At 34.1% G+C, this 72,089-nt stretch overlaps 1 protein-coding gene across 1 annotated transcript; it reads right to left on the bottom strand.

Annotated features, from left to right (window-relative positions):
* Positions 1 to 35,847: 35,847 nt before the first annotated feature.
* On the bottom strand, positions 35,848 to 41,883 carry LOC108476292 (coatomer subunit epsilon-1-like). Its single transcript, XM_017778464.2, has 7 exons — positions 41,506 to 41,883; positions 41,328 to 41,417; positions 41,053 to 41,204; positions 38,688 to 38,823; positions 38,453 to 38,608; positions 38,011 to 38,090; positions 35,848 to 36,206 (listed from the first exon to the last, which is right to left on the bottom strand). Exons 1-7 carry the CDS (start codon positions 41,674 to 41,676, stop codon positions 36,113 to 36,115), a joined length of 879 nt encoding a protein of 292 aa, XP_017633953.1. The 5' UTR covers positions 41,677 to 41,883; the 3' UTR covers positions 35,848 to 36,112.
* Between the last annotated feature and the right edge of the window lie 30,206 nt (positions 41,884 to 72,089).

The following is a 72,089-nucleotide window of genomic DNA, read 5'->3' as shown; positions in this document are numbered from 1 at the left end:
GACTCAACTCAACGAGTTTGGGCGCTCGCATCCATAAGTGAACTCGGACTCAACTCAACGAGTTCGGATGCCCAAATATCCCAGTGACATGTCACTTGTATCCTAATCCATTCACGAGGTTCAACGGGACCTTTTTCCCAATCATGTGTCTCAACCATCTTCTACGGAATGCCGATACCGATACTCGGTAGTATTTCACATTTTCCAAGTATATCACATAATTTGACATATTATCAAACAATTATCACAAGTATAATATTTCATAATAATTATCATATCATTTAAAAACATTAAAACATTTAAAATAATAACTATGTTACCAACATTTACATACGAACTTACCTCGTGTGCTAAAATGGCTATTTTACCATTTCGTCCACAACTTGGTATTTTCCCCATTTTAGCCCGAATTTCAGTTTTCCTTGCTCTATCATTTAAAATATAGTCTAATTAGGACTCACATTATTCAAATTGACCCAAAATCATATTTTGAAAAATTACAATTTTGCCCTAAACTTTTGCATATTTACACTTTTGCCCCAAAGCTCGTAAATTAAAATTCAGCCTATTTTCTTATGTTTATGACATGCTGATCATTTTTCCTTCTATGGCAACATCAAATTCTCACTCTAACATGTACTTATGACTATTAGGTATTTTTACCGATTAAGCCCTTTTGCTCGTTTTCACTTAAAACCGAGTAGCACAAGTTGTCTAACATAATTTAAAACCTCATATTCTATCATAAAACACCAAAATACACAAATTTCACCTATGGGTATTTTTCCAAATATAAACCTTAGGTTAAATTATTGCTAGCATAAGCTAAATCGAGCTAAGGGACTCCAAAACGTAAAAATCATTAAAAGCGAGGCTAGAACGGACTTACAATCGAGCTTGGAAGCTTGAAAACCCTAGCCATGGTTTCTCCTTGCTATATTCGGCCATGGGGTTGAAGATGAGCAAAATTGGCTTTTAATTTTGTATTTTAATTCATTTTACCCTAAATGACCAAAATGCCCTTACTACTAAACTTTCCAAAATTCCATCCATGTCCAATTTTGTCCATAGACTTAGAAATTGGTAAAATTACTCTTTAAGGACCTCTAATTAATAATCTAATTCAATTTTATGCAAAATACTTCTAGAACACAAGTTTTGCAATTTATTCAATTTAGTCCCAAATTTCAAATTAGGCACTTTATGCATAAAATTTCTTCACGAAATTTTCACACAATCATGCAATCATATCATAGACCTTAAAATAATCATAAAATAATTATTTCTATCTCGAATTTTGTGGTCACGAAACCACTATTCCGACTAGGCCCAAAATCGGGATATTACAACTCTCCCCCCCGAGGATTTTCGTCCCAAAAATCTTACCGAAAAAGTGGTCTTCACTTTTAATCTCATATTTGGTGTCGAAGAACTTGCACTTAGACTGTACCTCCAATACATCTCTTCAATTTCTCATATGATCTAAAAGCTTACGTCTCAACTCTCAACTGTTCTTAAATTTTCAACCCTTCTTAATTTCCCATGATATCATGACATAAAACCGGATCTCAACTTGATTTAATGGAGACCGAATTCCAAGAAATCCAACAATCAAAGAGACACGAAATTCCATGAATCGATGAGTAGGAATTCATTCAATCTGATGTGATTTATAGATCTCGCCAAACATTTAACAATAAGATACATCACATTTTCCTCTTTCCGTCATAGAAATAATTCTAATATGGCCTCAAGAATAATCCTTCTCATTTCCATCCCAATATCAACATTGACAAGGATAATTTTGATAGATCCCAATGCTCGGCTTTAACCCTTTAACAACTCCGATTTTATGTAACATCGGATGCTCTAAACTATCACATTACCTCACCGTCTTGAAACACATCACAATTCATACAACAATACATTCTTGAAAGTCGAAGTCTTTGCTCAATGTAGACTAGTCTAGTTTAGGCGCCTTGGTTACCAATATTCTCATCTATCCGAACTCTGTCAACATGTAATAAACTTTTCAGCTTTCACAAGATGGAAACCTTATCATTCGTAGTGACTTAAACTAATATTCAACTCTTTCTAATAAATATAGACTTCTCGTTCAAACTATTTACTCTTTGATCTGTACAAAATGAAATTCTATTATCAAACTTGGGAAAATAATCCCGACATAATTGTCACATGAAATCTTTCAAATAAATAATTTACCATACCGACTAAAACTCGCGCTTTTATCACCTATGCCTTTCTTGATGTCAAATCCTTACATAGAAATTAGAAAATCCCAATACTAAAATCATCACATTACCAAGATCAAATTAGAAGTATAGTCATATTTGACATGATTATCACGAATGAAGAACGATTTGAACATGAGTCATAATTGACAAATTATGGAACAAAGATAACAAGAAAACCGAATAAAGAAATCCAAGATAGAAACCCGAATAAAGAAATCCGAATAAAGAGATCCGGGATAAAGAAACCCAAGATACGATACTATGCCGAGAATCGAAAACCAAATTCATAGAGAAAATACAGAATACCACGATAATTCTTCAAAGAAAGAAAGTCCAAAAGAAAACATTATTTAATCCCACGAAATCAAATATAACAAGATCAATATATCTTCCCATACATATATATCGGATGAAGCATCAAGTAGAAAAAGCAGAATCATAATATCATATGAATTCTCTCATCAATTCTTATCGACGAAATGAAATAGAATACCCGATAAAATAGAGCAATATAAATTATAAACCAGTCAGACTACCAATGCTTTCATCCAACACCAAATTAGAAGACATTCCCATATAACAAGAATTTCTTCGAAGATCAATAGCCATAGAAATATTTACGAGAACGGGTGAACACATAGAACATCTCAAAAGAGATCGCTAAATCATCCGGTCATAATCTGTCACACTCGGATAATTCACATTTGAAATATCATTTCCCCAACTAGTTCTGCCGTCACAAATTTCATATTAAATCATTCACTAAAGAATGTCGATTCACGAATAAATTTCGATTTACCAAAGAGAATTCCTTCTCTAATCGGGACGATGCATAATTCCAATAATCTTTATATCAATCGATACTTTCTCGCTCGACTTTACTTATCAGCTCATTTTCAATCTCGGATCATACTTATAATTATTCTATCACTTTGAACTCTTTGGGTTTTCAACAGAAACTTATTCAATACAAATCTCATGAAATTCCATTATAAGTACCACTTTGGTAAGGGGAGGTTGTAGGACCTCGACTCGACTTTCTTATACATACACATATGACACAACTTCCATCATCATAGTAACATCATCAAAATCATGTCATTCATTCATGTTGGCTTACACCAATTTTCCTATTGTCCCATTTAGACAATATACTTATGCATACATTCTATGTTTTCTAGATAGCTTTACTTATCCATTCATTTAATTAAATTAATTCATGCTCATGACATTATATAAGGCCAAACAAACATAGATATTTGCATCACAATCACAACTTTCATTTCGTACATCATCATGTGCATATCATTACAATCATACAATTCAGTCCAACAATTTAACATAGATAAGTTCATTTCATTATAATCCTTTACCTCATAAAAATTATATACCATTAACATTCATCAACATTCGACATCCAATCAAGACTAGGACATTTTCATTCGTATCATAATATTATGACCTTTATTCATACCTCTACTACTTTCTATTTATTCTGTTCATCTTATCAAGTAAGCCACATACACTACATCGTATGAGCATTAAGCAAATATGGATATTTATCACAACATGAACTTTCATCTCACATATTATCACATATGTATCATAAACTTCTATTCATACTTTTCTGAACCGAGACTTATCATAATCATAATTTTACTCAAATATCTTCACATAACATTGAACATGGTCGGCACAGCTCGGTTGGAGAGTACCCTGTCTAAATAAGACGGTACTTATACGGCGTCGGAAGACATCACACTATCACGCATCGTGGCATGTATAGCTAAACTTTTACACATGCTAGGTTAGTCCGAGAACCGACTAAACCTGCTCTGATACCACTAAATGTAACACCCCATACCCGAGACCGTTTCCGGAGTCGAACACGAGGTGTTAACGGACTTAATTCATTAATTAAACAGCTCATACAATTTATTTTAAAATTTCCAGACAAGCTGGCTAACTGCATCACAGTCGCTTTAAAAATCATATCTCGAGTTACGAAACTCGAAATCCAATTCCGTAATTTTTTCCTGAAACTAGACTCATATATATATCTACAAATTTTTTTCTAGAATTTTTGGTTGGGCCAATTAGTACAGTTTATTAGTTAAAGTCTCCCCTGTTTCAGGGTTCAACTACTCTAACCTCTGTGTATTACGAATCAGATATCTCCCTATACAGACCTTCAATGACTATACCGTTTGTCTCTAATAAAACTAGACTCAATAAGGAATCTGTACATATAAAGTGTGACTTCTAATTATCTTTGTAAAATTTATGATGAATTTCCAAATTCAGAACAGGGGATCCAGAAATCGCTCTGGCCCTGTTTCACAAAAATTTAAACATCTCATAAAATATAGCTCATATACCTGTTTCGCTTATTCCATATGAAAATAGACTCATCAAACTTTGATTCCATAACTTATTCATTATTTAATTCCATTTCTACTATTTTTAGTGATTTTTCAAACTCACGTCACTGCTGTTGTCTGAATCTATTTTATGGTAAATTTTACCTATTTCATGGTTTCCATGGATTAGCTAGCAATTTGACATACATAATACCAAATATGATCATGATTAGCCATTCCAATGGCTAATCATTACCAAGCATTTCTATTTCCATACCACTCAATAACCATATCATAAGACCATATATACAAAATGATTATAATGCTATACATGCCATACTCAAAATATACAATCCATTATGCCAAGATGGTATACGGATAGTGTGGCGTGCCTCAACCGTTTCCGATTTCCGAGCTGGCTTGTCAACACTACAAGGAATGAAAAGGAGGGAGTAAGCATAAATGCTTAGTAAGCTCACATGCAAATAGCAAGTAACATAACCATATAAGCAAACATAAAACATCATTTGCATAATCATCACCAAGACATTCATATCACCTTTTCATTTATCATCTTACCATATTGTTGTTATATCGAGTTTTCAACCCGAGGGTTAAGTACATACCTGTTCAAATTATCCATTTCACAACACTTACCAATACGTCCCTTTCATCTTGAGTATTCCTCCATTTGAGTAGAACTTTACCCGTTGAACACATCGGAATATAATTCGGATACATGGAAAGTTTGCACATAAGTGCCACATATGTAGCCATGCTACCATGTAACCCGCCCATAAGTGAACTCGGACTCAACTCAACGAGTTCGGATGCCTAGTTACATCTCACGAACTCGGACTCAACTCAACGAGTTTGGACGCTCGCATCTATAAGTGAACTCGGACTCAACTCAACGAGTTCGGATGCCCAAATATCCCAGTGACATGTCACTTGTATCCTAATCCATTCACGAGGTTCAACGGACCTTTTCCCAATCATGTGTCTCAACCATCTTCTACGGAATGCCGATACTGATACTCGGTAGTATTTCACATTTTCCAAGTATATCACATAATTTGACATATTATCAAACAATTATCACAAGTATAATATTTCATAATAATTATCATATCATTTAAAAACATTAAAACATTTAAAATAATAACTATGTTACCAACATTTACATACTGAACTTACCTCGTATGCGAAAATGGCTATTTTACCATTTCGTCCACAACTTGGTATTTTCCCCATTTTAGCCCAATTTCAGTTTTCCTTGCTCTATCATTTAAAATATAGTCTAATTAGGACTCACATTATTCAAATTGACCCAAAATCATATTTTTGAAAAATTACAATTTTGCCCTAAACTTTTGCATATTTACACTTTTGCCCCAAAGCTCGTAAATTAAAATTCAGCCTATTTTCTTATGTTTATGACATGCTGATCATTTTTCCTTCTATGGCAACATCAAATTCTCACTCTAACATGTACTTATGACTATTAGGTATTTTTACCGATTAAGCCCTTTTGCTCGTTTTCACTTAAAACCGAGTAGCACAAGTTGTCTAACATAATTTAAAACCTCATATTCTATCATAAAACACCAAAATACACAAATTTCACCTATGGGTATTTTTCCAAATATAAACCTTAGGTTAAATTATTGCTAGCATAAGCTAAATCGAGCTACCGGGACTCCAAAACGTAAAAATCATTAAAACGAGGCTAGAACGGACTTACAATCGAGCTTGGAAGCTTGAAAACCCTAGCCATGGTTTCTCCTTGCTATATTCGGCCATGGGGTTGAAGATGAGCAAAATTGGCTTTTAATTTTGTATTTTAATTCATTTTACCCTAAATGACCAAAATGCCCTTACTACTAAACTTTCCAAAATTCCATCCATGTCCAATTTTTGTCCATAGACTTAGAAATTGGTAAAATTACTCTTTAAGGACCTCTAATTAATAATCTAATTCAATTTTATGCAAAATACTTCTAGAACACAAGTTTTGCAATTTATTCAATTTAGTCCCAAATTTCAAATTAGGCACTTTATGCATAAAATTTCTTCACGAAATTTTCACACAATCATGCAATCATATCATAGACCTTAAAATAATCATAAAATAATTATTTCTATCTCGAATTTTGTGGTCACGAAACCACTATTCCGACTAGGCCCAAAATCAGGATATTACAGTTAAACAGGTATGTACTCCAAGTTTATATGTGAGCTTGATTTGAACTAAATCATAAGGTAGTTATGTGATGCATACGAGAGCAATCCATGAGACTATTCCTATGAGTATGTGACATCGGATCAGTGTGAGAGGTTATGTGAAATCATACAATATATCTATGTCCCATGAGCTCACTTTTATGTGAAAGTTTATCCGCCTATTGTACATGATGAGATGTGCATATTTGGTAAAGGGATGGTATGCCCAAGGAAGAGTGAGATAAAATACGAATAACTATGTTATAATTTGATTGTTATCTGTTGACACTGCTTGAAACTTACTAAGCATTGAAATGCTTACTCTGCTTACTTTGTTTTCTCTGTTTTATAGATCTCATTTGGAAGCTACAGCTCGGGGATCGTCAACAACTAGTCACACTATCACTATCCACTTTGTTTGGTACTGCTATGTTTTGGAATATCTTATGGCATGTATAGAATAGACTAGTAGTGAGAGGATATTTGGTCATGTACCCATGGATTTTGTGTAAATTTGGATAGCCATGCAAAATGGCTTATATCGTTTTAGCATAGTACTATAATCGTGTTGTATGTTGATCATTAAGAAGTATGGAAGTGTTTGGAAACGATTAGCCATTGGAATGGTTAATCATGATCATGATTTGTGCTGTGTATGCAAAAAGGACTAATGGAATCATGGAAACTATGAAATAGGTAAAGTCTACCTCAAAGGCGGATGCTGTCAGCTGTAGTGACGTGGATATGAAAACTCACTAAAAATAGTAGGAATGGAATTAAACAGTGAATAAATTATGTAAGCGAATCTTGACGAGTCTATTTTCATAGGAGAGTAACGAAACGATCATATGAACAGTATGTTAAGAGATATTTAAGTTTTAGTGAGACAGGGCCAGAACGGTTTCTAGAGTCCCTGTTCCGACTTTGGAAATTCATTGTAAATTAACCAGAGATAATTAGGTGCCATGCCATATATGTATAGATTCCTCCTTGAGTCTAGATTCTATAGAAACAAATGGCATAAATATTGAAGCCCTGTACAGGGAGATATCCAATTCGTAATGCATGAGGTTAGTGTAGTCAAACCCTGGAATAGGGGAGACTTCAACTAATAAACTGTACTAATTGGCTCGACCAAAAATTCTAGAAAAAAATATGTAGATGGATATATGAGTCTAGTTTTGGGGAAAAATTACGAATCTGATTTTCGAGTTGTGGAACTCAAGTTATGACTTTTAAGGTGACAGTGATGCAGTTAGCCAGTCGTCTGGAAAATATTAAAATGGACTGTGAAAATGAATGGTTTAAGCCGTTAACCCCTCGTGTCCGACTCCGGCAGCGGTCTCGGGTACGGGGTGTTACATGCCATGTCCCAGACATGGTCTTACTCTGGCTCTCATAACATTGTTGATGTCATGTTCCAAACATGGTCTTAAAGTGGCTCTCATAACATTGTCGATGCCATGTTCCAAATGTGGTCCTACACAGGCTCTCATAACATTGTCGATGCCATGTTCCAAACATGGTCTTACACTGGCTCTCATATCACCCAAATGTAATGGCATGGATATCCAATCTATTCCTAGGTTCAACCAGGAATTTACCACATTAAATTTCATCATGCTTTAATCATAAGAATATTCAACATTATTTTGCAAAATCAATCATTCCACACATAATAACGATAAAGTTGCCTTACTTACGTACAACTTACCTCATTATACAAAAGGTTGGCGACAAGTCTATTTTTAATCCACTAGCTTGGTTTCCCCCGGTCTAGGTTCGGATTTCGTATTTCTTGATCTATAATGATAAAATTTACTAGTTTAATCATCATATTAATCAATTAAATTTTATAATTCATATTTTGGCAAAATGACCATTTTTCCCCTAGACTTTCACAAAATTACTATTTTACCCCTAGGCTCGTAAATCGATTTTTATCAAATTTTCTCACTAACTAAGCCTATCCAAATTCTTTTTATACTAGAAGCAGCTCAAAATTCCAATTATTACTCATACTTATCACTCATTTTGTCATCTTTACAAAATGGTTCATTTTAGGTGTTTTCATGAAAATCCTTTCACAAAAGTTGTTTGTTTAACAACCATGATTCATTTCCTTCCATAACAATTTCAAAAATCAACATGATTACTATCATGGAAAAACCCTAGAATATCAACCATTTTGCAAAATAGCCCTCCTATTAGTTAGCTTAAGCTACAAGGGCCTCAAAAGTACAAAAATCATCAAGAAAGACCATCAAAATCACTTACTTGCAAGAGTCTAAAGTTGCTGAAATTTCATGCTCCCATGGCCTTCTTTCTTGAAGAAAATCGGTGGAGAAGAGAAGAAATGAAAAAATATGATAGTTTTTCCTTATTTTATTATATTCTAGTCAAATTTGTCACCAAATTTCACCTAATTTTGACTTTACAATTCCTTTGTTCCTATGTTCAGCCACTAACAACTTTATGGTCTATTTACTCATTAAAGACCTCTAATTTAATTTTCCATAGCTAATTGACACCTTTAGCTAATGAAATAAAACTTTTGTCCCTTATGCGATTTAGTCTTTTTTTTGAAATTAAGCATGCAATCACTAAAATTATTTCACCAAAATTTTCATGCACTCATATAATCATGCTATAACACAAAAAATAATATTAAAAATAATTTCTCTGGCTCGGATTAGTGATTCTAAAACCATTGTTCCGACTACGCCCAAAATTGGGCTGTTACAATTCTCCCCCTTAGGGATTTTATGTCTAGGCCATGCTCAAGACTGACTTGAATAACTAAATTACAACAGACACACGGTCGAGACACACACCTGTGTGCTCAACCATGTGGGGTGAAATTAGGCTTGGTTTAAGCCATATTTCCCACCTATCTTAAGTATTCCAAAACCACAACATTTTAGCAATATTTACATCCATTCATAGGCAAACAAATCAACCAATTTATATATATTTCATGCGATTCAATTACCATCCAATTCACTACTCAATTTCACAACCAACATACCAAATCAATGTACCAAAATGATCACAACTTGCATAAATTCCAAATACATAAACTCATCATTTTATCACATACTTCATACCACAAAACTTACCAATTCAACATTTCATATTCAAACCATCACATAAACATTATATTTATCATATAACTTACATATCAAACACATCATTTAGGCCAACTTAAAAGGCCATACATACCAACATTTACAAGTCAAATCTCATGGCTAGATATTCACATCACAAAACATATTAATTACTTCTAGCCTATACATGCCATTTACCATATATACAACTTTCAAAATGGTACCAAAATAGATATCCAATAGTGTGAGTGAGTCGCTGACGATCCCTAGATCTGAGCTAACTTTATAACACTGTAAAATAGAGAACATTTCACACAGTAAGCTTTAAATCTTAGTAAGTTCATGATATAACACATTTAACTCATCAATTAAAATAAAATTCTATCAATTAGCTAACACTTAATGCTACTCATCTCATCATTCATTTACATAACCTTTCATCTACTTCATACTCAATATCATCAACCACATAGGTTCCGTACATACCTGTATCATCACGTTCTTATCTATCACATTCATCATTTTGGTGCTCGATGCACTACTTCATTCGATCATACTTGAACATTCGATAAACTCGCACACTTAGTGCCAATTAATTAGCCAAAGATATAATAATATCGTACACTTAGTGCCATTTCATTAAATCGAACTTATATTGGTATCGCACACATAGTGCCATTTATTCAGCCATTGCTGTTATATTCTCGCACACTCAGTGCCATTTTTAATAGCCGTAGCTATTTCATTTCTCTCACACTTAGTGCCTCAAATTAGATTCACGTTTCACTTACTCCAATTTCTCAATCTAATTTCTATTTATTTCATCACATACAAACATTATACAAACAATATGTATTATACACAAACTTACCTCGGACGTAAAAACGACGATATTAGTCAATGAATTGAGCACTTTGTTTTTGCCTCGATCTAGGTCCTAATTTCTCCTTTCTTGATCTATATGTATTCAAAATTAACTCATTTAATATACAAACACATCTTTGGGCATTTTTGCAATTTAGCCCCTAAAATTACACATTTTGACATTTTAGTTCTTATTACACAAAACACCAAATATATAAAATTCATCAAAACCATGCCTTAGCCGAATTTTCCTATGGTCCCTATCAGCCCATATTTATAATTTATTTCACATTTTAGTCCCTCAATTTCTTATTTTCATAATTTAGTCTAAAATACTCGAATTCATCAAAAATCCCAATACAAAACATAGTAATCTAACACATATCTTCTATTTACTATCATCAAACTTCATAAAACTCACATTATCAACAATGGCTCAACTCAGAATAATCAAAAATTTCCAAAATTCATACATGGGCATGATAGTATACAGAGCAATGATCACAAAAACATAGAAATTATCAAAAATCGAGTCAAAATCATACCTTAATTAAGCTTGGAAGTAGCCGAATACCAAAACACAAGAACCCTAGCCTTTCTTTCTTTAATTTTGAAAAAATGAGATGAAAAATAATATGAGTTGTGGCTTTTGTTTTATTAATATAACCTTCATAATCAATTTTTAATTTTAACCTTACTAAACCATTTAAAAATCAACTTAATAGATGATCATTAATGTCCATTAACATTATCAATGGTCTAATAACATAATAAGGACCTCACATAATAAAACCCATATCAAATAAACACTTTAACATAAAGAAGGCCACTTTTGCATTCTCTACGATCAAGTCCTTTTATCAAATTAAGTACAGAAACGATTAAATTTTCATACGAAACTTTCACACATGTTTAACCACATACTATAAACACAGAAAAAAATATTAGAACATTTTTCTAGCTCGAATTTGTGGTTCCAAAACCACTATTCTGACTAGGGTCTAAACTAGGCTGTTACACCTTATCACCGACTTGAAACTCAATTTTTTTTCGTTTCAAATCCGCGTAGGAAATCTGTCTATCAGAAGCGGCCTTCAAACAATCACAAATTACCTTTATTTTCTCTTCAGTATCTTTTACTAAGCCAACCCTGTGAATTTGATTTTCTCTGAGTTCAGTCTAATACAAGGGTGTCCAGCACTTACGACCATACAAAGCCTCATAAGGCTCCATTTTCAAACTCGACTGATAGATATTGTTGTAAGCAAATTCTACCAGCAGTAAATACTTTTCCCAATTGCCTTGGAATTCAAGGACACAACACCACAACATGTCCTCAAGAATTTAAATTACTCTCTCCGACTGACCGTCAGTTTGTTGATGAAAAACCGTGCTAAAATTCAACTTTGTCCCCAAAGCTTTTTGTAATGTTTTCCAAAACCGCAAGGTAAACCTCGGATATCTATTCGAGATAATTGACAAAGGCACTCCATGGGGCCTTACAATTTCAAAAACATACAAATCGGCCAATCTTTCAAGCGGATAATTCATACGCACTGGTATAAAATGAGCTGACTTTGTTAGCCAATCAACCACAATCCATACGACATCTTTCTTCCTTAGCGTCCAAGGCAACTAGGACACGAAATCTATAGTAATACGACCCCATTTCCATTCGGGAACCATCACAGGCTGAAGTAAACTCGAAGGTACTTGATGCTTGGCTTTTACTTGTTGACAAATTAAACATTTCGACACAAACTCTGAGATATCTCTTTTCATTCTCGGCCACCAATATATTTTCTTCAAATCATTGTACATTTTCACACTACCCGGGTGGATAGATATACAACTGCTATGTGCCTCATGCAAAATTTTCCAAACAAGCTCATCACCTTTAGGTACACAAATTCTATCTCGAAACATTAAACAGCCATCTGCACCAATCCAAAAGTCTGATTCTATACCCATCTCGTACTAAGTTATCTTAACTTGCAATTCTTTATCACTTTTCTGAGCTTCGTAAATCTCTTGCAAAAACATTGGTTTCACTCTCAACTCGGCTAAAATCAAACCATCGTTGGTTACTAACAATTGAGTGTCCATAGCCCTCAAGGCAAACAATTATTTCCTACTCAAAGCATCGGTGACCACGTTCGCCTTCCCCGGGTGATAGTCTATCACCAGTTCGTAATCTTTTATGAGCTCTAGCCATCTCTGTGGATAAAGGTTCAATTTCTTTTGAGTCATCAAATACTTTAGACTTTTATGGTCTGTGAATACTCAACATCTTTTGCCATACAAGTGGTATCTCCAAATCTTCAATGCGAACACTATGGCTGCTAACTCTAAGTCGTGTGTCAGATAATTCTTCTCGAGGCATATGCTATCACTTTGCCTTCTTGCATGAGCACGCATCCTAATCCATTCAAGGATGCATCGCTATACACTACGAATTCTTTTCCCAGTTCCAATTGCACTAAAATTGGGGCTTCAGTCAACAATGCCTTAAGTTTCTCGAAACTCTGTTGGCATTTTTTTGTCCAATCAAACTTGACATCTTTCTGTAGCAACCTCATCATCAGAGTAGCAATCATGGAGAATCCTTTAACGAATCATCAGCAGTAACCCACTAAGCCTAGAAAGCTTCTAATCTCCTAGACATTCCTCGACGGTTTCCACTCAATAATAGCTGAGATCTTACTCGGGTCAACTCTAATTCCATCACCCGACACAATATGTCCTAAGAATCTAACCTCTCGGAGCCAAAACTCACTTTTACTAAACTTGGCATACAACTGTTTGTCTCTTAAAGTCTGTAAAAATAGTTCTCAAATGCTCTACATGTTCACTCTCATCAGGAGAATAGATTAATATATCTTCGATAAAAAAACAATGAACTTATCCAAGTACGGTAGAAAAATACGGTTCATTAAGTCTATAAACATGGCGGTAGAATTTTTTAAGCCAATGGGCATGACAAGGAACTCATAATGACGATACCTAGTGCAAAATGTCATTTTTGGCACATCTTGCTCCTTAACTCTTAACTGGTAATAACCGGATCTTAAGTCTATCTTAGAAAACACTATGGCTCCTTTCAATTGGTCAAACAATCATCGATCCTTGGCAAAGGATATTTGTTTTTCACAGTCACCCTGTTGAGTTGTCTGTAGTCTATACATAACCTCATCAACCCATCTTTCTTTTTCACAAAAAGTACCGGAGCACCCCACGAAGAATAGCTCGACCTTGCAAAACCCTTATCTGTTAACTCTTGTAGCTGAGCCTTCAATTCTTTTAACTCCAACGGTGTCGTCCTATATGGGGCAATCGATATAGGCGCAGTACTCTGGACTAACTCGATACCGAACTCGACTTCTCTAGATGGAGGCAGTCCGGGTAACTCTTTTGGAAACACATTCGAAAACTCACATACCACTGGCACTGACTCAATTTTTACCTCTGACACTTGGGTATTCAACACATATGTGAGATAAGACTCATGCCCTTTTCTCATGTAGTTCACAGCAGTCATAGAAGAAATCAGCATAGGTAAGCTATCCGGTTCACCTGATTCCACCCGAATAATATTCTGAGTTTCACATTTAGCTCAATAAACTTACTACCACAATTTACTAACACGTTATGAACAGTCAACTAATCCATGCCAAGAATTAGGTCAAATTCATCAAACGGTAGTAGCATGAGGTTAACCGAAAATAATAACCTCTAATCATCAAAGGACAGTCTCTACACACTTTGTTAATTAATACATGCTTGCCTAATGGTTTTGACACTTTTATCACAAATTATAAAGATTCAACAGGCATGTTCATGCTAGACACCAATTTTACACAAGCATACGAATGGGTAGACCCCGGATCAATCAAAGCTATAACAGAAATATCATGAAGAGAAAAAGTACCCGTAATCACATTCGGTGACGATGCCTCTTCGCAAGCATGAATGGCATAAGTCCTTGCAGGCGCTCTACCCTCGAACCTCACGGCGAAATCTCTAGGCGTACCTCTACTATTAGCCCCTCTTCCCGGGTTCTTCTGTGGTCTACCTCTCGAAGGAGCATTCTCACCCTCGCATCTTGATTTTCGCCTTTCTCCTCCATTTCAGGACATTTTCGGATGAAATGGTCTAACGACCCATATTTGAAACAGCCTCTTTCATTTCCTCAGCACTCACCAAAATGGCGTCTACTGCATTGTGAACATTCTGGTTTATTCGATCGAGCACTACCAACACTAGCGATAGAAGTGGCTTGAGCCTTAGACGACATGTAATGCTTACTCTTATTTCTACTCAAGAATCCCACTGAAGCATTCGATCGAGTAGTGAACTCTCTCGATCTCTTGGACGAGGTCTAAAATGATTTTCCCATTTGTCTTTTCTTTGAGTCATGAGACTCGTTATTAGCTTTTCTCTTCTCCTTGACCAATTCTTCTACCTTGCAAGCTCTCTCAACAAGCACCACAAACTCCCTTAACTATAAGATGTCTACTAATAATCGGATGTCTTCATTCAATTCGTCCTCAAATCTCTTGCACATGATGCTTCGGTAGATACGCACTCCCTAATGTATTTGCTGAACCTTATGAACTCACGCTCATACTCTGTTACTGTCATTCGGCCTTGCTTCAATTCTAGAAATTCCTTTCTCTTCTGATCTATAAACCTCTGACTAATATACTTATTTTGAAATTCCTCTTGGAAGAACTCTCATGTAATCCTTTCCCTTGGTACAAATGACACAAGGGTGCTCCACTACTGGTAGGCCGAGTCTCGTAGAAGTGACACAACACACTTCATGCACTCCTCAGGTGTGCAAGACAACTCATCGAATACCCTATTGGTATTTTCTAGCCAGAATTCTGTCCTCTCTCATCATCTATATTCGCTCTAAATTCCTCAGCCCCCTGCTTCCTAATTCTATCAACCGAAGGTTTCTCCTTTTTTAATATTCCCACCACTTAGAGCACTATGGGGTTAGGCTGAAGGATTGGAGGGGGTGGGGGAGGTGGAGTGTTCAGATTTGCACAAATAAACTCCGAATACCAGGCATCCATCATATGGAGGTAGGCTTCTCTAGCCCCTCCGCCCTGACTCAGTGTCACGGGCCCACTCTCGACTAGCGCGGTCCCTTCAGCGGGAGTCGGTGCATTATTCACCACATCATTTGCCACTGCCCCGTCAGGATTCATTTACTATATGAAAATACAACTTAAAGGTCAGGAGTCGTCACACTATCACAATGTATTTATAGCATGTATAGCTAGACTTGTACACTCGCTACATTAGTTCGAGGATCAACCAAACCGTAGCTCTGATACCACTAAATGTAACACCACTTACCAAAGTTCCATACTGGAACAAGATACAAGATGTTACCGGGCTTAAACACATACACAGAATCATTTTCAAGTCATAAATTTTGCTCGATTTTTTGAAACTTTAATCTTCCTTTAACGACCCTAATATAGACCTACGAGGTCCAAAACACGATTTGGAAATGGTTCGAGAATAAATTAAACACTTTAGAAAACTTTGAAAAATTTCAAAGCAAATAAGGGAACACGTCCGTGTGTTTTCTTAACATGGCCATTTTGAAGGCCCGTGTAACACCCCTCACCAGTATCCAACACCGGGACAGGGCTCGAGGTATTACCAGAACTTTACACTTTCAGTATACTAACTCGGGTCACAAAATTTCACTTGAAATTAAAACTTTTCAATCACGAATATCTCATCCTTTGTATAGGCCTTCGAGACCTATAACATACCTAAAGGCAATGCGGGATAAAGTTGGGCACGTTCGATGAATCTTAGTCTCCTCAGAAAATTTTCCTTAACATAAAGGGTCACACGCCCGTGTGGCTTGGGGCACACCCATAACCTTCAACCATGGGCAACACTGACTTATAAACACGGCCAGGACACATACCCATGCTGCCTGCCCGTGGATGACACTGTCATTTGAACACAGCCATGGCACACGCCCGTGCGGCCTACCCGTGTACAACTTTGAGCTAAAATTTTAAGTGCAGGGGACACACAGCCATAACACACGCCCATGAGAGAGAACCGTGTGTCACACGCGGCCTAGACACATGCCCGTGTGTCCAACCATGCGGACTCTAATAGGCTATTTTCCAAGCCTTTAGTCACCCTTTTCTACTACTTGGGCTTAGTTGTTACCAATTTTCAGAGAAAACATGATTATACACTTGTAAATAATCTTAATAAAGCTAGTTGTATGGAAACCTCATAACAATGGTTTCTCACATGAAAGGTTATTTTCCATTTAGTGTTATGGGTTCCCACGTCACTTTAATTCATCCAAAATTGGCTCGTTCATGTAACTCATTTCCAATTGGTAACAACTCATCGCTTGTAATTAAAACCATGCATAATTTTTTAGGTCATAGCCTACTTCAATTAAGCCAATTTTCATGGCCATATACAAAGAGATAAACACATTTTTACATGCCTTCATTTGGAAAATAAAATGACACATATAACAAAATACTCAAAAATACTATACATGCCATTGAACAAAATAAACTAAGTCTTTATACCAAAGCTTGTCTAGTTGATAGTGTGTTGACTCTCTAATCGTCTTCCAGTCCTTATGGGTCCTCGAGCTCTGTGAGACAGGGAAAAAGAGATGGGTAAGCATTTTCATGCTTAGTAAGCTCGAATAACCGAAAAGTAAACTTACCGAGTAATTAGCATACATCCATACATAAATCATGAAATCATCAATTATGAAATGATTTCCTATCACATGCACTCAATCAATAAGTTAGTCACATAACAAAGCATCATGTAATTTATGTAGATGAGCTCATCATTCATCATCTTATTGACATACATCATATTAATCTCGTTGAGTTTCTAGGAAATCTCTATGGAATACCCATTATTCGTCAATTCTTATGAATGATCATTTCACATATATGCACTCCTGCGAACCTCACATCTCATGGCAGGATTACCAGTCCAAGCTAAATCCCCCATATCATAAACTCATAAGGTGATGTTGGGATTACCAGTCCAGGCTAAATCCCTTCTAGCGACAAACACCCTTAATGAGCTCGGATCTAAATTACCAGTCCAGGCTAAATTCAGACCCTAATAGTATTACCCGTCCGGGTTAAATCCTCAATGCACATATATTCTTCGGGAGGCTCGATCATTCAAGGAACACCAGTCCGAGCTAAATCCTTTCCATACTCGAGATCACGGATTACTCGTCCGGGCTAAATCATTACTGCAACACATGCAGGATCTCATTACACATATCAACAAGGGTTTATCAATCGAATTCCCTTTGTCAACCTCATTCGATACATTTTTCACATGTTACCATCAAATATGCATTTCTATGATATTTCATGCTAATAATAAATGCAATCATCATGCATTCATAAATCATTCAATTATGCATATTAGGGGTTTACTTTAAGTTATCCAAACTTACCTGGTATTCTTTTCGGAGTTGTGTTTCGGTTATTACGAAACCTTGCGTTTACCTCAATCGACCTCCGGAATTTTTTCCTCGGGGTCTATAATAGCAAAATTAATCATTAATACCCCACATTATACATTTCAAGTTTAATATCTACCTCTGGTCCAAATGACCGTTTTGCCCCTAACCTTTCACATTTTTTTCGATTTAGTCCCTAGGCTCGTATAATGAAACACATACACTTTTTATCTTACCCAAGTCTTGCCGAACACTTTTCCTTCTTATGGTATCCCATATTTTCCATATTTTTCTCATTTCTCCCACACATTTACATCTTTTGCAAAATAGTCCCTATAAGGGTTTCTCATGAAAACCAACTAGGAAAATATGTTTAATACACATTCATCTTTCATATTCCTCCATAATCCATCAAAATACAAGCAACTCATGCATGGGTAAATTTTTAAACATGAACCCTAGCATGAAATATGGGTAAAAATGGAGAGAGCAAGCTACTGGATTTCAAAAATACAAAGAACATTAAAAACGGGGCTTGGGAGCACTTACTATTAAGTTTGGAAAGCTTGAAACCCTAGCTATGGAGAGCATGCAAATTTCGGCAGCTATGGAGAAGAATATGAACGAATTTTGCTTCCTTTTTCCCTTTTTATTTCATTTATTACCAAATGACCAAAATGTCCTTCCTTAATAACCTTTCAAAATTTTCCATGCATGCCCATTTTTGTCCAAAAACATAGAATTTGGGAAAATTACTCTCCAAGACCTCTAATTCATAATCTAAAGCAATTTCATACAAATTGCTTCTAGAATCCAAGTTTTACAATTTAATCAATTTAGTCCCTAATTTCCATATTCTTAGAATTTCTTCATGAAACTTTAACACATGCATATATTCATATTCTAGCCTCATAATAATCATAAAATAAATATTTTAATGTCGGATTTGTGGTCTCAAAACCACTATTCTGACTAAGCCCTATTTCGGGATGTTACATTTCTCCCCCCTTAAGGACTTTCGTCCTCAAAAGTCTTACCAGAAAACAGATGCGGATATTGACTTCTCGTGGTTTCTTCCGGCTCCCATGTGGCCTCTTCTACACCCTGTCAATGCCATAAGACTTTTTCAAGAGCCACATCTTTATTTTTCAACTGTTTAACTTCACGAGCCAATATCTTAACCGATTCCTCTCCATAAGTCATGTCCGGTCGAATTTAAATCTCAGTCAGCGAAATCATATGAGAGGGTCTGATCAATATCTCCTTAAAATGGATACATAGAACATGTCATGAATCATTTCCAGTTCGAGTGGCAACGCTAAACGATAGGCTAATGGTCCAACTCTTTCGGTAATCTTGTACGGTTCGATAAATCTTGGACTTAGTTTACCTTTCCGACCAAATCTCAATACTTTTTTCCATAGAGATACTTTCAAGAATACTCTATCTCCAACTTGAAACTCAATTTCCTTTCTTTTCAGATCAGCATAAGACTTTTTCCTATCTGATGCCGCTTTTAAACAATCCTGTATCGCTTTAACTTTTTCTTCAGTTTCTTTGATCAGATCAACTTCATGAATCTGATTTTCCTTGAGTTTTGTCCAGTACAATGGACTTCGGCACTTCCTACCATACAAGGCCTCATAAGGCGCCATCTTCAAGCTTGTTTGGAAACTATTGTTGTAGGCAAATTCTACCAATGGCAGGTATTTTTCCCAACTACCCTGAAATTCGAGGATGCAACAACACAACATGTCCTCGAGAATCTGAATCATCAGCTCAGACTGACCATCGGTCTGAGGGTGAAAAGTTGTGCTAAAGCTCAACTTTGTACCCAAGGCTTCTTGTAACTTCTTCCAGAATCTCGAAGTGAACCTCGGGTCTCTGTCCAAAATAATCGACAGTGGTACTCCATGCAATCTTACTATCTCAGAAATGTACAAATCAGCAAATCTATCAAGAGAATAATCCGTCCTTACTGGGATAAAATGAGCTAACTTTGTCAATTTGTCCACTATAACCCATATGGCATCTTTCTTTTTCAGATTTAAAGGTAATCCCGTCACGAAGTCCATGGTAACTCTGTCCCACTTCCATTCGGGGACCATTACAGGCTGTAACAAACCTGAAGGCACTTGATATTCAGCTTTAACTTGCTGACATACCAAGCATTTCGATACAAATTCAGAAACATCTCTTTTCATGTCGTTCCACCAGTACATCTTCTTTAAATCGTTGTACATCTTGGTACTTCCCAGGTGAACAGACAAACGACTGTTATGTGCTTCTTGCAAAATCTTCCGAATAAGTTCATTGTCTTTGGGTACAAAAACCCTATCTCTAAACATTAAACATCCATCAACACTAATTCGAAAATTTGACTCAACACTAGACTCACATTGAGCCCTTTTTGCTTGCAAGTCATCATCATTAAGCTGAGCATCATGAATTTCCTGCAGAAATGTCGATCTGACCCCAAGCTCAGCCAAAACTGATGTAACATCTTGATTTTTACCCTAGTCGGAATGGTGGTTTCGAGACCACGAATCCGAGTCAAAAAAATATATTTATTTATTATTTATCTATGTTTTGAATGCATGAAATTGTTGGCGTGAAATTTTGTTTTAAAATTTGTATCATTTGAATGTCAATTTATTGAATAGGGTCTAAATGCATAACATTAAAACTTAATGAATTATTTGGTGATAACCAAATTATGAGGATTATTATTAGTGGAGGGATTTCATAAGAAATTTTGCCATTTCCAAGTGTAGTGGACGGTACTTGTTAATTGTTATTAATTTTATATAATGAATATATGCATTTTACTTATTAGTATTATTATATTATATGAAATTAAAGTAATAAAAATAAAGAAAAGGAATAAAATAAAACCACTTGCTTTATTCTTGTCGAAATAAAAAGAAGAAGAAAATAGAAAAGAAACAAGACATTCGGCCTTCCTTGATTCAAAATTTAGATCAAGAAACGAGTAGATCGGAAGCGGATAAGGGAAAAGCGAAATTAATTGAATAGCCGAGAAACTTAATCCGTCGTTAATCGAGGTAAGTTTTAAGCAATTGAGTTGATTGAATTTAATTATAATGTAATTCATGAATTCAATGGAAGTACATAAATATATATGTATGGCTTGGCATAATCGAAGGTGATTATATATGTATAGCTTGGTATAATTGAAAGTGAATATATATGTATGGTTTGTTATAACCGAAGGTGAATATATATATACATTTATTTCATCTAGCCGATTGTGGTATAGGTATGTGTATATATAATCAAAAAAGTAGTAAGCTTGAGATGAGCACTAAGTGTGCGAAATGAAATTGGTACTGAGTACTAAGTGTACGAAATTGGTCATTTGGCACTAAGTGTGCAAATTGAATTTATACCGAGTACTAAGTGTACGAGATCGGTTAATGAGCACTAAGTGTGCGAGTTTATCTTTAAGCATCAAAGATAGAGTTCGATAAATTTCGATATTATGAAATGTTTGCATTTGAAACATAAATTATATATGGTTGCTTATGAATTATATGAAAATGTTATGTGTGGAGTAATTATTTGGAATTTAGCATAAGTCGTATATTTGAATGGCTTTGTACTTAGAATTGTGGATGTACATTAAAAATGAATTTACTTATTGGTTCGACATTGAGATTAGAAGTAGTATTCGTGTTTATGATTGTGCAAGTAAGTTTTTAATTGGTGAAAACATGTCTAAAACATGCTTGAAGTTATTATTATTATTAAGAGATTGATTGATAGATGTATTTAATTACTTTTAACTTACTAAGCTAAAAATAACTTACATTGTGTGTGGTTGTTTGCTCTTGATTATAGATTTCTTGGTGATCGTCTTGTGCTCGGGGATCATTGGAGAAGCTCATCATACTATCATTAACTTTTGGTACTTTTGAAAGTTTAATCTTGGTCTTATGGCATGTATAGGCTAGTTGGTTTTTGAGTCGAATTTGAATGGTGTGTAAATTGAGCCATGCGAAAATGGCCAAGATTGCTTATTTGATAATGTTATTTTGAAAAATGGTTTTTTTTTTACTTTAATGTTAATGGATTCATGATATATGTGTGATATGTTTTTCTTTAATGGCTATTTATCTTGTTAATTTAAATGATATATGCATATGTTTGTTTGGTTTAAATGATTAGAGGAGTTGCAATTAAAATGATTGAAATTGTCAAATGTCATGGCTACTTTTTAACCGAATTTATTTACTTTATCTACATTTTATTATTGTAGAACTGAAGTGAATTATTAATCACGATTGAATTGAACGATGTATAAATGTTAGTTATCATCTGGTAATACCTTGTAACCCCTCCGGAGACGGAAACGGGTTAGGGTGTTACAACTAAACCATCATCAAGCAATGTCAAACGAGTATCCATGGCTTTCAAAGCATACAGGGATTTTCTACTCAATGCATCAGCGACTACATTCGCCTTTCCCGGGTGATAGTCGATAATCAGATCATAATCCCTAATTAATTATAACCATCTCTTTTGTCTCAAATTTAATTCTTTTCGAGTCATCAAGTATTTCAAACTCTTGTGGTCCGTGAATATACGGTAAGTTTCGCCATACAAATAATGCCTCCAAACTTTTAAGGCAAGAACAATAGCAGCAAGCTCTAGGTCGTGGGTTGGATAATTCTTCTCGTGAGGCTTCAATTGCCGTGAAGCATAAGCTATCACCTTGCCATATTGCATAAGCACACAACCCAATCCATTTAAGGATGCATCATTGTAGACCACAAATTCTTTTCCCGATTCAGGTAGCACTAAAATAGGAGCTTCGATCAGCAATGTCTTTAACTTTTCAAAACTCTGCTGACACTTATCCAACCATTCAAACTTAACGTCTTTCTGTAGCACCTTCGTCATCAGAGTTACTATCATGGAAAATCCTTTAACAAACCTTTGATAGTAACTGGCTAAGCCCAAAAAGCTTCTAACCTCGGTTACATTCTTGGGCGATTTTCATTCAAAAATTGTAGAAATCTTACTTGGATCAACTCGGATGCCTTCACCCAAAACTATATGACCCAAAAATCCAACTTCCTGGAGCCAAAACTCACTCTTGCTAAACTTAGCATACAGTTTCTTTTCCCGCAAGGTCTGCAACACAATTCTAAGGTGCTTCGCATGCTCTGTCTCATCTTTAGAGTAGATCAAAATGTTGTTAATAAACACAATGACAAACTTATCCAAATATGGCTGAAAGATCCTATTCATTAGATCCATAAACACAGCCGGTGCATTCGTCAGCCCAAATGGCATGAAAAGAAATTCATATGACCATACCTCGTTCTGAAAGCTGTCTTGGGTACATCCGAGTCTTTAACTCGCAGCTGATAATAGCCAGACCGCAAGTCTATCTTGGAGAATACAGTGGCTCCTCTCAACTGGTCAAACAAATCACTGATCCTTGGCAAAGAATACTTATTCTTGATAGTCACCTTGTTCAGTTGCCGATAATCGATACATAACCTCATCGAATCATATTTGTAATGCCTCGTACCCGAGACCATCGCCGGAGTCGAACACGAGGTGTTAACAGGCTTAATTCATTACTTAAACAACTCAAACAATTTATTTTTAAAATTTTCAGTCAAGCTAGCAATCTGCGTCACAGTAGCTTAAAAATTCATATCTCGAGTTACAAAACTCGAAATCCAATTCTGTAAATTTTCCCTAAAACTAGACTCATATATATATTTACTAATTTTTTTATAGAATTTTTGGTCAAGCAAATTAGTACAGTTTATTAGTTAAAGTCTTCCCTATTTCAGGGTTCGACTGCTCTGACCTCTGTCTATTATGAATCAGATATCTCCTTGTACAGAGTTTCAATGACTATGCTATTTGTTTCTAATAAAACTAGACTCAATAAGGAATCTGTACATATAAATAATGACTTATAATTATCTTTGAAAAATTTATGGTGAATTTCCAAAGTCTAAACAGGGGATCCATAAATCGCTCTGGACCTGTTTCACAAAAATTTAAACATCTCATAAAATATAACTCATATACCTGTTTTGTTCCATCCATATGAAAATAAACTCATAATTCTTCAATTTCATATTTTATTCATCATCTAATTGTATCCATAATATTTTTAATGATTTTTCAAACTCATATCACTGTTGCTGTCTGAATCTATTTTATGGTAAATTTTACCTATTTCATGGTTTCCATGGATTAGCTAGCAATTTAGCATACATAACACCAAATATGATCATAATTAGCCATTCCAATGGCTAATCATTACCAAGATTTCCATACCACTCAATAACCATATCATAAGACCATATATACAAAATGATTATAATGCTATACATGCCATACTCAAAATATACAAGCCATTATGCCAAGATGGTATACTGGATAGTGTGAGTGTGCCTCCAACCGTTCGATTTACGAGTGGCTTGTCTACACTACAAGGAATGAAAAGGAGGGAGTAAGCATAAATGCTTAGTAAGCTCACATGCAAATAGCAAGTAACACAACTATATATGCAAACATAAAATATCATTTGCATAATCATCACCGAGACATTCATATCACATTTTCATTTATCATCTTACCATATTGTTGTTATATTGAGTTTTCAATCCGAGGGTTAAGTACATACCTGTTCAAAGTATTCATTTCACAACACTTACCAATACGTCCCTTTCATCTCGAGTATTCCTCCATTTGAGTAGAATTTTACCCGCTGAACACATCGGAATATAATTCGGATACATGGAAAGTTTGCACATAAGTGCCACATATGTAGCCAAGCTACCATGTAACCCACCCATAAGTGAACTCGGACTCAACTCAACAAGCTCGGGCGTTCGCATCCATAAGTGAACTCGGACTCAACTCAACGAGCTCGGATGCCTAGTTACATCTCTCGAACTCAGACTCAACTCAATGAGTTCGGACATTCGCATCCATAAGTGAACTCTGACTCAACTCAACGAGTTCGGACATTCGCATCCATAAGTGAACTCGGACTCAACTCAACGAGTTCGGATGCCCAAACATCCTAGTGACATGTCACCTGTATCCTAATCTATTCCTAAGGTTCAAACGGGCTTTTTCCCTCGATCTCACATCTTTTCCGTCTTCCACGGAATATCGGAACCGATACTCGGTGATAGATCATACTCATCAAGTAATTCACATAATTACATATTATTCAACAATAACCACAAGACATAATGTTTCATGATAATAATAAGCATCATATCATATAAACAACATTAAATTCCTTAAAACAACAATTATGTTACTACATTTACACATGAACTTCCCTCGTATGCGAAAATGGCTACTTTTACCATTTCGTCCACAACTTGGTATTTTCCCCATTTTAGCCCGAATTTTAGTTTTCCTTGCTCTATCATTTAAAATATAGTCTAATTAGGACTCACATTATAAAAATTGACCCAAAATCATATTTTGGAAAAATTAAAGTTTTGCCCCTAAACTTTCGCATATTTACACTTTTTCCCCAAAGCTCGTAAATTAAACTTCAGCCTATTTTCTTATGTTTTATGACATGCTGATGATTTTTCCCTTCTATGGTAACATCAAATTCTCACTCTAACATGTACTTATGACTATTAGGTATTTTTACCGATTAAGCCCTTTTGCTCGTTTTCACTTAAAACCGAGTAGTACAAGTTGTCTAACATAATTTAAAACCTCATATTCTATCATAAAACACCAAAATACACAAATTTCACCTATGGGTATTTTTCCAAATATGAACCCTAGGTTGAATTATTGCTAGCATAAGCTTAATCGAGCTACTGGGACTCCAAAAACATAAAAATCATTAAAAATGAGGCTAGAACGGACTTACAATCAAGCTTGGAAGCTTGAAAAACCCTAGCCATGGTTTCTCCTTGCTATATTCGGCCATGGGGTTGAAGATGAGCAAAATTGGCTTTTAATTTTGTATTTTAATTCATTTTACCCTAAATGACCAAAATACCCTTACTACTAAACTTTCCAAAATTCCATCCATGTCCAATTTTGTCCATAGACTTAGAAATTGGTAAAATTGCTATTTAAGACCTCCTAATTAATATTTCAAAACAATTTCATACTAGAAACTTCTAGAATGCAAGTTTTACAAATTATTCGATTTAGTCCTTAATTTCAATTTAAGCACTTTATGCATAAAATTTCTTCACGAAATTTTCACACAATCATGCAATAATATCATAGACCTCAAAATAATCATAAAATAATTATTTCTATCTCGGATTTTGTGGTCATGAAACTGCTATTCCGACTAGGCCCAAAATCAGGATATTACAATCTTTCATCTTTACGAACAACACGGGGGCACCCCAAGGTGAAAAACTTGGCCTAGCAAATCCTTTATCCGTCAGCTCTTACAACTGTGCTTTTAACTCCTTCAGCTCGGTAGGTTCCATTCTATACGGGGTAATAGAAATGAGAGTCGTCCCTGGCACTAATTCAATACCAAACTCTATCTCCCTTTTAGGAGGCAATCCGGGTAATTCTCCGAAAACACATCTGAATACTCATATACTATTGGCATAGATTCAATCTTCAATTCAGTTTCCCTAGTGTTCAACACAAATGCAAGGTAAGCTTCGTATCCTTTCCTCATATATCTCTGGGCAACCATTGTCGTGATTACAACCGGCGACGAACCCAATTTTCTTGATTCGACCCATAGAATCTTACCATCAGGGCATTTTAACTTAATATATTTACTACCACAATTCACTGTTACATCATGAAGGGCTAACCAATCCATACCCAATATTACATTAAATTCATCAAATGGTAATAACATAAGGTTAGCTGGGAAACAACGACCTTGAATCATTAAAGGACAATTCTTACAGACTTTATCAACTAAGACTAATCTGCCTAGTGGGTTCGACACTCTAATAATATCTTTCGTATGTTCAGTAGGTATGTTCATACTAGACGCCAATCTCATGCAGATATATGAATGCGTAGACCCCGGGTCAATTAAAGCAACAACACTTATATTAAAAAGAGAGAAAGTACCCGTAATAACATTAGGAGCAGCGGCTTCCTCTCGAGCACGTATCGCATACATTCTTGCCGGGGCTCGAACCTCTAATTTTGCAGCATCATTAGTCACGACTTGACTGCCACTAGCACTCCCAGGGTATCTCGAAGGTCTACCTCATAGAATGGGAGCACCCGACTTCGGAGCTATTTCCTCATCTTTTTCAACTTATTCCGGGCAGTTTATGAGAAAGTGATCAAGAGAACCACATCTGAAACACGCGCCACTCTTCATTCGGCACTCTTCGAAGTGAAATTTGTTGCAGCTCTTACACTTCGATTTTTGATCATCTACACTCCCCACACTAGTCACCATCAGGGAGGAAGACTTTTGACCTCGTCGTTTAGAGCTTCTCAATCTACCCGAATATCCCACTGATGAAGTGGAGATTTCATGCAGGCTCCTAGCCTTCTTCGTGGAGAATGAGAGTGCTTTACCACTAGACTTCTTGCTCACAACTCCAGCCTCTCTCTTAGCTTGTGTTCTTTTATTATTAAGTTCCCCGGCCTTCTTGGTTCGATCGGCCAATGCGGCAAACTCTCGTATTTCTAAGATCCCAATCAACAACTTGATATCCTCATTCAGACCTTCCTCGAATCTTTTACACATTTCCGATTCCGATTGGACCCATTCAGCTGCGTACTGACTTAGTTGTACAAGCTCTCTCTCATATTTTGCTATAGTCTTGTTCCCTTGTTTGAGTTCCAGGAACTCCTTTCGCTTCGAGTCCAAAAATCGTTGGCTAATATATTTCTTCCTAAACTCTGCTTGGAAGAAATCCCAAGTAATATTTTCTTTCGGAACTACCGAGGATACGATCTTCCACCAATTGTATGCAGTGTCCTTCAAAAGGGACACAACACACTTCAAACATTCCTCTGGTGTGCATGACAAATCATCTAGCACCCGCATAGTATTCTCGAGCTAGACCTCAGCTCTTTCAGCGTCATCATCAACTTTAGCTCTGAATTCCTCAGCCCTATACTTTTTAAGCTTATCTATAGGGGCTTTACCGATTCTCACCGGTGCCATACCTCATGGCACATCCTCATCAGGTTGGTTAGGGTGCGGGGGAGGTCTTGTATATTGGGGCGATTTCTTAGATAATCCCTAAACCATTCATCCATCATATCAAAAAAGGTAGCTTGGGCCTATTCTCGGCCTTCTGACATCATCCTTCTACTACTACTAGATACAGTTCATTGTACGGAAGCTGGAGCATGGCTCTCGGCTCCCTCGGACCCATCTTGTACTTGATTAGAAGACATTCACTATATTCAAAATAGTTTAAACAATTAGGAGACGTCACACAATAAACATTCAAATAATGGCATGTATAGCGAACTTTAACATCCTCTAAGGTAGTCTTAGAACCGACTAAACCGTAGCTCTGATACCAATAAATGTAACACCCCTCACCCGTATCCAACACCGGGACAGGGCTCGAGGCATTACCAAAACTTTACACTTTCAGTTTACTAACTCGGGTCACAAAATTTCACTTGAAATTAAAACTTTTCAATCATGAATATCTCATCCTTTGTATAGGCCTTCGAGACCTATAACATACCTAAAGGCAATGCGGGACAAATTCGGGCACGTTCGATGAATCTTAGTCTCCTCAGAAAATTTTCCTTAACATAAAGGGTCACACGCCCGTGTAGATGAGCCGTGCGGACTCACACGCCCGTGTGGCTTGAGGCACGCCCATGCCCTTCAACCATGGGCAAAACTGACTTATTAACACAGCCAAGACACATACCCGTGCTGCCTGCCCGTGGATGACACTGTCATTTGAACACAGCCATGGCACACGCCCGTGCGGCCTACCCGTGTACAACTTTAAGCTAAAATTTTAAGTGCAGGGGACACACGGCCATAACACACGCCCATGAGAGAGAACCGTGTGTCACACGCGACCTAGACACATGCCCGTGTGTCCAACCATGCGGACTCTAATAGGCTATTTTCCAAGCCTTTAGTCACTCTTTTCTACTACTTGGGCTTAGTTGTTACCAATTTTCAGAGAAAACATGATTATACACTTGTAAATAATCTTAATAAAGCTAGTTGTATGGAAACCTCATAACATTGGTTTCTCACATGAAAGGTTATTTTCCATTTAGTGTTATGGGTTCCCACGTCACTTTAATTCATCCAAAATTGGCTTGTTCATGTAACTCATTTCCAATTGGTAACAACTCATCGCTTGTAATTAAAACCATGCATAATTTTTTAGGTCATAGCCTACTTCAATTAAGCCAATTTTCATGGCCATATACAAAGAGATAAACACATTTTTACATGCCTTCATTTGGAAAATAAAGTGACACATATAACAAAATACTCAAAAATACTATACATGCCATTGAACAAAATAAACTAAGTCTTTATACCAAAGCTTGTCTAATTGATAGTGTGTTGACTCTCCAATCGTCTTCCAGTCCTTATGGGTCCTCGAGCTCTGTGAGACAGGGAAAAAGAGATGGGTAAGCATTTTCATGCTTAGTAAGCTCGAATAACCAGAAAGTAAACTTACCGAGTAATTAGCATACATCTATACATAAATCATGAAATCATCAATTATGAAATGATTTCCTATCACATGCACTCAATCAATAAGTTAGTCACATAAGAAAGCATCATGTAATTTATGTAGATGAGCTCATCATTCATCATCTTATTGACATACATCATATTAATCTCGTTGAGTTTCTAGGAAATCTCGATGGAATACCCATTATTCGTCAATTCTTATGAATGATCATTTCACATATATGCACTCCTGCGAACCTCACATCTCATGGCAGGATTACCAGTCCAAGCTAAATCCCCCATATCATAAACTCATAAGGTGATGTCGGGATTACCAGTCCAGGCTAAATCCTTTCTAGCGACAAACACCCTTAATGAGCTCGGATCTAAATTACCAGTCCAGGCTAAATTCAGACCCTAATAGTATTACCCGTCCGGGTTAAATCCTCAATGCACATATATTCTTCGGGAGGCTCGATCATTCAAGGAACACCAGTCCGAGCTAAATCCTTTCCATACTCGAGATCACGGATTACTCGTCCGGGCTAAATCATTACTGCAACACATGCAGGATCTCATTACACATATCAACAAGGGTTTATCAATCGAATTCCCTTTGTCAACCTCATCCGAGACATTTTTCACATGTTACCATCAAATATGCATTTCTATGATATTTCATGCTAATAATAAATGCAATCATCATGCATTCATAAATCATTCAATTATGCATATTAGGGGTTTACTTTAAGTTATCCAAACTTACCTGGTATTCTTTTCGGAGTTGTGTTTCGGCTATTCCAAAACCTTGCGTTTACCTCAATCGACCTCCGGAATTTTTTCCTCGGGGTCTATAACAGAAAAATTAACTCATTAATACCCCACATTATACATTTCAAGTTTAATATCTACCCCCGGTCCAAATGACCGTTTTGCCCCTAACCTTTCACATTTTTTTGATTTAGTCCCTAGGCTCATATAATGAAACACATGCACTTTTTATCTTACCCAAGTCTTGCCGAACACTTTTCCTTCTTATGGTATCCCATATTTTCCATATTTTTCTCATTTCCACCACACATTTACATTTTCCATATTTTTCTCATTTCCAGCACACATTTACATTTTTTGCATGAAAACCAACTAGGAAAAGATGTTTAATAGTCCCTATAAGGGTTTCTCATGAAAACCAACTAGGAAAAGATGTTTAATGTACATTCATCTTTCATATTTCTCCATAATCCATCAAAATACAAGCAAATCATGCATGGGTAAATTTTTAAACATGAACCCCAGCATGAAATATGGGTAGAAATGGAGAGAGCAACCGGGATTTCAAAAATACAAAGAACATTAAAAACGGGGCTTGGGAGCACTTACTATTGAGTTTGGAAAGCTTGAAACGCTAGCTATGGAGAGCATGCAAATTTCAACAGCTATGGAGAAGAAGATGAATGAATTTTGCTTCCTTTTTCCCTTTTTATTTTAGTTATTACCAAATGACCAAAATACCCTTCCTTAATAACCTTTCAAAATTTTCCATGCAAGGCCATTTTTGTCCAAAAACATAGAATTTGGGAAAATTACTCTCCAAGACCTTATAATTCATAATCTAAAACAATTTCATACAAATTTCTTCTAGAATCCAAGTTTTGCAATTTATTCAATTTAGTCCCTAATTTCCAATTAGACATCTTATACTTAGAATTTCTTCATGAAACTTTAACACATGCATATATTCATATTCTAGGGCTCATAATAATCATAAAATAAATATTTTGATATCGGATTTGTGGTCCCGAAACCACTATTCTGACTAGGCCCAATTTTGGTATGTTACAGCCCGTGTGGCTCATACGGCCTGAACATATTAGGACACGACCGTACCCCTAGCCCGTGCGAATTTATTTCTCGATTTGTACCTAAAGGGGTTTTCACACGACTTGGCACATGCCCATGTCCATGACCCGTGTCCCCCACACGGCCTTGACATGCTCGTGTTTCAGCCGTGTACAAAGACCTTGACATTCTATTTCTGACATCAGCAACCCTTTAAGGGCACACGACCAAGGTACACGCTCGTGTACTAGGCCGTGTCCTCCACACGGTTGAGGCACACGGCCATGTCTCCAGTCATGTGGTTGCTACTGGGCATTTTGTTTTGCCAAATTTAGGTGCAGGGGACACACGGCCTGACTACACACCCATGAGGAAAACCGTGTGTCACTCACGATCTAGACATACGCCCGTGTGTTTTCCCGTGTGGACAAAAACAAGGCTATCTACCAAGCCTTTTTGCCACCCTCACTTGCTCCAACCTACACAACATCAAACATAACCAATCCAAGCATAAACACACATAATCAAAACAGCCACAACCATGAGAATTTTCATCAAATGCATTTAATAATAATCAACATTAGCCAACATTAATAGCCTATACAAAATGAATATCACATCCATATGAGCCAACACTTTTGGCTAAACTAACATGACACTAATTAAAAAGACCAAGTCCCTATACATGCCACACTCAAAACATTTAAACTAGCTATACCAAAAGCTTCAGGTGATAGTGTGATCGATGCCTCCAACGTCCCTTGATTCCCGATGCTAGCTTGGCGGCACTATATGAAAATGAAAAAGAGAGGGAGTACGCATAAAGCTTAGTAAGTTGTATATAAATAAGTAACAACTTCAACCATGCATATCTAAACACATAGCATATTATAAATCAACACAACATTCTTGAGTGAACAAAGGTAAATATCACCAAATGCTTATATATCACAAGTAAAAGCCAAAGATTACAAAATTGTCCCAAAATCAATTTCATAGATAGAACTTACTCATGTCATTCTTACCATTAAGGCATCCTAACTAGACTCATATCTTATGAGTTTCGAATAAGAACCTGTACCACTCACAACATGATTATATCATTCCATATCTTTATCATAGCTTTAAAATAACCCGTGAAACCATTTGGAATATAAAAAGATATTCGATAAGCCTCACACAAGACGGTAAATTACCAATGTCATGTCCCAGACATGGTCTTATACTAGCTCTCGTCTCGATGTCGATGCCATGTCCCAGACATGGTCTTACTCTAGCTCTCATAACATTGCCGATGTCATGTTCCAAACATGGTCTTACACTGGCTCTCATAACATTGCCGATGTCATGTTCCAAACATGGTCTTACATTGGTTCTCATAACAATGTCGATGCCATGTTCCAAACATGGTCTGATGCCATGTTCCAAACATGGTCTTACACTGGCTCTTATATCACCCAAATGTAATGCATGGATATCCAATCTATTCCTAGGTTCAACTGGGAATTTACCACATTAAATTTCATCATGCTTTAATCATAAGAATATTCAACATTATTTTGTAAAATCAATCATTCCACACATAATAACGATAAATTTTCCTTACTTACGTACAACTTACCTCGGTATACAAAAGGTGGCCGACTAGTCAATTTTTAATCCACTAGCTTGGCTTTCCCCAAGTCTATATCCGGATTTCCTATTTCTTGATCTATAATGATAAAATTTACTAGTTTAATCATCACATTAATCAATGAAATTTCATAATTTATATTTTGGAAAAATGATCATTTTGCCCCTATACTTTCACAAAATTACTATTTTACCCCTAGGCTCGTAAATCGATTTTTATCAAATTTTCTCATTAACCAAGCCTAGCCGAATTATTTTTATACTAGAAGCAGCCCAAAATTCCAATTATTACTCATACTTATCACTCATTTTGTCATCTTTACAAAATGGTTCATTTTAGGTGTTTTCATGAAAATCCTTTCACAAAAGTTGTTTGTTTAACAACCATGATTCATCTCCTTCCATAAAAATTTCAGAAATCAACATGATTACTATCATGGAAAAACCCTAGACTATCAACCATTTTGCATAATAGCCCTCCTATTAGTTAGCTTAAGCTACAAGGGCACCAAAAGTACAAAAATCATCAAGAAAGACCATCAAAATCACTTACTTGCAAGAGTCTAAAGTTGCTGAAAATTTCAAGCTTCCATGGCCTTCTTTCTTGAAGAAAATCGGTGGAGAAGAGAAGAAATGAAAAAAAAGATGTTAGCTTTTCCTTATTTTATTATATTCTAGTAAATTTGTCACCAAATTTCACCTAATTTTGACTTTACAATTCCTTTGTCCCTATGTTCAGCCACTAACAAATTTATGGTCTATTTACTCAATAAAGACCTCTAACTTAATGTTCTATAGCTAATTGACACCTTTAGCTAATGAAATAAAACTTTTGTCCCTTATGCGATTTAGTCCTTTTTTGAAATTAAGCATGCAATCGCTAAAATCATTTCACCAAAATTTTCATGCACTCATATAATCATTCTATAACACATAAAATAATATTAAAAATAATTTCTCCGGGCTCAGAATAGTGGTTCCGAAACCATTGTTCCGACTAGGCCCAAAATCGGGCTGTTACAACAATTCTACCGGCTGAAACTTCGTAAAAGAACTTAGTACATAGGTAAAAATAATAGTGTCTAGTTACCTGTTTGCGTTAAACCTACATGAATAATTAATAATAGTGTCTGGTTACTCGTCAAGGTTAAACCTACACAAATAATGAATAATAGTGTTTGGTTACCCCTTAGGGTTAAACCTACATAGTAGATAGTTTGATCAAGGCTTAGTGTACATGTATTCTTGAGTCTGAAACACATGCTGGAGCTCAGAACCTTTAGGCATTACCATATGTCATATTGGAGGTGTTACACCAAATAAATATTTACGCCAAGGATAAATTAGTAGATCATCTTACCAAACTTTTGACCAAACAAATTAAATTAAAATTTTTATACTTATTGCATATACTTTTATTTAAACATTTGACTGAGTTGGTGTCATCCTTCAACCGAGTCTCAATTTAATTGTGAAATTACCAAAAGTTTGTTTCTTTTACAAAGAAAAACAACAAATATTATTTTGATGGTATTTATGTCTTTTTATATTTTATTAAATCTATAAAATGCATATACACTATGAGAATCATAGAGTTTGAAAATAATACATCAAACATTACTGTTGGGAGAACTTTACGTAAATACTTTCTCAAAATTAGATCTAAATCATAAAACAGAGGACAGATGATGATGAAACCTATGATTAACCAAAAAAATATTATTTTAATCTAACATTTTCTAAAAAGATAGTACCAAGTTCTTTTAGCAATGATATAGGTAAACTGCCAAAGCCCGGCAAAATCATTTTATTAGGTTAATAAATTGTATAGTTATAGATTTATGTCAATCTTATACCAGATTTGTGATAAAATTAAAACAAAATAATTTATGTTAATAATTTAGAATTATAGATTTATTTCAATATTATACTACCATTAGATTTGTGATAAAGTTAAAAATATATATAGTTTTACTTATGTGTACCCAAATCAACAGTTAATTTCTATACAATTTATTAATTTAAATTCCATGTCATCAACTTCTAAAAAATTCCATATCATCAAAAATATCTAATCAAAACTAAGGGCTTTTATGATTAAAACATGTATTTGGTTAAATATAAAAATACTATAAAGGTTTATTTAAATAAGAGCTTTTTTTAACATATATATATACCTTATTCACTTAAAGAGGATTTTCTTTATTCAAATTTAAGGATAAAAATATAAATATCTGTTTAAAATATTTTCCTTTCTCCTTATAATGAGTGTTAAGATAGTCTAGTAAAAATAACTTTTTTTTTTTTAAATAGTAAGATAAGCTTCCATATCATCCCGTACCCCAGGCCCATTTAAGCTTGGCCCAAAACCCCGTTGCCTTAATCAAATTACGATAAAGAACATCCTTACCCAAAATTTCCATGAACTTAAAAAAGTTTTCTTTCTAACAGTACAAACAATAGCGGAGTGATATAAAAGATGATGAATTTCAAGTGTTTTTTAAGAACAGTACAAACAGCCAAAAAAAAACGCATACAATCCAAATGTTTCCAAGTACCCTTCTATTTTGCCGAGCAAGCACTAAATTTGCCAACAATCTCATAATTGATCATAGACTCACGTAGGGCAAAGAATAGCAGTCAGAGCAGTTGTAGAATAAAACAAAACTAACTCCACTTCTTCAAGCAACTGATTGCACTGCTCTTTCAAAGCTGTCTTCCGCAGATGATGCACGTTTAACAAGAATGTGCTCTGGATGTGTGAGTTTCAATTGGCTGCCAAGAAGTCAAACACAAGGTCAGGGTTGGGAGCATTTGCCAAAACAATCAACAATGTAGCATCTCAATTAAGATCTGGCTAGAACACCAGTCGGTATAAATTAGTCTAAGACTTGCTCATTTTTCTTTTTTACAAGCGGCTTGGAACTAAGGATTGAGATTTGAAGCCGCCTCAGATAGAAAACTGATTTGATTAACGGTCATATTCTGGTGTATTAAAAAGAACAAAAATAATATACAAGCTACATTTAAATGAAAACAACCTGCATGTTCAATTCACACAGAAATGCTGCTTCAACTTACCTAATTGAAGTATCCAATTTTGTAACGTAAGCATGCATGAATACCTACTGAATTTAAGATTGAAATACTCTTCACAATACATGCATAACATGCATTTAGGTACATATATAAAGTCTACCTTTCTCAATTGATTCAAGGTTAGAGCACCTGCCATCTTCATCATGAATAATAAGGTGAATGCAAAATTCAAAGGAAAAGCTATTTTTGCACCAGCTAACATCATTTACACTTGTTTCAAGAAAATGAATTACGGAATTTTATTTTACTTTTTTGCATTTTCCTATATTTGTTTAATGGAAACAACTTGGTCAAAGAAAAATTACTTACATGTCAATAGAAAATAAGACTTTTTTTCTGAAAATTGACGTATTATTTTGAAAAGGGTAAGCCATTTTTCAAAAAATAGCTACTTTATGAATAATTTTATTTTTATATAAAATTAATTTGAATCAAGCCAAATATTTTTATATTAATAATATTTTTTATTTTTAAAACTATTCAAAATATTAAAATATTAATATCAAATATTGTAATGTCCAATATTATTAAACATACATATTTAATTATTTATATAATAAATTAATAAATTAATAGTGTAATTTATTATTTGAATAAATTATTGAATATTACAATTTTAATTTAATAATAAATTTTAACAATAATATTTTTAATGTCATTGAAAAATACTTATATTAATATTTTAATAATAAATATATATTACAATTTATAAATATTTAGTAATAGATATTTTATAGTATAAAGTATGAATATTTTAATTATATAAATATGAATATTTGTTTAAATCATTATTAGTTCATTTATCTTTTCCAACTCTAATGTGCCACTATTCACTCTCATATATGTAATATATGTAATCTAAATTAAGTTTTAATTAGGCACAGTTTATTATTAATTTTATATAAGATATTAATTATTATAAAATAAATTTTGAATATTAATTATTATAAAAATAAATTTTGACGGTCAAAAGGAATGCTACTATAATATTTTATGGCAAATATATTTATGTTGTATTTGTTTCATTAAAAACAACTTTAAAAAACTGATTTCAGAAAAGTTTGTCAAATAATGGAAAATATTTTATGCAAAATCGTCTAAATACCAGAAAATATTAGCATTTTCAGAAATCACTTTCTGGAAGCCGTTTTCTGTGAAACAAATGCAACCTATGCATCAAATTTGCAAGACTTTCAAGCCCTACCTTATGTTTCAAAAATGAAATACATGAAAATAAGATAACTTTAGTGAATATGGACCACGAAATTGATTAAAAGGAATGCTGAATCTGAGTTTAAACGGACATGCCTGAACTTAATCATTTACCAACTAGGCAATCCAAACTAGGTACTTTGGTGGAAACTCCTATTAGTGTATTGAATTCGTTACCAAAACTTGTGAAATTTCCAAACTGATATGGGAGTAGTCAACAATAAAAGCCAGGACAAACAAAGATAAAGGAAACAAATAACTAGATTACCTTAGATAACGTGAAGATGATTTACCGAGGTGAAGGCCGCATACAACCAGGTTGGCCAGAGTTTCAGGATCCTTTGCATCCTATCCATTGACAAACAACCCCTTATCACAAAGTTATATAAAAGCCAACTAATTCAAAGCAATGAAACTTGGTAGTGAAATATTTGGTGCCGTGATGCATCCAAAACTTTAAAATTGACAGGAATATAATGGACTAGAGGAAAATCCAAGAGTTAAATTCAATATCATTTGACATCACTAAGAGGTTATATCAGAAACAGAAACTTAAAGCATATCAAGTTTGGCAGAGCAATTTATGATCATGAAACACATTTACTGTAGTCAGTCCTGTTCACGGGGCCATAATCAGACCAAAAGAGTAGCCAAATCATAGGTTTAAATCTAGAGAAAACAAAAGTTTAATTTCCACAATTTGATCTTGCCTTATTAAGTGCTTCAAGTAACAGTGTTTCAGCCTCGTCAAAGTTTCCCATGTGCATACAGCAGACAGCCTTCCCATTTAGGATCAAACCAGTCACTGGATATTTCTCAGAGAAATCTTGGAAGATCAGATAAGCTTCCTGTATCTTGGAACCACCCTGATTAGGTAGGATAAATGTTACACAATATCCATCATTTCTCATTTATAGTATTATTAAAATGAAAATTATCTCATACCACTGCTAGATTCAACCATGCATTTGCAAGTTGAGTCAGTGTATGGTCCTCATCAATCTGCTGCATGACCCTCAGTTGTCTCTCTGCATAATCTGACCGGTGCATCTTAATGAAAATTTGCACATTCAATGCATGACTGAAAACGGAGAACAGAAAAATTCAACAGATGAATCAGAGGTTCCAATTTGCTTCTGGATGTATACGTTGCTGATGTTATACTTTAGCAATCAAAGAGTCAACTCAAATTCACTAGAAGGAAATGAATTCTTTTTCAGAGGCCCACTAAATGGAACATTCGCATTTTCTAGAGGAATTGGATAGCAACTCCTAGTTCACATTTGTAAGTATATTTGGTACAAAGATTTTACAGAATAACTCAACAACTTTCGAGTAGGAAAACTTCTCATAGAAATGCAGTATTAAGCCAGTGCTATACAAACTTACGTATGAAAATTTCATTTGTGGGAGAGATGAGAGAATTTGCATAGGAAAGAGATTTTACTGTCACCAGCTTATGAATTTACTTAATTACTATTTATCTATCAGCAAAATTCCTTTCAAAATTAATCCAAAGAGGGAACTGTGAGCCAATCCAATGCAGCATCCCAGCCAATTAGACTGCTAGTGTATTGGGGAAACGGAATGCACTGCAAGTTGCAAAGGCGACTGTGACCAATGTTCACATAACATCAGCCTTTGACAAATTAGGTGATGCAGACCACCATTGGAGTGGTTTAACTATGAATTTTGGCTTTTACTTAAGTAGCCTTATTAGCCTTATTTAGAAAAGTTTTCCTTCAGCATCAAGCTCACAGAGTATCAAGAGCTTCGAAACATAAATAGTCCACGGTCTTTTATACCAACTAAATACCAATGAAAGAGAAATAATTGTAGTGCCACTGCTATATTTCCTTGTAAAAATAAATTGCATGCTGGTAGAAATCACCTGCAACATGCAAGAACCTAATTTCTTTACATAGTTCCTAGTTAACACATCATACTGTATTATTGTTCCATATTTTCTAATTTATAGATATGAGGGACAAAGAAGTCGGAGCCAAATCTGTGCTGTGAAACCATAGTAGACTCAACATTTTAGCTACAGTGGCAGGGGGTATCTCGAAGGTCACAGTCAGCCCGTACAAGTGGGTTCCTAGGAGGAAATATTCAATGAAATCCAGCCAAAACTTGCAATTTTAAACATCTGACTTACCACTATATACCTAGAATCCTGTCCTGTACTTCAACTATTTGAAAGCAGTATGTTCACCTCTGACCACAAACATAGAGGCAAGGCAAATGCAGCAACATGCAAGTCAGGTATCAACCAAAAGTAATTCTTTTTGCACTACTACCAAGTACAAACTTACATGTTTCCATTCGGTACAATGGAGGATCTATTGCAGCATCGGCAGTACTTGAATCAGAATATAGAAAATGTGTTACTGAAACTTATCTACTATTGCTATTGTATCTTGTAATTTGAAGAGATGACATCTTTTTAGATATAGGATCTGTTTCTTTAGATTTAAAATATTTTATGATATGTGATTTCCATGTAAAACATGATTTTCAGTTTTTGGATGGTATACTAGAATAAAGTAAAATAAATAGGTGAAATTCAATATGCAGCAGTTTTGATCCATTTAAATTGGATGTGCACTGTTTTTTCTTTTCTTTCCCTCGCTGCAAAGAAAATAAAAAATAAAACTAGCCACTCCCACATTATCTTCAATGATTGGGAAAGTGGATAAACATTGATATTATTGTAATAACATTGTTATCAACTGGTCTCTTTTTTATAGGAAAGCCAATCCTTAACGCTTACACCACATGCATGGGTTAATATCCCCCCCCGCCCCTTCAAGAGAACAGATTAGTAATGCACTTTACAACTTCAATCCATTTTCTACACTAGTGTCTATAACTATTTCAGTGTGCTTTCATTTACAGAAAAAAATAAAAGAAAAATGACATGTTTCTATTATCAAATGTCTAAATTTTAGCATGTTGAACGGGCAAACTGCTGACTGTGGACCAATATGAAATAGCACAGGATTTAGGGCTATATAGGTGTTAACAATTCTGATTCAAGTGGAATTACAGTTTTATGTCTCGTATGTGCCCTAGCTAGTCTCAAGGTATATAAAGGGAGGTAATCTTACCCCATCTAATGAGCCTTTTTCTTCTATGCCCAAGAATCCGGACTGTTAAGAAGGGTAGATGACTTAACTGTGCAAATCAATGTTCACCTATTTGAACATATATAGAACAAAGAACAAGAATTGATGAAGCTGAATTCAGCATCATCAATGATAACAGAACCCAAGCAAGAATGAAAATGCAGTCGAATAATAAAACTCACAGTTCCATGGTGCCACCAGCATTGGTGTGTTTAAGAGCTTCAATATAATCTTCTTCATGCATGAAAACGATTCCAGCAATCAACCTTAATATGGCATTGCTTCCAATCGCTGGATCTGCTAACCATTCTTTCAAGCTCGCAATTGTTGATTCCTAAAGGCGATATTCAGCAAAACCCAATCATAATCCTCTATCAAAACAACATATTTTTCCCATTGTTCTAGCAGATCTTTACCTATAACAACAAAATTCAAGCAGATCTAAAACGAATTTCACCTTATCATGAGGGTTGGAGAGATAGAGGGCCAGCAGTTTAACGGCTTGGAGAGGAGTGGTAGCGGCGGAGTCGATCTCATTGATCACCAGCTGGGATTAGAGAAACAAAAACGAGTTTTAGATTTGCAAATACCATTGGAAGAAGAATATGAAATTGAGTACAAAAGGGAGGGGGTACTTGGTAGCTGCCGAGAGCGATGTAAGAGCGGTAGACGAGGCAGTCGCGCTCAACGGCGTCGTCGGGCGAGAGGTTGGGAAGATCGCTGTTGTTGATGGCAGCCTGAAAGGAACCCAAGTAGAAATTGTTCCTCAAATGGAACAAGTGATCTGGTGCTGCAGCTGCTGCCATTTGAGACTGTCTATACACAGAGATCTCGAAACAATTACAATTACAATTACAAATGCTTTTTTCCTTTTTCAGATCTTCAACTCTGTCTTGACTCCTTCCGTTTCTTCTGTCAATAATATATCAGACAGATCTATTAACCTATTGGGTTAGCGGCTGGAAAATGAAAATAATATTTGTTTGGCAGATTTACTGAAACTGAGAAGCTGTTTTAAGTATATTAATAAATTTATATTTTAAATTATTTTAATATATATTGTAATGATTTATTTATAAATAAATAAATTAAATTAAATACATAATAATACTTAATTATTAAGTTAGAATATTAACCATTATAAATTAAAAATAATTAAAGTTAAAAAATTATTTGTAATTGTGTTATAAAAAATAAAAATAAGGATTGAATAATTATAAATTAACTTCCAAATCACAATTACTACTAAAAATTAATAATATTATCTAAATGCATAATTAGTAATACACCACATAATAACAATAACATTATCCAAGTGTATAACTAATATTACACTACATTAAAATATTAATATCTTCAACCTTAAAAAAATTTTTAAAGCCAAATTTTCTTATACTTCTTACTTATAACTAAAAAAAATTTGGCATCGAATTCATGACTCACTAGATAATCAAACATAGAATACAAGAAGTCATCATCAAATCCTTCTTCCTCCATCAACATCACTTCTTCATAAAGATGTAGTGTTTTATCCGCAGTAAATTATTCCAAAGCATTAACAATTTTGCCAAGTTGTTCACCCACAAATTTAATTTGTTCATCAACGACACTTTCTTAAACATTTTTTCGTTTACGTTTGGATGTACCAGATGAAGATACTTTTGTTCTTACCTCTTCAGTCTTTTCATTGTCATAGTCTATAGGCACTGAATCTTGGTTACCATCATCCAAATTTACGTTAGTAAATGTTCCGGCAAAACTCCCAGTTGCCATATCTTTGCAAACAACCAAAGCCATTTCATCATAATGATCAATGCTTTTATCCAAAAATGGTCCATACTTCTTATGTGCTTGTTAGATATTATACACAATTAGAATAATAAGTAAAAACAATTGAAATATACTTAACATATATATACATATATTACCATCATATATCGCTCTATCATATGTGATCATTTTCATCTTATCATCCCATACAAAACCACTTTCACCCCGAATTGTGCATGTAATCTGCCACTGGTTTTTTACAGTCCTCAAATGATTTTCCACATGCTTCGCATCGTATTGGACTTGAAATCTTTCAGAAATAGCTTCGGCAACTCGATTAATAGAAACTGCTTTGAAAGTATTAGAAGACTTATTTCCTCACTGGGCCTCTTCTGCTAGAATTTCAAGAAAAAGATGTTTCATCGGTTTTGTCCACCTGAATTGCTTGGAGGTCCGTTCTTTGTTTTCCTTACCCATTCTACATTAATAATTGTCATTGTCAATCATTTCAATTTTCAACAAGCTTAAAACATAATAAATTCAATATCCAACAAGCTTAAAACATAATAAATTAAATATCTAACAAGCTTAAAACATAATCAATATCTAACAAATTCAAGACATAATAATTTCAATATCATTATCCAACCAAAATTAACAAAAAAAAATTAATACTAAAACACACATAACATAGAAACAATAACCCTAAGCCCTAAACCTAGCTAATATTTCTAGACATATGATCAGTTCACATAGTTTGTGCAATTTTATCTTTCTTAGCAGACCATTCTCTTGCTTCTTCTCTTTCTTCTCGCTCCGTAAGAGTTGGTATTATCAAATTAGACTCAGGCTCCTTGTATAATCCTTGATTAAGTAAATCACTAGGATCAACTCCCATTATATGATTATGAATGATACAACAAGCCAAAACTATATCTACTTGAGTTTGAAAATTCCAAAATGGTTCAACATCTAATACATGAAACCGTTTCTTCAAAATCTTAAAAATACATTCAATAGTGATTCGTAATGATGAATGACGAAGATTAAAGAGTTCTTTTGCATTTTTAGACCCCTGAGCGCTAAACTCTTTTAAATGATATCGGACACCACGATATGGGGTAATATATCCATTTCAGATGCCATATCCAACATCAGCAAGATAATATTTATCTACAATTTTATAAAACATAATTAATACTAATAAATTATGAGCTTACTAGAACTATTTGGTATTTAATGATAATTATTACCTTCTGGAATTCTTAATCTTCTTGGGCGTGAAAGTGCATCACTTAAAATACGAGAATCATGTGCACTACCTTCCCAACCAACTAGAATATAGAAAATTTCAAATCAAACGTAATGGCAGCCAATACATTTTGTGTCGTCCCCTCTTTACGGCTATGAAATCTTTCTTGAATACTAAGTGGAACGGAAAAACGAACATGAGTTCCATCTAATGATCCAATACAATCTTTTAAATAAGGATAAAACATTGGATTGTTTCTGATTTCACTAGGAGTTGACTCATCAAGTAATCTAATAACTAGTTTATACAATTTCAAAATAGCTTTCAATACAACCCTAAAGTAACGGTGAATTGTCTCAGTTAATTTATAATATCTAGATCCAATCACTCGAAACCTTACATTATGACCAATTATATGTAAAAATATAACTATTTGCTCTCTAATATTCACAGATTTAGTTTATTGTTACAAATTATTCCTACTAAAAATATCACACAAATTAAAAAAGGCAATCGGTCTTATCACATCAATACAATGCTGGCCACCACTATATAAAATACTATTAATATAATTTTCTCTTTCATAATCTTGATTCACAAGAGGGTGAGAAGCAATTTCCTTCCTAGTTTTTAATTTTTTAATCCAAAGAGCCCCAAAAGCTAAAACTGAAGCCACGACTCCGACAATTGTATTTTGATCTTGATTGCGATCCATCTACGCAAAATAATGCCACACAAATATTTGATCACTACAAAAAAAGATGCAAGATTTTCATAAGATCACATATATTACTAAAGTTACCATGACTAAAGTGCATATATACATATTAAGCTAATTATAATTGCATTAATAAATTTTTGAGAAATTAAGCTACTTTCTTTATACCAATTTAGTGACACAACTAAAATTAGATATGATTCAATTTGAGAATAAACCAATGATTGGTAATAATATAATGTACATATGTAATGTTGAAAATGGAAACCGGACTTATACTTATTCGTCATTTCATATCGTTATTCTATTCTTCAATAAATATTGCAACCACTTCTCTCTCCTTTTTTTAAAGTTATTTGTAGATGACATGATGTACAAGGCGTAGTAAAATGTTATTTTATTTAATATTTTATTCTTCTATTTAATATTTTTATTACACTTTTCGTTTTGAACGTACATATGATTTAATGAGATTTTTTTACTTCAAAATTTTTGGACTTAATTATTTTAAATTTTATATCAAAATAATTTTTAAAATTAAATACTTAAATTGTAAAAAAATATTTTATCATATTAAATTTTAATTTATTTTAATGGTGGTATTATTTCATTATATATATTTTTATTAATGTGAAATTCTTCTAATTAATGTTTTTAATTGTATCTTTCGGCTAAACATTGAAGATAGGCATAATATCAAATTTAGCCTTTAATGTTTACATTTTGTATCAATTTGGCTCTTCCAATTAAAATCTCAGTTGTAGATACAATTGGATACATAAGTCAACCTTTGTATTATTATATGAATTCACAAGAAAAAACATAATATCAAAATTCACATAAAGTAGAGGATAAGGTTAAGAGTTAACAAAATAATGATTGTGGATAAAAACACCACGTTAATGATGTATGATAATATATTATTGACAGATAAAATTTCTTAATCCATAATGAAAGCTGAAATTGAAATAAAAAAAAAGGAGGCTAGCATATACTTAAAACTCAGAACAATACAACTTCTCTCAGAACAATACAAGAAATGCATTAACAGTGGCAGTAGTAAAATTATCCGAGTGTTTTTTCTTCTCTCCCTTAATTTAGTCAATCATTGTTTCCTGTATATAACATCACTCATGAATCATGCCTCAAACCCATAAAAAAGACACTCGACCACTATTGGTACATGCCCCTATATAAGTTATAGAAAACTATATATATAGCTCAAATAATAGAGGAAGCAAGAAATGGAGTTGGTTATAATCTATAAAAAACCCATTAGTCCCACAGAATATGTCTAGTGGGAGGGCTCTACCTTTCAAGCTGGAAAAAAGAAAAAAGACTGCATTAAGGGAGTATATAAATATAAATATATGTAATAATAATGTAAAAATTAACAAAGCAAAGTGGGCTAACTATTGAAGTGCAACAGGCTGAACTTTTGAATAATGATGAGTAGATCATCAAACAAACAAAAAACACATCACACATCGATTTTTGTGTATATTAATTCTATGCTTTTAGGATATTATATCAAGAACAACATTTGGAGCCTTTTTTGAACAAGGAAAACATATCTTTTTTGTTACAAGAACAGCTTTCTCTCTCGCAGTCGAAAGCCTAAATATCCCAGGCTTGAGGTAGTGGTGATAACCCTCTTCATTTTTCCTTTAAAATATACCCCTATCTAACACATCATCCCTACCAGGTTTTTACCTACTAATGTAACACCCTTTACCCATGTCCAAGGCCGGGACAGGATATGAGGCATTACCAGACTTAAACATACATAATCACATAAAATCAACCATAAAATTTTGTCCAAATCAAAAACATTCATACATATGTATAACGTCCCTTAAACGGGCTTACAAGGCCCTATACACACATCAAAGATGATTCAGGACTAAATCGGAAACTTTAAAAACTTCTGGGAAAACTTAGAAAATTTCATTATGAAACAAGGTCACATGCCCGTGTCCTCAACCTGTGTAACTTTCTATTTATGATGTCATCACCAAATTAGGGGCATACGGCCAAAGTACACACCTATGTCCCAAGGCCATGTCCCTCACAAGGCCGAGACACACGACTGTGTCTCCGCCCGTGTGACCAATTTGAAGTTAAAGTACAAGATGCAGGGAACACACAGCTGGACTACACGCCCATGGGGGCAGGCCATGTGTCACACACGGCTTAGACACACGCCGGTGTGTCACCCATGTGGACAAATACAAGGCTATTTTCCAAGCCATTTGCGACCCATAGTTGTACACATACACTTATATATCTCTATAGCAATTAACATACTTAATTGAACAATTATATATCCACAATGAAGACTCAAGCATGGCATCCTCACAACAACGCATGCATGCACATGACATTTCTCTTATTCAAGTCCAAACTTACCAAAACACATATAATATATATAATTGGTTTACCTCCAATTTATCCATTTATATCATAATTATAAACATGCCAATAAATCTAATTTAAATCTTCAAGCATTCATGCCTTATAACAAAATCCACATCTTCAAAGCATTGGCGCATACATGTATACAAAATTTGATTTACGACCATTTAAGACATATAAGCAAATTTGCATAGCTACCCACAACATCAATCTATTAACTATTACAAGCCAATACATTTGGCTAACTTATAAAGACATATTCACAAAGTGACTTAGTCCCTATACATTCTATAATCTTAAGAGGGTTGCATCCGTTTTTACCCAACGTTATAACTTGATAGTGTGAGGACATCTCTGGCAATCTCCAACCCGAGCTAGCAAAAATTAACCTATAAGAGATGGGGAAAGGGAGGGGAGTAAGCTATAAAGATTAGTAAGTTAATATGAAAATAATAAGAAATTTTATTAATAAGCTTTTACCAAATTCTTACAACATGCTCTCAAGGTATCACAATTATAATTGCATATTAATACACTATTTGATTAACTTCTAGTCAAGCTATCTACTCGAGTCATAGACACTAAATTATTTATATCTGGAGCTATAGAGCACCAATTTAAGATCTATTAATTTTCCTTGAACCTAGACTCACATATATTCCTACCATAAAATTTTTAGAATTATTGGTTTAGTCAATTAGTACAGTTTATTCTTCAAAGTTAACTCTTTTTCACTATTCGACAATTCTAACCCCTCTTCGCTAAAAATTAATTATCTTCTCATACGGGATTGAAATGATGTTCCCGTTTGTTTCTTTTGAAAATAGAACAATTATATAATCTAAGCATATAAATTATAACCCATAAATTTTTTTAACAATTTTTGATGATTTTCCAAAATCAGAACATGGGATGCCAAAAACATTCTGACTCTATCTCACGAGAACTCAAATATCTCATAATTTGATATTCTTTTTCTTATACCGTTTCTTCTATGTGAAACTAGGCTCAATAAGATTTAATGCCATGTCCCCGACATACTCTTATACAAAATCATATACCAAGGCCATATCTTGGATATGGTCTTATACGGAATCTTAATAACCTTATTTTTTGACATTTGTACCCTATTCATCTCTAAGATTCATTCGGGATTTCTCTTCATCGGAACTTCGTCAAAATCATCATTGATAAATTTCATGGAAAAAAATGTACAATTCATGCAATATTGAAATATAAAATACATAACATAAGGTAGTATCATTTACACATGAACTTATCTCGACACCAAAGTTATAAAAAAGGGACCTAACCATCGATTCCTTATTTTTCCCCCGTTCTAGGTCCGAACCTCAATTTCCTCGATCTATAATGTCACATATAGTCTAATTTTTAGTCACATTATTCAATGTGGTCCAAATATCATATTTTAGTAAAATTATGTTTTTACCCCTAAACTTTATCATAATTACACTTTTGCCCCTAGGCTCGTAAAATGAAATGCACTAAATTTATTTGTTACCCAAGCTTAGCAGAACCATTTTCATGACTATAGCATCTCAAAATTTTCATTAAAACACACTCTTACTACACACTTTATAACTTTCTCAAAACAATTCTTTTGGACGTTTTCACCGAAAATTACTTAACAAAATAGGTTTATCTAACACCCAATATTCATTTTTTACCATTAGACATCAAAAAACATGCATGTCATTCATGGGTAAATTTTTTTAGACATGAGCCCTAGCTTAAAATAATGGTAGAAATAGGTAAATCGAGTTACGCGAACTTCAAAAATGTAAAGAACTTTGAAAACGGGGCTAGGGATCACTTACTATTTAGCTTGGAAGTTTGAACAAAACCTTAGCCATGACTTCCATGGGGGTTTCGGCTGGAGCAAGAAGATGGAGGCCAATTTTGGCTATTTTGGGCTTTTAATTCATTTATTTACTAGATTACCTAAATGCCCCTAACTTAAAAATTGTTCATTTCACCTATCTCATGCCCATTTTTGTCCAACAAATATCCAATGGTCCAATTACTATATAAAGACCTCTAATTTAAAGTCCATAGCAATTTGATACCTTTAACTTCTAGAACTCACATTTTGCACTTTTTATGATTTAGTCCTTTTTACCAAATTAAGTGCCCAAACGTCAAAATTTTTAAACGAAAATTTCACGAATTCATTCTGTGAAATCGTGGACCATATAAATACAATAAAAATAAATTTTCTTATGTTGGATTTGTGGTCCCGAAACCACTGTTCCGACTAGGCCTAAAAATCGGGCTGTTACAACTAAAAATAACAGAGAGATATGGAGACTAGATAAGAAAAGTAATGAATCAATTCTAGCACTGATCTGAGAAAAAAAATGAAACAAGAGAAGAATATTCAAGTTTCCTTATTCTTTTCTAAGAATGCTGAAACTATAGGATATTGGACTCACTATTTGTGACAGTTAGCTGAACTAGTTTTTAACTACTAAACTGATGCACATGTACATGAGAAATACATTAATTTAGAATATATTACATCCAAAACTTCTAACTTCACCAGGATATGAATTTCTTTAAACTTCATGGTGAGTGGAGTAGTTATTCTCTTGATTTTGATAAGTTCTGGTAGTGTGATCATGAATCGGTATTTCTGCTGACTGAATTAGCCAATCCCTAGAAGTAGCTAGTTTTGGAAATGATTCCCCACTCGAAGAAACTTATGGTGAAGCTTGTCTTTTATAGCTTACAGACAAACCCTTTGATGTGGAAAATGTTTTTGGCTTGGCAAGGATTGATTTTAGCCCAACGTGGAAACCGTAGTATTCTATTGTTTGTTAACACTTACTAAAGGTAATGTAACTTTATAAAGAGGAACAGAGAAAGAGAAAATTAGAAAGAAAGATATCTGTTTGACTATATAGAGCTAATAACTTATGCATGAACTCAAATGTTGGATCACATGAGAAATGAGTTCAGGTCAGAGTTCAATTTTATCAGATAAGAAAAAGGGAAATTTTGTAGCATCTTCTGTTCTGTTTTAAGAATCTTTGCAAACATATCAATGCATTACCAACTATAACAAGGAGAAAGTAAGTTACCAAATATCTATTACTTTAGAAATCAAAGAAAAAAAGACAAATCTAGGGTAATAGAAGAGCAAGCATAAACTGAATGATGCAAAACCCAAAAACAAACAGATTTTAAATAAAGCATAAAAAAGGAAGAAGAAGAAGATTTTTCAATAGACAGATGCAAAATCCAAACAGATTAAACAAACAGATGCAAAACCCAAATAGATTCTTCAACAAAAAAAAAGGAAGAAGAAGATTTGAGTGAGAGAGGTGACAAATTGAATGAAATACAGAGTAAAGCATAAAAAAGTTACCTTGAGCTTTGTTTCAGGAAGGGAACTTGTAATGCCTCGTACCCGAGACCGTTGCCGGAGTCGAACACGAGGTGTTAACGGACTTAATTCATTAATTAAACAGCTCATACAATTCATTTTAAAATTTCCAGACAAGTTGGCTAACTGCATCACAGTCGCTTTAAAAATCATATCTCGAGTTCCGAAACTCGAAATCCAATTCCGTAAATTTTTCCTGAAACTAGACTCATATATCTATCTACTAATTTGTTTCTAGAATTTTTGGTCGGGCCAATTAGTACAGTTTATTAGTTAAAGTCTCCCCTGTTTCAGGGTTCAACTACTCTGACCCTTGTGTATTACGAATCAGATATCTCCCTGTACAGAGCTTCAATGACTATTCCGTTTGTCTCTAATAAAACTAGACTCAATAAGGAATTTGTACATATAAAGAATGACTTCTAATTATCTTTGTAAAATTTATGGTGAATTTCCAAACTCAGAATAGGGGATCCAGAAATTGCTCTGGCCCTGTTTCACAAAAATTTAAACATCTCATAAAATATAGTCATATACCTGTTTCGCTTCTTCCATATGAAAATAGACTCATCAAGCTTCGATTCCATAACTTCTTCATTATTTAATTCCATTTCTACTATTTTTAGTGATTTTTCAAATTCACATCACTACTGCTGTCTGAATCTATTTTATGGTAAATTTTACCTATTTCATGGTTTCCATGGATTAGCTAGCAATTTGACATACATAACACCAAATATGATCATGATTAGCCATTCTAATGGCTAATCATTACCAAGCATTTCCATACCACTCAATAACCATATCATAAGACCATATATACAAAATGATTATAATGCTATACATGTCATACTCAAAATATACAAGCCATTATGCCAAAATGGTATACGGATAGTGTGAGTGAGCCTCCTACCATTCCCGATTTCCGAGCTAGCTTGTCAAAACTACAAGGAATGAAAAGGAGGGAGTAAGCATAAATGCTTAATAAGTTCACATGCAAATAGCAAGTAACATAACCATATAAGCAAACATAAAACATCATTTGCATAATCATCACCAAGACATTCATATCACATTTTCATTTATCATCTTACCATATTATTGTTATATCGAGTTTTCAACCTGAGGGTTAAGTACATACCTGTTCAAAGTATTCATTTCATAATGCTTACCAATACGTCCTTTTCATCTCGAGTATTCCTCCATTTGAGTAGAATTTTACCCGTTGAACACATCGGAATATAATTCGGATACATGGAAAGTTTTCACATAAGTGCCACATATGTAGCCAAGCTACCATGTAACCCGCCCATAAGTGAACTCGGACTCAACTCAACGAGTTTGGACGTTCGCATCCATAAGTGAACTCGGACTCAACTCAACGAGTTCAGATGCCTAGTTACATTTCACGAACTCGGACTCAACTCAACGAGTTCGGACATTCGCATCCATAAGTGAACTCGGACTCAACTCAATGAGTTCGGATGCTCAACCATCCTAGTGACATGTCACTTGTATCCTAATCTATTCCTAAGGTTCAAACGGGCTTTTTCCCTCGATCTCACATTTGCCGTCTTCCATGGAATATCGGAACTGATACTCGGTAGCAATTCATATTTATCAAGTAGTAAACATGATTTGCATATTACTCAACATTAAACACAAAGCATAATATTTCACGATTAAAAATCAGCGTATCATATAATTAACATCAATAACTTAAAAATAACAATTATGCTACATTATTTACACATGAACTTACCTCGTATGCGAAAATGGCTACTTTTACCATTTCGTCCACAACTTGGTATTTTCCCCATTTTAGCCCAAATTTTAGTTTTCCTTGCTCTATCATTTAAAATATAGTCTAATTAGGACTCACATTATTCAAATTGACCCAAAATCATATTTTGGAAAAATTACAATTTTGCCCCTAAACTTTTGCATATTTACACTTTTTCTCCTAGGCTCGTAAATTAAACTTCAGCCTATTTTCTTATGTTTTATGACATGCTGATCATTTTTCCCTTCTATGGCAACATCAAATTCTCACTCTAACATGTACTTATGACTATTAGGTATTTTTACCGATTAAGCCTTTTTGCTCGTTTTCACTTAAAACCGAGTAGCACAAGTTGTCTAACATAATTTAAAACCTCATATTCTATCATTAAACACCAAAATACACAAATTTCACCTATGGGTATTTTTCCAAATATAAACCCTAGGTTAAATTATTGCTAGCATAAGCTAAATCGAGCTACGGGACTCCAAAACGTAAAAATCATTAAAACGAGGCTAGAACGGACTTACAATCGAGCTTGGAAGCTTGAAAACCCTAGCCATGGTTTCTCCTTGCTATATTCGGCCATGGGGTTGAAGATGAGCAAAATTGGCTTTTAATTTTGTATTTTAATTCATTTTACCCTAAATGACCAAAATGCCCTTACTACTAAACTTTCCAAAATTCCATCCATGTCCAATTTTTGTCCATAGACTTAGAAATTGGTAAAATTTCTATTTAAGACCTCCTAATTAATATTTCAAAACAATTTCATACTAGAAACTTCTAGAATGCAAGTTTTACAAATTATTCGATTTAGTCCCTAATTTCAATTTAAGCACTTTATGCATAAAATTTCTTCACGAAATTTTCACACAATCATGCAATCATATCATAGACCACAAAATAATTATAAAATAATTATTTCTATCTCGGATTTTGTGGTCACGAAACTGCTATTCCGACTAGGCCCAAAATCAGGATATTACAGAACTAGTCTAACTAGATGAAGAAGGAGAAGGACGGAAGGAGGAGGAAAGATGGAAAATGTCTTACAGAAATAAAATCAGTAAGAATTTTCCCTAAAATCCCTTATTATTTTCCCGTGTTTCAGAAAACGTTTTAACAATGTAAATTATTTTCAAGCAAACAAACACTGGAAAACTAGGAAAACATTTTTTGGAAAATGTTTTCCTGGTAAACAAAAGGACCCTTAGTCTCATTATAATAATTTAGGGTAAACTACAACATTAGTCATTAAACTATGAGTAAATTTTTGTTTTGGTCATTTAACTAAAAAAGTTACATTTAGTTACCGAACTATTCAAAAATTTACATTTAAGTCGCTGGGTAGTTAAAATCAATACTATATGGTTTTCTCAGTTCGCATTATTTGCACTAATTAAAAGCCCTCAGTCCTTTTCTTTTCCATAGTTAAGTTTTTTTTATTTTATTTTTTATAAAACAACTTAGAATGTGACGAATCTATGAATCAAAATTAAAATAGTTTTTTATTTTTATTTTTGACACTAACCGTTAAATCAACTTGGATCTAAGGTATGTTCTTCTATAATTGATGGATACTGATCCACCATACTGATTGTCAAATTCTCGCTTGGAGCTCACTGGCGGAACTTAAAAAAAAAAAAATTTAACAGTTTAATGACTTAAATAAAAACTTTTAAATAGTTCAAGAGCTTAAATAAAAATTTTAAATAATTTAGTGATCAAATTATAACTTTTTTAATTAAATGAAAAAACAAAAATTTACCTATATTTTAGTTACTAATTATATAATTTACCTTATAATTTAATCATTTCCAATTTCTTTAGCCTTTAAATTGTATATTTCCATCCTTATCTTAATTTTTTCATTTGACTTTGATTTTCACAATAAGACAATTTTTTTCACATTTAAAAAAGACAAACAAAAATATAATATTTATCCAATTTTGAAAAAAAATTGTTGCATATGCCCCATGTCAACATTCAAATTATTCGAGGAAGCTAACCTTGAGTGAAGCCATAATTCTTTTTGGTTATCATTGTATTAACATAAAATTTTACAATTTTTTGAGGTATTAAAATATAATTTTTATTTTTTTATTTTTGAAGGAACTACAACAGAATTTTAAATTTTATGGAGAAATATAGTTTTACCATTTGATTAACTTAAAATATTGTAATTATTATAGGGACTAAAAGAACAATTTTCTACTTTGAGTGTTTAAGTCCTTGCCTAACAAATAAACTTCCTCTACCTCTTCATGTGTCGCTATATTTATGCCCCTCCAATCCTTTCTTGATACGTGTATTAGTGAACATCTTCAATATAGAAACGAGGAATTGCCTGTAACGTTAACCTATTTACTTTTTCTTCATTTTGCCAAAAGCCCATTTCACTTTATTAATATATTATATATATATATTTTTTTTCAGTTCCATGGAAAACCTAAGAGAGTAAGAACAAGATGGAAAGACTTGATGGAGCTAAGGAATCGATTGGATTAATTGATATATTTTGTATTCTTTCGATTCCTTTTTAATTTAATTTTGGATTTATTCATTTTGATTTTTATTAGAGAAAAATACCCATTGAATTCATGGAAAACTACACGAGAATGCAAAAGAACAAGAACAACATTAAGGAAAGGCTAAATGGAACTAAGGAATCAATTGGATGAACTGGTCTTTTTTTCTTCTTTCAATTCCCTTTAAATTTATTTTAGGTTTATTCATTTTTATTAGTCTCTTGTAAACAACTAGATTCGTTGAATCATCACTTTTGTAAAATTCACAAGCTTTTTTTTTTCTTTTTAATTTGAGAAAATGTTAAATTAATATTATTTTGGGTTTACCTTGATCAGTTTGCTCAAAGGCAACCTGTTCGCACATCTATTCTCTCAACGTTCATCCCCTATGTGATAGTTGCTACAAAGTTCATGATTGATATGTATGTTAGTTAACTTCTTGAACAAATTCATAATTCGTACTTTCAAATTTGTTGGATATTCATTAATTTTGCTTTATAGGGTTATCTTATACTTTTTCCCTTTCGTTTTCATTAGAAGAGAACTTTTGAAAGTGTGTTGATATAGTTAGGGGTGAGCGTTCGATCGAATCGAATCGAATAAAATTTTTTTGAGTTAATTGAGTTGACGAATCCTATTTTATTATCCTAACTCGATTTAAAATTTGCTCAAATCGAGTCGAGTGAGATGAAATTTGAATTAAATTGAATCGAATATATTTGTTCAAGTTAAATTGAAAAAAATGATTTTTGGTTCTTGTAATCACTATAACCTATCGTAATCAAATTTGTCATTAACTTTCATCCATAATAATTTTTATTAATATTTTATATACTGATTAGTTTCTTTGCTTGCTTAGTTGCTTCAATTATCTTCGATTCTTGTCACTATGTATTTTGAAATTAAAAATATATTAAATGTAAAAAATGTGATTTTGTTAATAAAAGTTACCTTAAAGATGAAATGTAAAATTGATACCAATATAAAATTTTAACACAAATATTTTATAACATCATCAATAATTCAATTTTAACAAAAATTATAAAGATTCAATATGATTAAACAATTTCTTAATATAAATAGTACAAAATGTGTAATTAAATTTAATAATATAAATAGTAGATATAAATAAAATATTACTATTTAGGTTCGTAGATTTTTTGGATGATTTTGGTTTTTGATTTAGGGGTAAGAGGTGAGAAACAAAAGTTTAGGGGGAAAATAAAAAGTTTTGGAGGTTGAGGGAGTAAAATTTTGGGGGAAAAGTAAATGGTGGGTAAAATTTTTTGGGGGAAATATTCAAAAAAAATTGGGGGGAATGGGTTTGGGGTAGAAGGGGGTGGGATGAGAGGGGAGAAAAAGTTTTGGGGGGAAGTGGGAGAGAGTAAAAGTTTTTGGGGAAAGTAAACAGGTTTGGGAGATTGAGGTAAAAATATAAAATATTATAGCTTGGTATTCAATTTATTCAAATTATTCAAGTTATTCAATTTGAAAATCAAACTCAATTTGAACTCGAAATTCAAAAAAGAAATTCAAGTTGACTCAAATAATTCGACTAATTTAAATAACTTGATTCATTTAACTCAAAATTCAATTTTTTTTTCAATTTTTTCGAGTTGAATCGAGTTTTGCTTACCCCTAGATATAGTGTACAACAAGAGTAGAGGATAATAAGGAACAAGGAAAAGAATATGATGGTGTTGTGGAGATCGATTCACCTGAAGAGGCCAAGAGCCAAAACAAGGACAAGAGGACAAACTGACTTAAGGAGAGAGTTGCTCAAAGTAACTTTAGGGTGTAGGAAATCAATCCCTTCTGCATTGTTCATCAAGGTATTTATAAGAGAGGTCCCCTTGCATGAAGGAATTACAATTCTATGAGTTAATGCTAAATGGTTGCCAACCAATCCGAAAAGTAGAAGCAAACTTACCAGTTGCTTCCTCCTCTAAAGGGAAGAGACAACACGCTAAAAGAAACAAGACTAAGTCCTCTAGGCCAACTAAATTGGAAATGAAGAAAACCAAGTCTAAGTGTTTCTTCTATAACAAGAAAGAAAATTTTAATGCCAACTGCAAAGAGTGGAAGGATTACCCTAGCCACTAAGGACAAAGGTATGAAACTCTTTATGATAGAAACTTGGTTAATGGAAGATTTGATAAACCACTAGATCGTTGATTCTAAAGTCATTAACCATATGTGTTTCTCTACAAGAGTTTGAGGAAATGAAAGATCTCAGAGATAAGAGTCTATTGTTGCGAGCCAAAAATGAGACAAGTGTGGTAGCTGAAGTAGTGGGAGATGTACATATTTATTTTGATAATTTTAGGAAGATTATTTTTAAAGACGCTTTCTATGTATAAAATTTCAAAAGGAACTTAATTTCTGTTGCATGTTTATTTAAAGACAGCTTGACCGTGACTTTTAATAATTGTGTTGTAATATTTAGAAATCATAATTTTATTTGTAATGGATGAATGTCTAATAATCTCTATTTTATCAAACCAAAGATGTACACAATGCATGAAACTAAAATTTTGCATGTTAAGTGATTTTAATTGTGAAAAGTGTGAATTGGGTGGATGAAATGTGAAATAAATGAAACTTTTGGGCTGCTAGGGACTTATATGAAATTTGGCCAAGCATGAGTATTGTTGAATTGTGTGAATTTTGTGTATTTGTGAAATAGGGACTCAATTGTAAAAATGTGGAACTTTAGGGGTTAAAGTATAAAATGCCCAAATATGTGTTTGTGGACTAAATTGAATGATTTGATGAATAAATGAGTTAATTTTGAATGTATATAGATCAAGAACAAAAGAAATCAGATTTAGATCGGGGAAAATTAAAGGTTATCGAATAATCGATCCAGTCTGTTTATCTCGCATACAAGGTAAGTTCATATGCAAATAAATATATTTAAATTGAATTATATATGTTTAATTTTTATTAAACACTATGAATGTTGAATGATTAAATACGAGCAAGAATTAATAGGGTTACAATATCTGAAAGTCCTGTACGAACCTTAGGAATACTATAGGATACGAAAGCCATGGCATTAGGATTAACGAGATGTGATTATGTATAAGACCATGTTTGGGACATTGACATCATTATGTGATTACATGTAAGACCATATCTTGGACATTGGCATTGTTATTTGATTTCATGTAAGACCATAGCTGGGCTATCAGCATTGATATGTGATAACATGTAAGACTATATCTGGGATATGGCATTGTACGAGCTATATGTGATTTCCAAGTATCCTTAACAATTCCAAAAGGTTCAACGAGCAAAGTCAAGTCGAGAAAGAATGTGTGAATGAGTTAAGAGACTCAGGTACTACGAGATTCATACAAGTATTGAAAAGAGAAGTATTTGATGAATTCACTCATGATATTAAATATGTATACATTGGGAAAGGTTTGTGAGCTTATATGTGCTTACTTATAGTTTTCCTATTGATGGAAATGATGTTAATTCATGTGGTAATTTTATTTTTATATGGCTTACTAAGCTTTTAAAGCTTACTTTGCGTGTTCTTTCCCTGTTTTATAGATAATCGAAGCTAGCTCGGACTCTGGGATCATTAGGAACACCATCACACTATCGATCAACTTGTTGGTATTTTGGTGCTTTGTAAATATGGTATATGGCATGTATAGGCTAGTGATATGATGATGTGTTTTGGGATATGATATTAGCCATGAGATTTGGCTCATAAATGATGTAAATGTTGGTGTGTATTTGGCCATTTGGGTTGGCTTATTTTATGAGTTTGGTAAGTGAAATATGATGTGTATAAATGGCCTTGTGTTTTGGCATGTTTGTCATGGATGTTGTGATGATTAATTGGTATGATTTGAGGTTTAAAATAGATAATAAGATGATGAGAAAAATGCATAGAGAAGATAGGTGAAATTGTTGGTAATGGCATATTGTTTTAGTATGTTTTGGATTATGATTTGAGTAGTGAAATGGATGGATTTTAAATGGCATGATTTGCATATGAAATAGCATGTTTTGGTTGACTATAAATGTATTGAAATGGTATGAAATGATATGATTTTGGTATGCTTGAGGAAGGTGAGAAATGTGGCTTAAACCCAGCCTATTTGTGCTCTACACAATTGAGCACACGAGCATGTGACTCGACTGTGTGTCTGTTGTAACTTAATTAAACAAGTTAGTGAGTTACACGGCTTAGACACACAGGTGTGTTTACTGGCCGTGTGTGACACACGGGCTGGCACATGGGTGTGTGGCTGGCCGTGTGACCCAAGTCAGCATACCCTTCAATTTTTGCATGGACAAGGCACATGGGAATGTCTCCGGTCGTGTGATGCAAGTTAGTATGTATGCCCTATTTCCACACGGCTTGTGACACGGAAGTGTCTGGTGGTCGTGTGAGGCACACGGCCTGTTCACACGGGCATGTGATCCCTGTATGCATGAAAAGTTTTATAAGTTTCCCAAAATTTTCAAATGTTATCTGTTTAGTCCTGAACCTCTTCTAGGCATATTTTAAGGTCTCGTAGAGCCTTATAAGGGACAACGTGACTATGTTTTATGTTTATGTATTAATGGATTCATGGATGAGAAATGTATGTTGTATATTGTGATTTGATAGGTAATTCCTTGTAACCCTATTCCGGCGACAGACACGGGTTAGGGGCGTTACAATAAAAGTGGACTTAAATGGAAAATTAGCCAATGTTAGTATTAGTGGCCGGTTTTGAAGTGTAACACCCTCACCCGGAATAGGGTTACAGAGCATTACCAAACTTATCATACATTTAAACATAGATTTCACATAAAAATTAAAATACAATTCAATCACAACCAATCATATTGTCCCTAATACGAGCCTACAAGGCTCAAAACATGCATTTGGGGTGGTTTGGGACTAAATCGATAACTCAGGAAATTTCACAAACACTTAGAAAATTTTTCTCAAAAATAGGGGACACACGCCTGTATGGCCCGGCCATGTGTTTCACACGACAAAAGACACGCTCGTGCCACAGGCCGTGTGGACATTTGAAATGAGAGCACATAGCTGTGTTCTAGCTTGTGTCTGACCCCGTGTAACTCTCTGATTTAGGTCACACGGCCAACACACACGCATGTGTGCCCTAAAAATGGACATACACTCTTGTGTGCTAGGCCGTGTGCTAGGCCGTGCCAAACCTGTAGGGTATACTAACTTAGGCCACACGGCCAATCACATGCCCGTGTACTAGGCCTTGTGGAGTATACTGATTTGATTTATAATTCAAAACCAGGGGACACACGGCCGTGTAACATAACCGTGTGTCACACACGGCTGAGACACACGCTCATGTGGACAAAAATAGGCTATTTACTAAGACATTTTTCCACCCAAACTTATGCAAACTTAAATCAACCCAATTGGCACCAAAACATAACATAATTTGGCATTTAAACGAATCAATTCAACCCTAATTCATGCGTATACTATACCACCTTTCTCAATACACACACAAGTCACAAAATAGACCATACCATTACACCAAAAATCACGTATACAATTCAACTAATTATACACTTCCAAATATGCATCAATGTGCTCAATTTCACAAACATTTATGTTCCTTAATATCAAACATTTAGCAACCACCATATCTATATCCACAAGCTTCATAATATAAACCATGCACATATACATGATTCTACATACCAAATAAACTAACTCATATGGCAATATATAAAACTAAACATTTAACATTTACAAGCCATTTCAAATGACCAAAATCATTATCAACTCATAAACAAAGTAACCATAATCCTATACATGCCATATAACCAAATCATAAACTCAAAACTACCAAAGTGATAGTAGGATAGTGTAACACCCATCACCCATATTCAACACTAGAATAGGGTTATGGAGCATTACCGGACTTACAAAACAATTAAACATCCATTTAGCATACATTTTCTCAGTTCAAGCATTCATCATTCAATCTCAATCAATTTGTCCCTTATACGAGCCTACGAGGCCCTAAACATGCTTTGGAAGTGGTTCGGGACTAAATCGGTAACTCAAAAATTTTCATGAAACTTTGAAAATTTTCTCAAAATAGAGGACACATGCCCGTGTGGCCAGGCCATGTGTCTCACACGGCCACCAGACACTCCAGTGTCACAAGCCATGTGGACATTCGAAATGTGAGCACATGGCAGTGTCCCAGCCCATTTCTGACCCTGTGTAACTCTCTGAGTTGGGTCACACGGCTAACACATACGCCCGTATGGCTAGCCTGTGTGCCCTAAAAATGGCTGTACATGCCTATGTACTAGGCGGTGTGCTAGGCTGTGCCAATCCTGTAGGGTATACTGACTTATGCCACACGGCCAAGTCACACGCCCATGTGTGAGACGGTGTGGAGCATACTGACTTGGTTACAAATTCAACACTAGGGGACACACGACCATGTAACATGATTGTGTGTCACACACGACTAAGACACACGCACGTGTGGACAAAAATAGGCTATTTACTAAGCCAATTTGCCACCCTATTTTTTTTACATACTTGCATAAGCATAATTTGCAACATTTTAAACTTAATAGGCAGTAAATCCATAACATTTCATATACATATTAACCCAATTCAACTACAATCATTTTTAAATTCAATTTTCAAACGATATAATCAACCGAACATGGTATTCAAATACCTAAATTATAATCAAGCATTTTCCATTCATATGCCTATCACGTATCAAGACAACATTTGCATATTTCCATTCCATTTACTACTTGCTAAAACATACCATATTGAATACTTATACGCAACCAAAACATTATACCAAGTTAAGCCAAATTACATGGCTTTATCTTATACTACAGCATGTACCAAAATCACTAGCTCAAGTAACCATAACTATTATCTTTATAACTAGCCTATAGATGCCATATTTACATATATCCAAGAGTTCAAAAGTACCAATCGGCAACTGGATAGTGTGATGCGTATCTCTGACTTTATCCGGAACGAGCGAGCTATCGAATCTCTATAAAACACGGAAAAGAAACAGAGTAAGCTTTATAGCTTAGTAAGCCCGTATAATTTAGAATTAAACTTACCATTTATACATAATCAAGACAATAAATAAGGTATACTCAATTCAATTACCAAATACCTAAACAAAACATTCTTTAACAAGTTAGTCACATAAGTGCATGTAATCATTTATTCTCATTTTCGCTCTTTCGAGATATGATCAGTAAGTTCCTCCTGAGCTGATGGACAGTAACGGTAAGCTCTGATAAGCTGAAAACGGTAAGCTCTTACGAGCTGATATATCAGTAAGCTCATATGAGCTGTAGTGAGTCCACAAAACATGTAGGATCTCAACCAAAACAGTAACCCTAGTGATATATCACTCATATCCTACGACTTTCTATGGTTCAAACGGGTCTCTGTATTCAATAATTCTCATCAATTAGGCATTCGAACTCAGAAATATCATTTGCTCAATATACTTTCATTTCAAATAATTTACAAGTATTTAAAAATTCGATTCTAATTATACGAACTTACCTCGAGTTACTAGGATGAAAATTATCGACTATTCGTCCACTTTTCCTTTTCCGTGATCTAATCCCAATCTCTGCTTATCTTGATCTGTATATTATCAAATTTAGCACATTCAACATTCGGTCTATTCAATTTAGCCTATAATTTACAATTTGGAAAATTTACACATTTGTCCCTAATGTTTCACATTTTCACAATTTAGTCCTTATCACATAAAATTGCAAATTCATGCAATTTAGTACAAACCCATGCTTAGCCGAATTTAATACATGTTACTAGCAGCCCATATTTTCAATTTATTCACACTACATGTTACTACCAGCCCATATTTTCAATTTATTCACACTTTTAACCACTACATTTCACATTTTCTCAATTTAATCCCTTTTTGACATTTTTGTCAAAAATCACTTTACAAAAACTATTAATCTAACATTAAACCTTCCAAATCTATCATAATTCATCAAATTACTCAAGCACTCAACAATGAAAACATTCAAATACTATAACATTTTTGAAATCAGAGATATAGGCTAGCTAGATTAAGCTGCAACAATCTCAAAAACGTAGAAATTATTAAAAACTGAGTAAAAAATAAACTTACAATTAAACCTTGAGATGGCCAAACCTTTGAAGCTATATCCATGGTGTTTTCTTTCTCATTTTTCGGTGGAAAAATAATGGGTAGAAGATGACACCTTTGTTTATTTTATTTTTACTTTACTTAATTACCAAATCACAAATTTAACCTTAAAAATTAATTCAATTTACCACATTACCAAACCATTTTCAGCCACTATCTCATAATTTGACTAATTAACACATAAGGACTTCCTCCTTTAAATTCTATAGCATTTAAACACTTTTAGCTAATAGAACTCAATTTTTACGCTCTACGCGATTTTGTCCTTTTTACCGAATTAAGCATTTAAACAGTAAAATTTCTTTACGAAACTTTCATATAATTAATCTATCATGCTATAAACCTTATTAAAATAATAAAATAAATATTTTGACTTTAAATTTGTGGTCCCGAAACTACTGTTCTGATTTGACCCAAAAATGGGTTGTTACAGATAGTGTGACGAAGTCTCCGATTGTAACATCCCATTTTTTATAAAATCGGAACAGTGGTTTTGGGACCACAGATCCGAGTCCAAAAAGAAAACTTATTTTAATACTATTTTATAATCTACAGTATGATAATAATATTGTGTGAATATTTTGTAAAGAAATTTTATCAATACATGCTTAATTTGATAAAGGACCAAATTGCACAAAGTGAAAAAGTTGAGTTCTAATAGATAAAGGGATTAAATAGCTATAGAAATTGAAATTGGAGGTGCTTATATGGCAATTAGACCATTAATGAAAAGTTAGTAGATATTTTTGGATGATCCATTCATGGAAAATTAGAAAAAGGCTAAGGACTAAATTGGAAAGTGATAAAATTAAAAGATGATAAATAATTAAATAGAAATAAAAATCATTTTATATCATCTTCTTCCCCAAATATTCCATTGAAACCCTAGGAAAGAGAGAACAAGCTTTCTTGGCCAAATTGGGTAAGTATTCAAGTCCCGTTTTTAGTAATTTTTATATTTTTGAAATCGGGATAGTTTAATCTATCTATTTGGGAGATTAATTTGGAAAGTTATCAAAGTATAGAAGTTATGCCATGGATGAATATGATGAAAATTTGAAATTTATGGTAGAATATGAAAGGTTGTTGATAGATAAACAACTTTTACAAAGTGAATTTTGATGAAAACATGATTTAAGGACTAAATTGTAAAGTTGTAAAAATTGAAGAAAAATTTTGAACTTTATAGAATACATGTGCTGTAAATTTTATATTGAAATTTTGGTTAGGCTTGGAATAAGGAGTAAATTGCATGAATTTCATTTTCTGAGCCCAGGGATAAAATCATCATTAATTAAAAGTTTAAGGGCAAAATGGTAATTTTGCCTAAGGTGTAAATTGGATTGAACTGAGTTTAAATTGTATTAAATTGATGCTAAATTTACTCGTATAGATCTGGATAGACCAAATTCAGAGCTAGAAGGAGGAAAAGAGGAAAATGTAGGATTAGTAAATTTTATGTATACGAACATTTGTTGAGGTAAGTTCGTGTAACTAAATTGTATATTTATATGCTTGAATTAGATTTTGTGTATGTAATTTATATAAATATCATATATATATGACATTGAAAACATAATCAAAAAAGGCTGATCAATGATAATGCCCGATAAATGATAAATGATAAATGATAAAATGTTACTTTTATGCTTGAAATGAATGTGGAATGTGTTTATTTTAATTATATGAATGTTATAGATGTATGAAATAATCACATGCCTAATAATGCTTGAAAAATGTTAAATCCCGTTTGAATAAATGAAAATTGATGGATAAATGTGATTTCCCTTATTGAATGAGGTATTGCATTTGTTGTTGACGAGATTTAGCTCGAACGAGTAATCCTATTGACCTCATTATAGATAGGATTTATCCCGGACAGGTAATCCTGATATAATCCCTCTCGAGCATATGTTACAATTAGGATTTAGCTTGGATTGGTAATCCTAATTAAGCTCTTGTGAGCATATGTACTATGTTAGAGACAGGATTTAGCCTGGACTGCTAATCCTATTATATGATATGTGGCTCGAGAGTTGCTTTCTGGTTATGTACCTTAATGGGTACCCCTGAATATGAATTGACGGATCCTAATTTGTATACCTCATGTGTACTACCTGTGTATCCATCAATATTTCAAATAAATTCAACGGGTAAAAATCCTGACATGAGAAGATATGAATAAGAATGAGTTATTACACGTGTCTGCTTGAAATATATGAAAATGATGATACATGATAATTGATATATGGAAACATGAGATGATGATATTTGTACATGGAATTCATTTGATGAATATGTTCATCCTTAATTATAGATTTGTACTCCTTGAGTGTACTACTCATGTGACATTGATATTTCGAATAATATGAGTAAAGTTCTGACAAGAAATAATCTGAACTCAAGATGAATTATTATGAAAATATACTTGTAATATAAAGATATGATTTATACATATTAAATGAATATGTGATGTGGAAAACATATGTGTCTAGAAATCTGATTGTTGTGGATCCCATATATGTTTCTTGATAATATTGTGGAATGTATGACTAATAAGGGCAATGAGGATATGTGTAGGGCTTGAGATCAAATTGATTGAATGTGCCTTATATATTTATCTTGAAATAAAATGAATGGTAAGCTAAATACCATGTTATACAAACTTACTAAGCATTATATGCTTACTTAGTTTTATTTCCATTTTTATAGTAAATCAGAAGCTCATTCGATAGGAAGCTTGGAGGAGATCACTCAAAACTATCCATTGGCCTATTTCAGTACATATGGTAAATCGACTATAGTTATAATGGCATGTATAGGTTACTTGGCCATATTGGTATGTAAATGGTTGATTGTAATCTAGCCATTTGAAATGACTAGTAAATATTTGTTTTGGTAAAATTATAAGGTTATACCATGATGAATATCCATGTGTTTAGTGTGGTTGATTAAATTATGTTAACATATATGTTCACAAAAGGGTAAGATTATAAACATGAATTATGTAATAATGTACCATGTTAGACGTTAGAATTAACTTGATTATGATGTTTGAATTGTTTGGAATATGAATGAAAGTTTGGGTGTAGGTCATTGGCAAGGTTTGGATGAGAAATAAGGCTAGGAAATGACCTTATTTTGTCTGCACAGATAAATACACAGGCGTGTGTCCTGACTGTGTGTGACACATGGCCTGACACATGGGTACATGGTTTGGCCGTGTGTCCCCTTCATCCTAAAATTTAGAAATAGAATGCTCAAAATTTGGCACATGGGTAGAGACACAAGCGTGTGTCTCAGCCGTGTGTACTACACGGCCTAGAACATGGGTGTGTGTCTTAGCCGTGTGAAACCTGCACCTTAATGTTTTGCAAGTCAGAGAGTTACACGGGATGGGGACACGACCGTGTGACCTAGTTCATACACCACACGACCTATGATATGGGTGTGTCGCATGATCATGTGAGCCACACGACCAATCCACATGAGTGTGTGACCCTTGTATATGAGAGAAATTGTAAAATTTTGCAAAAAATTTCCTAAGTTCCCGATTTAGTCCTGACTTGATTCCAACGTTTATAATGGGCCTTGAGGCTCCATTAAAGGGATAATATGACTCGTTTCGAAAATGACCAGTATTTAACATGAATTGTCTGTAATTATTCTGTAAACTTCTATAATTCTCTGTAACCTTGTTCTGGCAACGGATTGGGTTAGGGGTTTTACACCGACGGTCTCTAAATCTGAGCTAGCTTTGAAATTATTATAAGACATGGTAAAACAAACAAAGTAAGCTTTATAGCTTAGTAAGCTTATATGAAATAAACTTAATCATAAATACACAATTCAACAAATTGAATATATCAACATGTAGCTCATATTGTCTAACAAACCTTCCACGTATTCAATCAAAAGATTATACGTGAACTTCATAATTTCTTTGATTTAAAGCTTATATGGTTCATGTACATACATGCACCATCTCGTATCAATCTCATACAAAACCACGCCTTTCATTTACCACATACCCATGTGCCCCATATATAGCTGAAGTTATCTCAATCTCGTATCACATAAATTGCTCACACTAGAGCTATCAACGGGCCTACTCATACAAGCTGTCAGTTGAGACGTAACTACACAGTGCTGCTCCCACAAGCTGTCAAGTAACCACAAAACATGCCAGTACACTCAGCCATTGGTAGGACGTACAGGACCAGCACCCGGATCACATAATCACAATAATCCCTAATGACAAGTCATTCGTATCCTAATCTATGCCTAAGGTTCAATCGGGATTTCTCACTTGCCGAATCATCATCAAACATGTCTGTAAGTCGTATTCACAATTCATACAATATCAAAGCATTAAAAACATAATTATAACAATGCTTATTACATACGAACTTACCTTGGACGCAAAAACGGCGAAATGGGTCGATTAGTTGAGTACTTTGTTTTTCCCCCGATCTAGATTCAAATTTAACTTTTCTTGATCTATATGTAATCAAATTTAGCTTATTTAATTACCTCAATATTCAATTTAATCCAAAACACTTATTAAAACACATTTACACTTTTGCCCTACGTATTTCACAACTTTTACAATTTAGTCTTTATTTCATAAAAACACAAATTTATGCAATTTAACCATAATCCATGCTAGCAAAATTTCAATTAGGACCCTAGCAGCCCATATTTTTCATTTATTTCATGTTTTAACTACAAAGTTTCCATATTTCACAATTTAATCCCTAATTTGTATTTTTACTAAAAATCACTTAACAAAACGTGTATAACTAACATCAAACATTCATAATCTATCATTAAACATCAAAATTCTCATATATTCATCAATGGAAACATCTAAATCTTTAACAGTTTTGCAAAATAGTCTCTTGGCTAGCTAGACTAAGCTACGATGATCTCAAAAACATAGAAATCATTAAAAACGGGACAAAACGGACTTACAATTGAGCAATGCAATGACCAAATCCTAAATAGCTTCCATGTATTCTTATTTTATCAATTTTCAGTTAATGAAGATGACAATGGATGAAATTTTTATTTTATTTTACTTATTTTAACTTAAATTTACAAATGCCATAATTAACCTTTAAAAATAATTAAATTTACAACATTACCATGCCACTATCATCCATTATCTCATTAATGGTATAAATACAACATAAGGACCTCTACTTTAATAATCCATAGCTATTAGATACCGTTAACTAATAGAACACAAGTTTTACACTTTATGCAATTTAGTCCTTTTTATCAAATTAAGCATTCAAACAATAAAATTTCTCAACGGAATTTTCACATAATCATATTATCCTATTGTAGAAATTAAAATAATAATAAAATAACTATTTTGACCTTGGATTTGTGGTCCCAAAACCACTGTTCTGATTTGACTAAAAGCGGCCTGTTACAATTCTCCCCCTTAAGGATTTTCGTCCCCGAAAATCTTACCAGTGAATAGGTTAGGGTACTGTTTTCTCATAGCTTCCTCGGGCTCCCACGTGGCTTCTTCGACACCATGCCATTGCCAAAGTACTTTTACTAAAGCTATTCTCGAACTAAAATTCTTATCAGTTCTTCGTTGTATGTCATGTCAGGTTGAATTTCAATCTCTTCCGGAGAAATTACATGTGATGGGTTTGATCTATATCGGCTTAACATCGACACACGAAGCACGTTGTGGATCTTTTCTAGTTCTGACAGTAATGCTAGTCGATATGCCACTGGTCCTATTCTTTCAATGATCTCATACGGCCTGATGAATCACGGACTCAGCTTGCCTTTACGACCAAATCGAAGGATTTTCTTTCACGGAGAAACTTTCAAAAATACTTTATCACTGATCTAAAATTCAATGTCTTTTCTTTTTAAATCTGCTTACAATTTCTGTTGATTTGAAGCTGCTTTCAGACTGTCGCAAATTACTTTCACTTTTTCTTCAGTCTCTCTGATCAAGTCAACCCTGTGAATATTTTTTTCACTAACTTCGGTCTAGTACAATAGAGTTCGGCATTTGTGACCATACAAAGCTTCATACGGTACCATCTTTATGCTCGATTGAAAGCTGTTGTTATACACGAATTCAACCAATGAAAAATATTTTTCCCAGTTGCCTTGGAACTCTAAAACACAACATTAAAGCATATATTTGAGAATATGTATTACTCTCTCAGACTGACCGTCAGTTTGTGGATGAAATGTTGTACTAAAATTCAACCTTGTACCCAGAGGTTTTTGCAATTTCTTCCAAAATCACGATGTAAACCTCGGATCTCTATCTGAAATAATTAAAACTGGCACTCCATGTAATCTAACGATCTCAGAAATGTACAATTCAACCAATTTATCAAGTGAATAGTCTGTACGTACTGGAACGAAATGTGCAGACTTCGATAGTTGATCTACGACAACCCAAATAATATCTTTCTTTTTTGGAGACAGAGGCAAACCCGATACAAAATCCATCATAACTCTATCCCATTTCCATTCTGGTATCATCACAGGCTGTAATAATCCCGAAGGCACTTGATGTTCAGCTTTAACTTGCTGACAAACTAAATATCTCGATACAAACTCTGAAATGTCTCGTTTCATGCCCGACCACCAATACAACTGTTTCAAATCATTGTACATTTTAGTACTTCCCGGATGAACAGATAAACAGCCACTATGTGCTTTGTGTAAAATTTTTTGGATAAGTTCAAAATTCTTTGGTACACAAATTCAACCTCGGAACATTAAACAATCATCAAATCTGATCTCGTAGTCAGAATCACTAGTCAACTCACATTGAATATTTTTAGCTTGTAATTCGATATTACACTTTTGAGCTTCACAAATTTACTAAAGATAAATCGGTTTAGCTTTTAATTTAGCCAGTATCGAACTATTATCAGACAAAGATAACTGTGTATTCATCACTCGTAAAGCAAAAAATGATTTTCTTCACAAAGCATCCTCGACTACATTCGCTTTCCCCGGGTGATAATCAATCACTAACTCATAGTCTTTTAGCAACTCTAACCATCTTCGTTGTCACAAATTCAGATCTGTAAAGATGTGACACTTTTCACCGTACAAATGATGACGCCAAATTTTCAAAGCGAAAACAATAGCAGTTAACTCTAAATCATGCATCAGATAATTCTTTTCATGTGGCTTCAACTGTTTGGAGCCATAAGCTACAACTTTTCCTTCTTGCATCAAAACACAACCTAAACCTGTAACATCCTGATTTTCAGGTTTTCGCGATTCTTGATATTTTAAGTAAATTTCTAAAATTTGGTATGTGATTATGGAATTCATAATGTGGGTATGTTAATGGGCTTATGGAAGGCCCATGAGTTGGCCAAACCCTAAGAATTTTTAAAATTTTGGACTTAGGAGTTAGGGGTTACGGCTAGGTGCCCTTATATTAAGTTGTGGGTAAAATGTATCACAAAAAGAGCTTTGGTAAAGTGGCAAGGGTGACGCCACTAAGCTCCTAAAAAGGTGGCGTGTGGAGCATAAGGAAGTCCTGGTTCGATTCTGTGTTGGCAAATAAGAGGATTTATTTTTATGTGCGGGAAGGGTAAGTGTTGGAACCTAAGTGGATTACTCAGAAGAGGAGAGTTGGATCAAGTCAAATGCATAAATTAAGGAGGGATAAGGGAGAGATTTTAGGATTTGAGTGAAGGATAGAGCTTAGCCGTTTGGAAGGAGATTTGAGAGGGATTTTCGGCGAAGGGTATTAGGCTAGTTAATTTCGGCATTAGGGTCCGAGTGTGCCGATTTCTTCTTTGGTATGTAGTCTTCTTCTCTTTCTTTCTCCTCTTGCCGATTGTTCTTAAGCTAATCCTCTCTTTTCTCTTTCGTTATTTCTTCCACAAACTCTCTACTTCTTATTCTTCCTCTCTTTCGTTTATAGTAAAAGCCGAACCTGTCATTCTTCTCGTTTCTAACCGAATATCAATAAGCCAAATCCCGAAGGAGTCAAAGGAAGTCGATTGCTCTATAAAGGTATACACTTGTTTTTTTTTCTCTCTTTTCTTTTTAGCCGATTCTTGTTATTTTAAAAAATCCTTTCAACTCTTTTGTCAACACCCTTTTTGGTCCATAACCACTTTTTCTTCAGTGACCCAAAAGCCAAAAGCACAGCACCCTTGGGTGACTTGGTGGCCGATTCGTAGGATCCTTGTGGTACGGGTTCTGCTAGTGTTTTAGAGCTGTGACTGCGTTGAATCGGAGTTAACACGGGATTGAAACCGTTTGGGTAAGTGAACCTTGGTAAGTGCTCGTAGCTTTAATCAATTCAATATTAGGGAGTTTAAGAAAAGCCGAAACCTCTCCAAGTTTAGGGAGATGGCCGAATATGGGCATAGACTCTATGGGGTCTTCTTTTAATATTTTTGGTTTATTTATTGAAGGAGCAGCAAGGTGTAGTGTCGATTTGGAGTAGCTTGGATCGCCGGAGTAGCTAGGCCTAGTCATCAATCGCGACAAAGGTAAGGTGCTTAAGGCCATTATGGATGGTGGCCGAATGTGTAAGTGTTAATATTGGAAAGTTCTTGATTTGGTTCAATTATTGCGAGCTGATCTATTTAACAATTGATTATAGGAGAAATCCCATAGGAGATCTCGTCAAGGAATATCGCAAATCGTGTGTAACGAACCCTTTTCATAGCTTAAAGCGATAAAATGTCGAAAAGCGAAATGCCAAATTACGGCATTTCGAGGACTTGTGAGCAATGAACGCTCACTAGTTAGTTAGAATCGATGAGACGGTGATCGAGAACAATGGAAGCAGTAAGAATGTGATTTTTGGCGTTCTTGGTAAGTTAGGCCTCGAGGGGTCAAGTGGGGCCCATTGGGCTTTTGGGCCCATTTGGGTAAAATTGGTAGAAAACGAAAATCTGTTAAATTGCATGATAAGACTGTTAAAACCGTTATGGAATATAGGCTAAGTGGGCCTAGACGACAGAATTGGCTAAGTAGGGCCCATTAGGGTTTTAGGCCCAATAACTCGATTTCGCTAAAATGGGCCAAAATCACTTTGTTTGCACCCATGGATTGTTAGTAATCATTAATGAACATGGAAACCCTAATTTTTGGTAAAAGTACGA

This window comes from Gossypium arboreum, chromosome 3 (assembly GCF_025698485.1).
Source record: "Gossypium arboreum isolate Shixiya-1 chromosome 3, ASM2569848v2, whole genome shotgun sequence".
Lineage (NCBI taxonomy): Eukaryota > Viridiplantae > Streptophyta > Magnoliopsida > Malvales > Malvaceae > Gossypium > Gossypium arboreum.
The sequence above is the reverse complement of the archived record's forward strand: the minus strand, read 5'-3'. Positions and strand labels throughout refer to the sequence as shown.

What these genes read in the sequence shown, in the direction of transcription:
- LOC108476292 (XM_017778464.2), bottom strand. Translation starts at nt 41,676, where the DNA reads ATGGCAGCAGCTGCAGCACCAGATCACTTGTTCCATTTGAGGAACAAT. An exon ending in TCGCTCTCGGCAGCTACCAA is followed by an intron (nt 41,418 to 41,505) that starts GTACCCCCTCCC and finishes CTCTAATCCCAG; the next exon opens with CTGGTGATCAATGAGATCGA. An exon ending in GCTGGTGGCACCATGGAACT is followed by an intron (nt 38,824 to 41,052) that starts GTGAGTTTTATT and finishes CTCCGTTTTCAG; the next exon opens with TCATGCATTGAATGTGCAAA.